Source organism: Eucalyptus grandis, chromosome 1 (genome assembly GCF_016545825.1).
Source record: "Eucalyptus grandis isolate ANBG69807.140 chromosome 1, ASM1654582v1, whole genome shotgun sequence".
NCBI classification, from domain to species: Eukaryota; Viridiplantae; Streptophyta; class Magnoliopsida; order Myrtales; family Myrtaceae; genus Eucalyptus; species Eucalyptus grandis.
This window is the reverse complement of record NC_052612.1, coordinates 44,174,942-44,246,212: the sequence shown is the minus strand read 5'-3', so window position 1 is coordinate 44,246,212 and position 71,271 is coordinate 44,174,942. Positions and strand designations below refer to the sequence as shown.

Genomic DNA, 71,271 nt, shown 5'->3' with positions numbered 1-71,271 from the left:
CATTACTCCTCAGAAAAAGATTACAAGAAAAAAGGCAAATATGCTTATGCCATTGGCCCCAATACAGCAGCCCAACAGCTGAAAACTACCAAGCTATAGAACCCAATTCTCACGAAGTTGCTTCTGACATATCTGGACCTTTGCTTTGCTTCACATCGACTGCACCTAAATCTTAGTGATAAACGTGTCGTTCGGCAGCACGACAACACTAAGTGACAAGCAGATCCATGAGATCGCGATCGGGTTGGAACGTAGTGTACAGAAGTTCATCTGGGTATTGAGGGAAGCCGATAAGGCGGACATTTTCAGCGAAGGAGGAGAGGCAAGGAAGATCGAACTGCCCCAGGGTTCGAAGAGATGGCAAAGGTTCGAGATTCAGGCATGGTGGTGAGGAATTGGGGGCACCGCAACTCAAGATCTTGGGGCACCCTGCAACCGATGAGTTCTTGAGCCACTGCGAGTGGAACTCTTGCATGGACAACATCAGCATGGGAGTGCCCATCGTCACATGGCCTATGCATTCGGATCAGCCAAGCAATGCCGTCTTGATCGCGCAAGTGCTCAAGATCGGGCTTATAGTCCAAGACTACATGAGCCAAGACGAGGTTGTGAAGTCGTCTGCAATCCAAGGTGCCGTGAAGGCGCTCATGGCATCAGAGCAAAGGAACGAGATGAGGAAGGCACGCATGATAAAATTTCTAGAACAAAAATCAAATTTCTTGCCAGAAATTTATTTCTCAATTTCTATTCCATGAACGAGTTTCTGAGCAAAGAAACGCGTTTGATAACGATTCAAAATTTCTATTTCAGAATAAAAATTCGTTTGATAAAGGAATAAAATTTCTATTTCTAGGAGTGGCAACAACTGGTGTTCGGTGGCTGGAGTCCGACGTCTTGCAACCAGCGGCGAGCAACCGAAGTCCAAAGTGCAACGTTCGGCGTCCGGCATCCGATGTTCGGAGTCCGGCATCCGATGTCCGACAGTCAGCGATCGGCATCAGCATTCGATGCCGAAGTTCGCGTCCAATGTCCAACTAGCTAGCGACCGCAATCCGACAACCAAGAGTCCAATGTACGATGTCCAGAGTCCAACAACCGGTGGCCAATGGCCGACAGCCAAAGTCCGGCAGGTGGCGGCAGATAGCCGACATCCAACAGCCGATGGCAAGTGGCAGGTGATCGGCGACAAACGTGCGGTGGTCAGCGGTGGGCCTCAGGTGTCTAGCAAATGGCAATGAGTGGCCAACGACTAGCAAGCATCCGACATCCAATGACCGACGGTCGACGATGGGCAACTGGAGTTCAATGTCTAGCAGCCGGCGGCAGGCGGCCGATGGCAGGCGGTAGGTGAGAGGCGGTGAGTGGCGAGCATCCACTGTCCCACAAGCGGCCGGTGGGTGATGGACGGTGATAAAAGTGAACAATGAAAAAAATTTCAATTTTTCATTTTTGTTTCAAAAATAAAAAAGCTAAGAATTTTAACTTGTGATTTCTACTCCAAATTTATTTCTGGAATAGAAATCTATTTTAGAAATAAAAAATTAAATTGCGTTACTAAACAAATTTTTATTGCAAACATGTTTCAGGAAATAGAAAGATAGAGAAATCGAAAAATAGAAATGTTGTCATGCCCCTCGAAGAGAGCGGCAGAGTTAGGGTGGACAAGGGTGGAGTTTCCCAGGCTGAGTTGGAGTCTTTCATCAATCATATCTCTAGATAACTTCTCTCCCTTGTTCTTGTTCTGTTGCTAGCATCAAAGATGTATCTTAGCCCACGGAATAGAAAGAGAACATTTTATATAAACTCGGCGTGCGAGTGATACAAACGCAAAAGGCAATCATAATATAGAAATTATATGAGTGTGATTTAACGTGAATTCATATATATTCTCACTATATGATTAACTTTATCTAATAAAACGAATTCAGACAACGTCACTCCAAAGCCAAGCGTTCAAAAAGTAAGAAAGAGCCCATATCGTGGTTTGTCCTGTACTGAAGAAACATGTCAAGGTCGAACTTGAGGCACGAGTAACTTTGCGTGTAGAAAGACCTTATGACAGACTTAAAATCGGTAAAATTATTGTGGACCTTATGATTAGTTCTTTAGTTTGTCCCGTTAGGTAAGAGTTCATGCATCCGTCCCTCATCTCAGAGAATCTCAAGAGGATAAAACAAAATTAAAAGATAGAAATATATCAATTTGGTCGAGTATCAAAATCGCAAACGCTGACGGCATCAAGGGCACTAGTACGATTAACAATTTGGTGGCCACAGAAAGTGACCAAACCCCAAATTTTGGGGTTAATTCCAAAAAAAAGCACAAACTTTAGGTCGATGGACAAATCTGGCCTGAACTTTTTTTTGTCTCATAAAAAAGCACAAACTTTTGGTCAAGTGACAAATCTGGCCCAAACTTTTTCTTGTCACATAAAAAAGCATCAACTTTAGGTCGAGTGACAATTTTGGCCCTTTTTTTTGTTTAAAAAAAAATCACCAACTTTCACTTAAATCCTAAATCTGGCCCCCCTTAACTTAAATTCATTGATTGTTTTTATCAATAAATCCATGTGCACTTACTGGCTAACACCATTAATTGTCTTCTTGTTTGAGCTACAGCTTGAAGAATAACGTGAAACTGTGTCATCTCATAACTAAAAAAATCTATAGATTGAATTTCTCTAGTTATACTTTATCATTTTGTCGTAATATGAAGCTGTAGATCACCGCATGTCAAGAGAAACCACAAATGAGATCCACCAATCTCATAACTAGAACATTTTCTCCTGAAATAAGGTTAATTTCAAATAGAAAGTTAATGGTAGAGGTTAGATTTTGGATAGGAGTGAAAGTTTGTGTTATGAGACAAAAAAAAAAAATTAGGGCCAGAATTGTCACTTAACCTAGAGTTGGTGCTTTTTTACGAGATAAAAAAAAGTTCAGGCCAGATTTGTCCCTCGACCTAAAGTTTGTGCTTTTTAAGGAGACAAAAAAAAGTTTTGGCCAGATTTGTCCATCAACCTAAAGTTGATGCTTTTTTATGGAATTAGCCCCCAAATTTTGAAAGGAAAAAAAAATGTCCTCCAAGCGAACCCGTCTTCCCTAATTATAAAAACCTAAAGGTCTTCAAACACACCACAGACCAAATTTCGCATCTCAAGCCAACACCGTTTTTAGAAGAATTAGACACCATAGAAGAAATGTCCTCCCAAGATCTACCAAATGGCCTAAATATCAAAGACGTCCGAGGATCAGTGGCGGTGATCATGGTGCCTCTCCCGGCGCAAGGCCACCTCAACCAGCTCCTCCAGCTCGCCCACCTCGTCTCCTCCTACGGTGTCCCCGTCCACTACGTGGGCTCCGCCTCCCACAACCGCCAGGCCAAGCTCCGCTCCCACGTCCCGCCCTCATCTGCGCCCAGCGACATCCGCTTCCACGACTTCCCGATCCCGCCCATCCCCTCACCCGTCCCCAGCCCTAGTTCCCCTCACAAGTTCCCCTCCCACCTCCAGCCCGCGTTCGATGCTGCTTTGTCGCTCCGCAGCCCTGTCGCCTCCCTCGTCCAATCCCTGTCCTCGGGGTCGAGGCGGGTCGTAGTGGTCTACGACTCGCTGATGGCGTCTGTGGTCCAGGACGCTGCCTCGGTCCCCAACGCCGAGATTTACGAATTCAAAGCTATTTCCGCGTTCACGCTCTGTGGGTTCGCGTGGGAGAGGATAGGGATGGCGCCCCCGCCGGAGGTGGAGGTTGACATCGCGGAACTCATCTCCTCCAAGGGCTTCCCGTCCATCCAGGACTCCTTCACCGACGAGTTCTCGAAGTTCAGGGCATCGCAGAAAGAGTGCAAGAAGTCCAACTCGGGGTTTATCCACAACACATGCAGGGTCGTCGAAGGCCGTTTCGTAGATTTATATGCCAGCGCAATGGCGAACGGCACCGCAACCAAGCACTGGGCACTCGGGCCGTTCAACCCGATTAAAGTACCCGAAAAGAGGTCGAGAAGATCGGCTCACTGGTGCATGGAGTGGCTTGACAAGCAAACACCGAGCTCAGTGATATACGTGTCATTCGGCACCACGACGGCGCTAAGCGACGAGCAGATCCGTGAGATCGCCATGGGCTTAGAACGTAGTGGACAGAAGTTCATCTGGGTATTGAGGGAAGCTGATAAGACGGACATTTTCGGCGGAGGAGGAGAGGCGAGGAAAATCGAACTGCCCCAAGGGTTCGAAGAGACGGCAGCGGCTCGAGATTTAGGGGTGGTGGTGAGGGACTGGGCACCGCAGCTCGAGATCTTGGGGCACCCAGCAACCGGCGGGTTCTTGAGCCACTGCGGGTGGAACTCTTGCATGGAGAGCATCAGCATGGGAGTGCCGATCCTCGCGTGGCCGATGCATTCGGATCAGCCCCGGAATGCAGTCTTGATCACACGAGTCCTCAAGATTGGACTCATCGTCAAGGATTGGATGAGCCAAGACGATGTCGTGAAGTCCTCCATCATCGAAGGCGCCGTGAAGGCGCTCATGGCGACGGAGGAAGGGGAGGAGGCGAGGAAGAGGGCAGCCAAGTTAGGGGCGGCCGTCCGGGGGTCGATGGATGAGGGCGGAGTTTCTCGGGCCGAGCTGGACTCTTTCATTGCTCACATCGCTAGATAGATTTTCTCCATTGTCCTTGCTCTTTTTTTTTCCCCGCATCCATGATAAATCATAGTTAGTGGAGGAAAGAAAGATAACATTTTATATAAAGTTATTGTACGATTGATTTGATGAACAAAAATCAATCGCAAAACAAATATTATATAAGAGTTTCTGTTTTTAGTAAGATTTGGTATAAAGTCATCTTACATTCTCAATATATGATTAGCTTGATTTAATAGAATGAGTTCAAATATCCATCTATCCATATTTATTCGAAGAGTTTTAAAGAGCCATGATTGCTATGTGTCTTCTAAGCTCTTGAATTATACGGTTGTTGTGAAGGACGTTTCTATTCGGAGAGTCTTATAAGCTCTTAAATGTAAATTTATTTTATGTTCTCAATATATGATTGACTTGATCTAATAGAACGAATTCAAATATCCATCTATTCATATCTATTTGAATAGTTTTAGCCATGATTGCAATTTGTCTTCTAAGCTCTTGAATTATACAGTTGTTGTGAAGGACGTGTCTATTCGAAGAGTCTTCTAAGCTCTTAAATATAAATTCATTTTATATTCTCAATATATGAATGACTTGATCCAATAGAATGAGTTCAAATGTTCATCTATTCGAACAAATTTAAAGAGTCGTGATTGTGAATTGTCTTCTAAGCTCTTGAATTATATGGTTGTTGTGAAGGATGTGTCTAAATTATGTCCTAGACGTCCTAGGACTAAAGTTTTGTACTTCAAAATTTAATACTAGATCAATCTAAATTATTGTGCTTCATCATGCACCGAAACCAACGAGTCTCTCATATACAGAGGAAGGTAAAAAACCGAACTACTGGTCATGCTCTCACCAACATACTCCCATTAATAGAATATAATCAGAATTTAACTTCTATACACATAGGGTGTATACATTACTATGCAAAAAAAATCTTTAATTCCGATAATAATCATAAACTTGACTATGGTCACTTGCATGGTTGCAAAATTTAGATTAGAATATCGGAATTGATGTGATTTTATGATTAAATAGAATTACAAATGCTAACTCTAATGATTTTGTGCAGTCAAATTTCGATGATCACCGATGGCCCGCCTTTTGTTTTAAAAAACAACTAGATTTTCAAAGAAATTTTTGGTAACATGTGAGGTAATAATTGTGTTGAGCAAAAAGATGTTACAAAGTCCAATTAAGTGGTCCCGATTGTGAATGGTTCGGACATCAAATTTTCTCACCTAATCGCGAATACTATGTTCGACTACGAGAGCAGTTTTTAGATTTCTCTGGATGGGCACTAGTTTAGCTTGACTACGGCATTGGAAAGTTAGCGGGAAAAGCGAATTGTGACCCAAGAATAATGAGTCCAACCAGCCGCCCTCTTAATATAATAGTCTTTTCTTTTAGACACCAGAAACTTCAACCAGCGACCATCTTACAATAATTGTCATTTTCTTTTTCTAAATGACACTATGTATAGTGTCGTGGTGATCATACCACATACCGTCCACGTAAAAAAGAATTCCAATAGTAGTCAGTATAAAAAAAAAATTCATAAGTGATCTGATCGACCCTTAATTAGATGGTTAGTGAGAGAGTGGATAGCTAAAACTCCAAATCAACCACTCATGGAAAGTTCTTTGTTGCAAAGTTAATAATGCAAACTTTAATCCTAAATATGTGTGTGGACATGGTCTCACATTTTAGTAATTACACATGGTATGAAAATATATCAAATATGTGAAAGAAAAAAAAAGGAACGGTTGCTGCAATTTGTTAGAAGTCATGGGATTTCTAATTCAGGAATTAAAATTTCCTATGGATATTCACCGATTGCATGCACGCTGCAAGTTAGTCGATCGGAGCTACTTATAAAGTTCAGAGGCCTAAGCAGTTAGTGCTTCTTCTTTTTCTTTTTTTCTCGGAGTGTGTACGCATGGGATTGGAGATGACAAACGAGTTGGTCTTTGGCTCGATCACCGAGCTGGTTGGTATTGGTTTCAGATCGTTTCAATCCGTGCAATTTGGTCCACAATAAAATCAAGTTAGATCTTTCGCATGCCATTACTACTCGGAAAAGGATTACAAATTTACAATAAACATGAGGCTTCTGCTATTGGCCCCAATATAGCAGCCCAACAATTGAAAACTACCAAGCTATAGAACCCAATTCTCAGGAAGTTGCTTCTGACATATTTGGACCTTCGCTTTGCTTTACATCTGACTTCGCCTGAATCCTGCATCCCTAAAGATACAGCCGAACACAGTACAACATCCAAAACAAAATCATCATTATGAAGTCTTCTATGCCTTTCCAACCAAAGATGATCAGTAGAAGCACACCAAGAAAGCTTCCGAGCACCAGGTGATCTATTGCAGCCATGCAACTCCAGAACTTTTCTCCAAACCGGATCAGAAAAACCGCAGGCAAAGAATTAAGTGGTTCCTGCTCTCATCCTCCAACCAACGTAAAGGGCAAGCCATAGATGTCTTGCCTCTCTCGAGTAGCCAGCCTTTTAAGAACGACCAACCATGCAATAAACAGTGCATGGGAACATATTGGTTGAACCAGATGCAACTATACCTCCACATACTGCCCTCTCTCTTTATCACATTCCAAGCACCAGCAAAAATGTAAATGCCACTAGAACTAGGAACCCAAAAGCTGATCTTGTTGAGAAAACATTCCCTTAGTGGTTTTGATGATTTACAAAACTTACCGACTTTGAAATTTAATTATAAGTATTTTTCAGGAAGGAAAGTCTGATGATTGCGATCAGAATCAAAGCCGTGGATAATACTTTCTTATTCAAACAATCAATCAACCAGTTAGGAAGGAATATATTTCTCGTGCAATGGCTAATTTGACTGGATAACTTGCCATTTCTTTGGAGGAACTTGAAAAGGAAGGTTTTCATAAAAAAAATCATCATGTTTCCAATCTTTCCTTGATCTTTGAAGACGAGCTATTCTTTATAAATATAGACACTTGACTTTTGAAAACCCGACTCACTATATGGGCAGCAAATCTTACGGATGCTTCAATCCCGGCAATCCTCACGCCATCAGATCTTCTCAACCAAATCCAGGACCAACGGGTGGATTGGCTGGATGACCCTCTTGAAGGCATGTCCAACGGTCAATTTGGAGTATGAGGGGTATAAGAGGAAATCTCACAATAGAAGGATAACAATTCGCTTTCACGAGCATTGGAGTTTTTAATTCTAAAGTCTGAAGGATGTTTGTGATCATTTTTACATTTGATTCAGTGAGCAAAATTGTATAACCTTTTAGAGGTTGAGAGTGTGTGAGAAAGTTATATACACAAGCTTGAGTGTCAGAGCTCAGATCTTGTACCCTCTTATTGGTTCTCATTAGTGGATTCCAACCAATTAGCTATAACGCGGGAGGGTGGACATAGGCTTGCAAAAGCCAAACTACTATAAACTTAAGTGTGCAATTCTCTATCATTTACTCTTTCAATTTTCCAATAGAATTACACACCACACCGGTAAGATCTAACCACTTTATCAAAAGTTGTCCCGCTGGAATATTGGTTTAATTTTTTTTCATTTCCACAAAATCACATATTCACCCCCCCCTCTAAGTGATAGTTTAGCCATAACAAATCTGAGATCCTGTCAGGGTATAATATTCCAGAGATAGCAAATTGTATATCCCAAAGCACGTCAAATGTGGCCGAAGGCCAATACCAGTCCTAGCCATTTATAGCTTTTGAGACCTTACAAACCAGGCCTAAACTTGAATTACACACAATCCCTTCCAAGAAACTCGTCCAATAAAGGACCATGAGGGTGCCATGAGTCAAACTGTCACACCCTGAACCTCAAGCGCGCACACATCCCTCGATGGTTGATAGAAAACGACATTCCCAGGACGCGTTGTTGATCCATTCATTTTAATACACAAGCGGAAGCGATTTAACTAATCCCCTGACAATAACAAACATGGGATAGAAAAGCCAAACGACCAATTTCAAATCAATTACACTTTCATAAACACCTCAAGCTTATACAGAATGTCTTTTTTATAAAGAACTACTAAGCCACCTATGCTCTTGACCCTTCCGCTTCAAGCTCAGGGTTTTTCGCACTAGGGACCTGAAAATGATTATATAATAACTGGTGAGATATAAATCTCAGCGAATCCTCCCCCTAGTCCCCCGATTAGAACACCAACTCAACTCGGGGTACCTCTTCAAAACCATCCCACAAACAAACCAAAGATCAACAACCAACACTCAATAGTCGGTTCACATGCAACCTTACTTGGTATGCCATACCTTGCACGTTATAATTCAGCACGATACACACAATGCACATGGCCATTAGATGATGCAGTTCATCAATCACATGCAAGTCATGTCACAAGCGATCTCACTTGGCCATTGCCACACCCTGCACGTTATCGATTCATGCGTGCATGCCAAAAACAATGTGCTCAACTCATGCATGACCGAAATTAACAATGCAATGATTCTCATGTGTTCTTGTACTTTGGTGCGCCACGTATCACACATCAATATATCCCACGTATCCCAACTATAAGGTAAAATTGGTATGGCACGTCTCATTCCATGTCACACAAATTTTATCCCATAATAAGACGCAACTATCTCACTCAATAATCCAACTCAATACTCAAAACCAAGCTCAAGGTTCTAGAGGTGTCATCTCCCCACGAAGTTTCAATATCGTGTGGCACTTAGTCCCTAACCTCAATCAATCATAGTTCGAGATACTAGAGGTGGCTCCCACAAATTCACACTATTGTGTAACACTTAGTTCTCTGCTATATTAAGCAATAGCTCAAGGTACTAAAGGTGGCTCCCACGAGTTCATACTATTGCGTAGCACTTAGTTCTTAACTATAAAAAGCACTAGTGCATGGTTCTAGAAGTAACTCACATGAAGTCTCGCTATCGTGTAGCACTTAACCCATTTACTATGCATGACAATACTGCAAGGCTTCTAGAGGTGGCTCCCATATGACTCAAGTCACCATGTAGCACTTAAACCTTGACTACAATAAGCAACGATACAAGGTACTAAAGGTGGCTCACACGAGTTCATTCTCGTGTAGCACTTAGTTCTTTACCAACTCACAACCAATCGGTTTTCTCAGCACAACTTGCTTTTTCATAAGAGCAGTTCATCTCCCATGTCCCTCGGACAACCCTTTATCCTTTTTTTGTATGCGGATGCCCATGCATTTATACACTCAAATCACCTCATATAATCAAAACACATGAAAGTAGACAGTTTTCATTCTCGGGTGAACAATGCACGTGAACGGTATGCGTGAACAGTGTCGTGAATAGTAAAATTCCAAAATTTAATAACTAATAAATTAAATCCAAAAATCATTAAAAACATTGATTAAAGTAAACAACCAATCAATTAGAGCCAAACATGTTTAATTAACCACATAAGCCACATTAAGCAAATAAAGTGAGATTAAGCTAAACTAATCCTAACCATCTATCTAACCACCTATCTTAGGATTAATATAACTTAACTAAACAACTTAAGCTAAAATTAAAACTAATTAAACCAACTCTAAACAAGTTTAGGCTATAATTGGCGGATTATGAGCTAAACTCACCCGTTAAGCGGGCCAGAGACACAGACGCAGCGGCAACAACGGTGGCTACGCTTGGGGACCTCTATCATGACGATCCAAGGCATTCCCAAGGCTGGAACAACAGCCACAGCCTCTACTTCCCTCTGAAACTCCCAAAAAACTGGATTGCCGGAGGAGAAAACAAGTTGGACAGCTGATCGAAGCTCCAACGAGGGGTTAGCTGGCAACTAGTGGCACCTGAGGGTCAAGAGGGACTTGCTGGTGGCTAAGCTGGGTGCAAGCTTAGTCAAAATGGAAGGAAAAATGCAGAAAACACGAAACAGGTGAAACCGAGCGAACTCTAAGAGGTCCGGCAAGGGACTACTTTTGACCAACAGACAGGTCAGCCGGCAACTCCGTTCGGCAAGCGTTCGGGCTCGTTCGTACGGTCTGGGCCTCCTTGACATGGTGGTGAGTGGAGCATGGTCTAATTCTCACGGGAAGGCAATAAAAAAACTCAAGTTTTTGCAAGAAGGTTAGCTGAAGCAAAACAGGGCCAGACAGTCAGACTGCCACTGGCTATTGACTGGCCGGTGAGTGAACTAGCGCATCCAACCGACGAACGGCCAAGTCAGGGCAAACGGTCTGGATGTCCTGAGCACAGTGGTGGATGGCTAGTTCGTTCGGGAAGCCAACAATCAACTCAGCTTTTCACAAGAAGGTCTGCAGGAGCAAAAGAAAGAAGAAAGGGAAAACCAGGGGAGAGAGAGGTCGAGAGAGAGAAAGAGAGGGCTGCTGCACTCTTCTAGAAGGCCATAAAGCATGCCCTAAATCCCCATGCAAAGATGACCTCATCTTTCTCTCTATTCCATTGCCCTTATCCAAATGCTTTTATGGGCAATTTAGTCATTTCCACCTTGCACAAATTACTAATTTATCATTGGGCTAAATATGATGGGTGGGCCTAAGAAATGGGCTAGGCCATGAATAGGAGTGGGCTTGGGAATTGATTGGGTTTAAATGGGTTTAAGGTTGGACCATAGGCTTGGAAGATTAATAGTTGGTTTGGGCCCAATGGGCTCACTTGCTTGCTTTGGGCCCATCATGGTGGCTGTCCCACCTTGGGCGTAAGGCCCACACTGGCCTGGCCTTGCCCACATTCTCATAGGCTTACTTCATTGGTTTGGAAATCCCTTTTCCAAGTACTCGGGTTAACCGTCACTGTCAACTGTCGAAGTAACATCATCCAAAGTCTGTCCCGGACGTTCCCGATAATTCAAAGTCCAATCTTTAGTTCTTATGCCATGTCAATTTCGCCCAATGCCATTTTGGGTACAACTTAGACTGACAGGTGGCTTTGAAAATTCACGCGTGACCAACTCGTGCCAAACCACATTCAAGACATCTCGACTCATGGACGTTATTGACTACATGAAATTGTAAATGATAGATTCTTATTTCAAAGTACATGATTACTAAGGATTGACCTAGGGTCGTTCGCAAGCTCGATAACAATAAACAGAATCACCCGTCGTTCCATTATGTTCTATCCGCAAATCGACTTCTAGTTGTCCTTGAAATTGGCCTGCCTATTTACAGGATTGTCCTCACGCGTGACCGACTCGTGCCAAACCACATTCAAGACATCTCGACTCATGGACGTTATTGACTACATGAAATTGTAGATGATAGATTCTTATTTCAAAGTACACAATTACTAAAGATTGACCTAGGGTCGTTCGCAAGCTCGATAACAATAAACAGAATCACCCGTCGTTCCATTATGTTCTATCCGCAAATCGACTTCTAATTGTCCTTGAAATTGGCCTGCCTATCTACAAGATCGTCCTCACGCAAGTCTCACGATCAAGTCGTTTTCCCAGGTCAAGTTCTTTAGTCATACAAGTTCTGTCCTCATTAGCATTTCCCCTCAAGATCAGTATCTCATGAGTGATCAATCCCAAGTGAGATTAACCAACAATACATTGACGAAATTCACATTCATTCATCCCTCAGAGGCCTCGAATTTCAGGATGTCACACAAACCATAGCTTAAATTCAGATAATTTCAGACCCAATTTATCTTGAGGTTTTTAAATAATTTTGTTTTTCCAATTAAAGAAGCCATTCAAGATAAATACAATCATAGATCTAGAAATAACATAGACTTCTCTTTTATTCTTTCTGCACATTTAAAGTAGAACAGGGTAGGTCTGGCCAAAAATGGTTTTCCGTGAAAGCGAGGGAAAAAAGAAAAAGGCACTCCTTCATGAACATTAAAGAACAAACTATTAATATTCCCTTAAAGATGCTATCAAAGAGAGCTCTACGACATGTAACCAAGAAAATCAACAGCCAAATAAATCTTAGCAACTGGCCTTTCTGGCATTTGTTACCTTCACAAAGGTTCCAAATAAATATATAATGCATAACAAAGAAAGGGCTCGATTGACTGAAAGTATAGTAAAAGGAAAGATATCGACCTGGTCATTCAAAGTTCAAACAGTACAAGCAAATTCTTAGGGAAAGTGAAAGCAGAAATAGGATGAAGAAGTGAACTGAATAATCAACCATTTGGCAATTCTTTACAAAATGTCGTCCTGCAGCTAGAATGATCCACATTTTTTCCATCAAATTAGGCACCGGTTTCTGCAAGAATAATGCTAATAACTATTAGGAGTAGAGCAATCACAGAAAGCTACTCCAGGCTTGAGGGAAAAGAAACGAGCATTCACCTCCATTTAAAGCCTAGAATCTAGAAACCTTCTTTCTGGAAGAGTGTCAAGAAACTCCAATGAAATAAGTCTATGGAGCTACACGCACAGACATTCATCATGGCAGGACAGGAAGCTCCACTATGCTGAAGGAATAGAAACTGACACGCCCATGCTCCACAAGGCAAAATTTCAGTGGAATGCCTCCACATTGTCTTTCAATAGCTTCGATTTCCATTTTAGATGGTGGTTGGCCTCTGCAAGTAGCCAATTTGCGAAAAGTTGAAACAGAAGCATTGACAATACCCTAAAAGTTTTTCAGAAAATATACTGATCGACATTGTTCTTACACACGTGTGCATCAAGATTTAGCGGAATTTCATGTTCTTTTCTCAAGCTAAGCCAATTCAACCGCTTTGATTCACTTAAGTGAGAAAACAAATTCTCCAGATACAATATGTTTCTCTGCAGAATTTGGGACTTAGGTATGTTCTCAACTTACGTTAACGGAAACATCGGTTACCAAACCCAGGAATGAGGAACTCAGGTCCTGGAATAGCATATTGAAATTCAATAATTTGCATTGGCAATCAACGCGATGAGAAATTTCGATTATCTGCTTAAATTTCAGAGAGAATACTCAAACACATGTAGCTTTACACAGGGCCTTCCTGAGAAAAAGATGAGAGTTATAGAAATTTAATAAATTATTACCTGATTAAGCTAAGCACATAGCTTGGATCACCAGGTGAAGATTTTCTGAATTTTCCATTTGGGAGATAAACATCAAATACCAGCTTCAGTTCATTCAAGTCCATCTTTCAATTACGGAATTGCAGTCTTGCAGCTTTAATAGAAGGAGTTCGGACAACCGTCGCTTCAAAGCTAAGTGTTCAAAAAATTATAAAAAACCTAGATCGTGATTTGTCCTGCGCTGAAGGAATATGTCAAGGTCTAGCTTGAGGCATCGTTAACTCCGCATGTAGAAAGACCTTATGACAAACTCAAAAGCAATAAAATTTTCTTGGACTTTATGACTAATTCTTTAGGCTGCGCATGACAAAATTTTTGAAACAGAAATTGATTTCTGACCGGAAATCAATTTCTTAATTTCTATTTCCCGAACAAGTTTCTGAGCAAAGAAACCCGTTTGATAACAACTCAAAATTTCTATTTCTGAAACAGAAATCCATTTGATAACAGAACAAAATTTCTATTTAACAACATAGGAAATTCTCAAATACAAAATAATAGTCGAAATAATACTAATACATTACAAAAGTTGAAAATACAATTTCATGGAATTTCCGGCATATTGTTATCCCTTACCATTTTATTATCAATTGTTTTCCTAAACGTATTTATTTGGTTTCCCTCCTCGGTCAATGTATCATTTGCAAGCTCATCATGCATAGGTTCAGATAAGTATTGCGGAAACATGAATATGGATGCCATCAATGGCGCCTATATAACCTTGTCATTTTATCAAAAACTAGTATTATACAAGATTATCAACAAAATAAAATTAATAGTGTAAAGGAATATATAAGAATTCTACCTTAAAGTAACGTTTATGGTTAGGAACCAATCGGGGGAAGGTCGGTTTATTTTGAATCTTGAATTGAATCAGTCCAGTTGCTTATCCCTAATTTCTTTATTATTGCTCAATGAACCTTTAATGGCCCTTGCATACTTGCATAGCAAAGAGAGAGATTCTCTTGAATCTCTTGCCTTCAAATTAAAATTCAAGATTGTGTAACAATCTAATTATTTTGATTTTACAAGAATTTTGAATCCGTAAAAAAATAAGGTTAAATTTCTAGGCACGTTTTTTATTCATCTATTATGTAAGAACTTTTTCTTCAACTGGCCATGCACGTGCCTTTTCTAGGAGGAAAGAGCCCCATTGTTTTTAAGTAAGCATTTAAGAACTTTGGTCATTTTTTAAAATTGGGGACTCATTTGATTGCTTTTCATCCTAAAGAGGAAGTTATAAAAAAAAATTGAAAAAAAATATGCAAAAAAAAAAAAAAAAAACACGAGCAAAATAAGAAAAAGAAAATTAGCAATAATTTGTGAAGTTGTGGTTATGAGTGAATTAAGTTAGCAAGAAAGCGCAAAGGTTCTTTTATGTAGTTTAATTTCAGTTTCTGATTTCTATTTCAGAAACTAAGAAGTTGAAAATTTCAGCTTCTAATTTCTTCAATTTCTCTATTTCTGGAATAGAAATCTGTTTCAAAAATAGAGAAATCAAATTGCATTACCAAACGGATTTCTATTCCAAACCTGTTCCGAGGAACAGAGAAACAAAGAAATCGAGAAACATAAATTTTGTCATGCACACCCTTAGTCTGTCCCGTTAGGCAAAAGTTCATATGTCCGTCCCTAATCACAGAGAACCTTAAGAGGACAAAACGAATTTGAAAGACAGAAAAATATCAATTTGGTCGAGTGTCGAATCGCAATTAGACAATCACGAATGGTGTCAAGGGCACAAGTATAATTAATAATTTGGAGTCCATTTGATAACACTTCTATTTTGAAGAATAATTTCTTTTCGGAAAGTCTTTTTTATTTTTATTCTCTGGATTAATTTCTTGGAAAATGAACGTATTTGGTAACTGCACAAAATTTCTATTCTTAGAATGGAAAAAGAATAGGAATGCGCTTAGTACAATTTGCAATTTTTTTATATTTAATTTTTTTTAATTTTTTTTCTTATTCTTCCTATTGCCGCCACCAACCGCTGATCATTATTGACCGCTATTGCCGCTGCCCGCCACTACCATCGGTCAATGGTCATCGATCAGCGGCGGTAGTGATGGTCGGGCGGTAGTGGCAATCGCCCCGCCAACAACGGTGGCCTTCGGTGATCGTCGATCGGCTAGCCGGCAAGCGGCAGTCGGCGACAATGGGGGGTGACAACTGGCAAAGAAGAAGAAAAGAAGAAAAAAAAAACTTATTTCAAAAAAAAATTATTTCTTATTTATATTCCAAATATATTTCCAGACCACTTTTCTATTTTGAGAAATAGAAAAATTAATTTATGTTATCAAACCAATTTTTGTTCTTTTTTTATTATGGGAAATAAAAGAACGGAAACTGGGAGAAACAAAAACATTACTAAACAGAGCCTTGGTGTCAGTGACCAACGCCCAAAGAACAAGAGAGTCGTCCTTTAATGTGACCGGAGTTGGATATGTAGTTATATTCCTCTTCATCCTTCAAGTCTTGTTCCATTAACTCAGAGTCACTTGACAGGCCGTCCTAATCTTCACACTCCATTTTGGACCTTATTTGTTACGGAAGCTGCAGAAGAAAACACTTCAAAACAAATATAATCTCTTCAATTTTGTGTCAGCCTATTAATTTACGCGAATCAGTTTAAGGGCAAAATGAATGAAAATAAAGCAAGGAAACACCAATCGGACATACTTCTTGAGAGAGGAACGAAAGGAAAGCTAACAAATGTTGAGGACTGACATTCAGGAAACATAGAAGGGGACACAGTGGGAGACAGATGATGGATGAGATATTAAAGTCTACAAGTCAATGTGGCTTTTAGAATGAAAGAACTCTTAACTGTCCGATTTGCACACATTTACTAGTGACATTTCTATAGCTTCTACTAAAGTTCAAAACTTCATCTTTGAGAAAATTACACTAGTTATGGAGCTCCAATAAAAAGTTTATACCAGTTCATCATTTTACAAATTTTCCTTCCAATTAAGATAAACCATCAAATTCAAATTTTAGAATGACTCTGGATTTTGAAAACAATGCTTGAGATAGCTTCAGATGATACTAAGAATTGCCATAGCTGAACATTAAGCATATCCCTTCATGACAGATCATAACAGAATCAAGTCAAATATCTCTTGACACTAGTAATCTACCGCAATTTATATTGCTTCTTTTTCTTTTGCAAAACCAAGAGCTTTCTTCGCATAAACAATCTACCACCTCATGTAACTCACAAGCTCCCACTTTCTACAAGCTGAAACAATTGTGTGCTGTCCAGGGTCCAACCTCGGATACTTCCCTTCAATGTCGATTCCATCTGTTACCAACAAATTCCCACTTAAAAATCAAAAAGCAACCGTGTGCTCTCTGAGTCCTTCAATAGTGTACAGAGGCTGGCCAGTGGAGTAGTGTCTACATAAGGGAAGATGATCGCCTTGTCATTTTTCGCAGTTTTATAGCCATAATGAATCAAAGATTAGCCTCAAACCAATTCCTCAAAACCAATTTTTCTTTATTTTATGTATGATTATTTCGAAAGGAATAAAAAGCGAGTCAATCAAGTATTTTAACTGGATACATAGAAAAATAGAGATACTAATAATAATAATAATAATAATAATAATTGCTATTCTAATCGGGAAAAAACAAAAGTTTTCTATAGGATAAAGTTTCTTGAAGTCCTCTGCTATCGAAGGAGTCGTGAAGGTGCTCATGTCGTTGGAGGAAGGAGAGGAGGCAAGGAAGAGGGCGGCCAAGTTAGGGGCGGCCGTTCGGGGGGGTTGATGGATGAGGGCGAAGTTTCTCAGGCCGAGTTGGACTCTTTCATCACTCACATCTCTAGAAAGATTTTCTCCATTTGTCCCTTTTTTCTTCTGCATTAACGATAAATCATAATTAGTGGAAGAGATAACATTTTATATGAACTTATTGTACAAGTGATTTGATGAACAAAAATCAATCACAATATAGAAATTATATAAAAGCTTGTGTTTTTGCTTCATTTCCTTGTAAGGTGTCCTGGACCCTACCCCGTGTTAGCGCCAAGCCAGGCGACCTCATCACGAGGATCAGGCCCGGGGAAATTTCCCAAATTGGTTAATTGACCCCCGGCGATTTATCATTACCCCATTTTACATTTTGGGTTGACTCCGATAAACGGGACAATTTAAGGACCTGTCCAGGTCCTAGTGAGGTTTAATATAGATTCATTTTTATATTCTCAATATGTAATTGACTTAATCCAATAAAACGAGTTCAGACAATTGTTTCTTCATAGCTATTCAAAGAGTTATAAAGAGTCTTAGTCGTGATTTATCCTAAGCTTTTCAATTATAAGATTGTTGTTGATGATGTATCAAAATCATGTGCCAGACGTCCTAGGACTAAATTATTGTACTTCAAAATTTAATACCAAGATTAATCTAAATTATTGTGCATCATCATGTACCGGGACAAACTAGTCTCTACGGAGGAAAGGTAGAAAACTGAACTACCAGTCATGCTCTCACCAACATACTCTTGTTAATAGAATATAGTCAGGATTTAACTTCTATACAAAGATGGTGTACACATTGCCGCGCAAAAAAAAAAAAATCAAAAAAATCAAATAAGAGCCTAAAGTGTTCTCATTTTCTCAATAAAGGCCTAAAGTTGACCTTATTTCAAATAAGAATCTAAAGTGCTCATATCAATCTCATAAAAGAACTGGTTATGGCCATTTCAAATAAGGGACTAGCCTCGCCTGTTTGCCAACGACAAAAAATATATGACCATTAGGGGTATTTCCATCCAAATTTAAATTAAATTAAATTAGATTAGATTATAATTTTAAAAAAAGGAAAAAAATAACAAAGAACACACAGGCGGGAGGGCACTTCCTCTCGCCTATGGCCATCGCCCCATCGCTAGTGGGGTGGCGACGAAGACTGGTGGGTTCGTCGGCACTGGGAAGGCCGGCAACCTTGGCTAATCAAAGGCAAAGGCCAATGACCCTGCTAACCATTGTTGTCACCCCACCAATAATGGGGCAGAGGCGCACCTATGTTTTCTTTTTCTTTTTTTTTAGTTTTTTTGAAAATTAAAAAATTAAAAAAATTAAAAATGAAAATTCTAAAAGACGAAATTACCCTTCACATTTGGTGAGTTCAGGTTCTTCTTTGAAACTCATATATGCACTTCAAGCTCTTATTTGAAGCAATGTCCACTTCGAGCTTTATTTGAGAAAATAATGGCACTTTGAGTATTTATTTGAAACAATGTCCACTTCGATCTCTTATTATAAATTTTCCCAAAAAAATTGCATGGCTGCACAATTTAGATTAGGAAATTTTCTAGGTTAGAGTATCAAATTGAATCCAATGATTTCCCGCAATAAAATTTTAGCTATCGGCAATGGCTAGCCTTATTTTTTAAAACAATTAGATTTTCAAAGAAATTTTTGGTAACATGTTAGGTAATAGCTGTTTTGAACACTTCTTAGTCAAGCTAAGGGCTATGCCCTTGCCGCTGCTGCTGCCTCCTCGCCGTCGCCGGGAAGGGTTGGCAATGGTGGGGGGAGGGCCGGCTGGGATTGTCGAGCCCTGGTATCATCGGCCCTTCATAGGGACGAGTTGTCAAGCCCTGGTGTCACCAGCCCTTCGCGGCAATAGCGAGGAGGCAGTGACAAGGGTCTCTCTCTCTCTCTCTCTCTCTCTCTCTCTCTCTCTCTCTCTCTCTCTCTCTCTCTCTGTTTTTAAATAAATTTAGTTTTAAATTTAATTTAATTAATTTTACTATTAATTTTTTACTCACGTCAGCAGTAAAATGGCGTCTTTTTTGCACTTGTCTAACCACGTCGGCCTACAAAACAACCGGAAAATCACCACACTAGTATTTTTGCCAGATTTTATCGTTGTTGACACTTAAATGATCCATTTACTCCAATTTTGGCATTTACGTGTCACTTTCCTAACTTTTGGCACTTAAGTATCCTTTTGTGCCAAATTTTGACACTCCAAGTGTCCGGTACTCCTTTTTTCTATAATTAAATAAAGTTTCATTATATCATATACCATCAGTGTGCAAAGAATTCCATAAGCCATCTGATCGACCCATAATTAGATGGTTAGTGAGAGAGTGGACAGCTAAACCCCAAATCGAGCCACTCATGGAAAGTTCTTTGTTGCATAGTTAGTAGTGTATACTTAAATCCCTAAATATGCATGTGGACACAGTCTCGCACTTTAGTAATTACACATGATATGAAAATATCTCCAATATGTCTTTACCAAAATAATATATATATATATATATCAAATATGGGAAAAAAAAAAAAATAAAAAACAGTTGCTGAGATTTGTTGGAAGGTTGTGGGATTTTTAATTTAAAAACTAAAGTTTTCTATTCTTATTTACCGATTGCATGCAAGCTATTTGATCGAAGCTACTTACAAAGTCCAGAGTCCTAAATGGTTGTTTTTTTTTCCCCTTGTTGGAGTGTGTAGGCATGGGAGTTGGAGGTGACAAACGAGCTGGTCTCGGCTCAATCACCAAGTTGGTTGGTATTGGTTTCAGATCATTTCAATCTATGCACTTTAGTCCCCAAACAGGATCAAGTCAGATCATTTGCATGCCATTACTCCCCAGAGAAGGATTACAAGAAAAAAAAAAAAAAGGCAAATATGCTTATGCTATTGGCCCAATTCAGCGGCCCAACAACTGAAAACTACCGAGGTGTAGAACCCATTTCTCACAAAGTTGCTTCTGACGTATCTGGACCTTTGCTTTGCTTCACATCGACGGCACCTAAATCTCAGTGATAAACGTGTCATTCGGCAGCACGACGGCACTAAGCGACGAGCAGATCCGTGAGATCGCAATCGGGTTGGAAAGTAGTGAACAGAAGTTCATCTGGGTATTGAGGGAAGCTGATAAGGCTGACATTTTCAGCGGAGGAGGAGAGGCAAGGAAGATCGAACTGCCCCAGGGTTCGAACAGATGGCAAAGGCTCGAGATTCAGACGTGGTGGTGAGGGACTGGGCACCGCAACTCAAGATCTCGGGGCACCTTGCAACCGGCGGGTTCTTGAGCCACTGCGGTTGGAACTCTTGCATGGGGAGCATCAGCATGGGAGCACCGATCCTCGGATGGCCTATGCACCCGGATCAGCCCGGAATGCAGTCTTGATCACACGAGTCCTAAAGATTGGACTTATCGTCAAGGATTGGATGAGCCAAGACGACGTCATGAAGTCCTCCACCATCGAAGGCGCCATGAAGACGCTCATGGCGACAGAGGAAGGGGAGGAGGTAAGGAAGAGGGCAGTTAAGTTAGGGGCGGCCGTCCGGGGGTCGATGGATGAGGGCGGTGGACTCTTTCATTGCTCACATCTCTAGTTAGATTTTCTCCATTGTCCTTGTTCTTTTCTTTTTACGCATCAATGATAAATCATAATTAGTGGAGGAAAGAAAAAGAACATTTTATATAAAGTTATTGTGCGATTGATTTGATAAACAAAAATCAATCGCAATACAAAAATTATATAAGAGATTTTGTTTTTGGTGAAGTTCAGTATAAATTCATTTATATTCTCAATATATATTAACTTGATCTAATAGAATAAGTTGAGATATCCGTCTCTTCGTATCTAGTCAAAGAGTTATAAAGAACCATAATTGCAATTTGTCTCCTAAGCTCTCGAAATATACAACTTTTTTGTGAGTGACGTATCTAAATCATGTGTCGGACGTCCGAGGAAAAAAGTATTGTACTTCAAAATTTAATATCAAGGTCAATCTGAATTATTATGCATCATCATGCACCTGGACCAATGAGTCTCCTCTTATATACAAAGGAAAGGTAGAAAACCGAACCACTGGTCATGCTCTTACCAACATACTCCTGCTAAATAAAGGATTTAACTTCTTTCCAAAGATGGTGTATACATCACCACTCAAAAAATTATATATCTTTAATTCTGGTAATAATCGTAGAGTAGACTCAACTATGGTCACTTGCTTGGTCGCAAAATTTAGATTAGGAAAATTTCAACATTAAAGTGTCAAATTGACGTGATTACTATTAAATAATTTATATATGTTAAATACAATGATCTCTTGCAGTCAAATTTTGATGATCACTGGTGGCTTGCCTTTTTTTCCAAAAATAATTAGATTTTCAAAGAAATTTTTGGGAACATGTTAGGTAATGACTGTGATGAACCAAAAGATGTTAGAAAGTGTGATTAAGTGGCCACGATTGTGAATGGTAATCACGAATACAATGTTCGACAATGAGACCATTTCTTAGTTTTCTGTGGATGGGCACTAGTTTAGCTTGACTATGGAATTGGAAAGTTAGCGGGAAAAATGAATACTGACCAAAGAATAATAAGTCCAGCCAGCCACCCTCCCTCTTGATATAATAGTCTTTTCTTATAGACACCGGGAAACTTCAACCAGCGACCACCATCTTACATAATAGTCATTTTCTTTTTATAAATGACACTATGTATGGTGTCGCTGTAAAGTTCAATTAAATCATATACCGCCCGCATGTAAAAGAATTGCATAAGCGATTTATCAACCCTCGATTAGATGGTTAGTGAGAGAGTGGATAAATAAAACCCAAAATCAAGCCACTCGCACAAGGTTCTCTATCGCATACTTAATAGTGTATACTGTAATCCCTAAATTTGTGTGTGGATAGAGTTTCGCACTTTAGTAATTACACATGGTGTGAAAATATATCGAATATGGAGGAAAAGGAACGGTTGCTGTGATTTGTTAGAAGGCTGAGGGATTTCTAATTCAGGAACTAACATTTCCTATTCTTATTTACCAATTGCGTGCAAGTTACAAGTTGTTTGATCAGAGCTATTTATAAAGTCCAGTGGCCAAATTGGTTGGCGATTCTTTTCATTTCTTTTCTTTTGTTTTCTTTTTTTCCTTTTCTAGAGAGTGTAGGCATGGGATTTGGAGGTGACAAACGAACTAGTCTCAGCTCAATCACCAAGTCGGTTGTTATTGGATTGAGGTCATTTCAATCTATGCAATTCGGTCCACAAATAGGATCAAGTCAAATCGTTCGCATACCACTACTGCTCAGAAAATATGCTTACGCTGTTGGCCTTAATGGAGCAGCCCAACAGTTGAAAACTACCAAGTTGACCGTTAAGAGTAGGTAACCCATTCGTTCCCTGTGTCTTTGTTTCTATTGCATTCTATCTTATCGTATCAGATTCTGTTCTTTGATATTTGAGAATCGCCGTCAATATCTCGGTGTAGGTCCGGGATAATTTCGTTCCATAATCCTGGGGTGGGGCTATAAGGGTAGTCATTATCTATTCTTCCACCGTGAGAGGGGCTGATTGGGATTGTTTAAGCAATTCACGTAATCATTGACCTCTTGCCAATTGATTCTGGGTAGCTTTATCGAGATCAAAAGCGAATTGTGCAAAGGCTTCTAAGGGCCTGCATGGTAATGTTTCTGTTTCTCCCAATTATTGTTCTTTTGTTTCCGGGAACAAAAAGAAAAAAAAAAAAAGAACAAAAATCCGTTTGGTAATGCCAACTTATTTTTCTAAACCCCAAAATAGAAAAGTAGCTGGGAAATAGATTTGCAACAGAAACAAGAAACAAAAAAAAAAAAAAGTATCTTATTGTTCGCGGGAACAATTTCTAAAAATAAGCCAATTTTTTCTCCTTCTTCTTTTCTGGACAAAGTACACCCCAAGTGCCAAAACTTGGCACAGAATGACACTTAATTGCCAAAAGTTTGGAAAGTGACACTTAAGTGACAAAATCGGAGCAAAATGGATCACTTAAGTGCCAATCTAGCCAAAATGCCGACATGGCGATTTTCCGGCGAAGCAAGTGCAAAACGACGTCGTTTTGCACGCCGACGTAGCTAGACAATACAAAAATAACACCGTTTTAGTACTAACGTTGTAAAAAAAATAATATAAAAATTAATTTAATTTAATTTAAAACTAAATTTATTTAAAACATTTAAAATATATATATTAAAAAACTAAAAAAATGAAGGGGGGATGGGCAAGCGGCCGAGGCGAGCCCTTGCCGCCGTCGCCGGAAGGGCGACGGCGGAGGGGGGAGGGTCGGCTGGGCTCACCGGGCCCTAGCCAAGGGCCGACGACCTTGGCCGACTAGCGGTGAGGGCCCGCAAGCCCTCGCCCGACCGAGCAAAGGGCCGCCACCCTCTAGGGACCCTTCGAAGCCGCTGCCGCTGCCGTCGTTTGTCGCGATTCCACCGGAGTAGAAGGAAGAACCCTAAGCCTCCCACGACCTCTATCCCCCTCTCGATATCTCACACCCACCGGCCCTTGATGGATCCTCAAACCTCTTAATTCGATCTCCACTTCGGTTGGTTCCCTCGCCATTCTTCTCCGTTCGAGGCTCTCGCCTTCTCTAAAGAGAGCACCTTGGTCCCCGCCGGTCGCCGTTCTTCTCCGTTCAAGGCTCTCGCCTTCTCTAAAGAAAGCGCCTTGGTCCTCATCGATCACCGTCCGATCGGTTCCGGGGTCCCCAACCAAGCGAGGGCCACCAACCCTCGCCCAGATTCGGCGAGGGCTCGCAAGCCCTTGCCGCCGGTCAACTAGGGTCACGGCACCGACCGGGGGCCTAACGACCCCGGTCGACCCTCCCCCTTTTTAAATTTTAAATTTTTTAGTTTTTAATTTTTTAATATTTATATTTTATTTTTATATGTTTTAAATAAATTTAATTTAATTTAATTAATTTTTATATTAATTTTTATTACATCAACACCAAAACGGCGTCGTTTTGCTCTTTCTTCGTCGGAAAATTGCCACGTCGGCATTTTGGCTAGATTTTTACTGGATTGGCATTTAAGTAATCCATTTTGCTCCGATTTTGGCACTTATGTGTCACTTTCCAAACTTTTAGCACTTAGGTTCCCTCCGTGCCAAGTTTTGGCACTTGGGATGTACTTTGTCCCTTTTTTTTTGTTTAATTCTTCTTGCTTCTTTGTGGCCTTAGGTGGCCACTTGCCAACCGCCGGCCACCTCCGACCAACCGCAACCGCCGCCGCCCGGCCGTCGGCTGCTACCAACCACCGCCGAACCAGCGGCAACCATCATTGCCGATGCCGCCTAATTGTCATCGATGTCGCTCATAGCCCACCGGCCACCCCCAACCGTTGACGACCGCCACCGACCGTCGTTGCCGCCGCCTGACCGCTGACCATTGCCGTTGTCACCGCCACCCGACCGCCCACCACCACCCATCACCGCTGCCCACTACCCATCACCGCCGCTGCGGGACCACCGGCCACCAACAATCAACCCACGACCGCCGCCCACAGCGCACCGATCGGCTGCGACCGTCGACCCACGATTGCCGCCCACAGCCCACCGACCGGTCCTGCAGCAGCGGCGGGCAACAACAACGTGCGGCAACGGCTGGCGATCAGCGGTTCATGAGCAAGAATAAAAAACAAATAAATATAAATTTCTATTCTTTTTCTATTCCAAAAATATAAATTTTGTATAGTTATCAAACGCTTCATTTTACTCAGAAATTGTTCTGGGGAGTAGAAATAAAAAAGAACTATTTCTCAAAAGAAATTGTTCCCCGGAACATAAATGTTACCATTCGCACCCTAATTCTGCGAATTGCACTTTCTTCCCTATTTTGGACCTTAGCTCCACGGAACAATATGCTATTGTTGAAACACAGAAGAATTGAAATCTTAGATCGGGCCCAATTCTCACAAAGTTGCTTTACATATTTGGACCTTTGCTTTGCTTCACATCGACTCCACCTGAATCTCGGTGATATACGTGTCGTTCGGCACCACGACAGCGCTGAGCGACGAGCAGATTCGTGAGATCGTGATCGGGTTGGAACGTAGGGGACAGAAGCTCATCTGGGTATTGAGGGAAGCTGAAAAGAGGGACATTTTCAACGGAGGAGGAGAGGCGAGGAAGATCGAACTGCCCCAAGGGTTCGAAGAGATGGCGGAGGCTCGAGATTCAGGCGTGGTGGTGAGGGACTCGGCACTGCAGCTCGAGATCTTGGGCCACCCCGCAACCGGCGGGTTCTTAAGCCGCTGCGAGTGGAACTCTTTTTGCATAAGAGGGCATCAGCATTGGAGTGACAATCCTCGTATGGCGGATGCATTCGGATCTGCCAAGCAATGCCGTCTTGATATCACAAGTCATCAAGATTGGACTTATAGTCAAGGACTGCATAAGTCAAAACAAGGTCATGAAGTCATCTGCGATCCAAGCAAGGGGACGAGATAAGGAAGAGGGCGGCAGAGTTAGGGGTGGCCGTCAGGGGGTCAATGGACGAGGGCGGAGTTTGACGGGCCAAGTTGGACTCTTTCATCAATCATATCTCTGGATAACTTCTCTCCCGTTCTTGTTCTGTTGTTAGCATCAAAGATACATCTCAGTCGACGGAATAGACATAGAACATTTTATATAAAATCAGAGTGAGTGATACGAACGCAAAAAGCAATCATAATATAGAAATTATGCGAAAGTCTGTAATTTCAGTATGATTTAACGTGAATTCAGATATATACTCAATATATGATTGACTTGATCTGACAAAAGAACTCCAAACAACTGTCGCTTTAAAGTAAGCACTAAAAGAGTTATAGAGAACCCAGATTGGTATTTGTTATGCGTTGTAGGAATATGTAGTAGTTGTCAAGGACTAGCCGAGGCACCTATAACTCCTCATGTAAAATGACCTTATGACAAACTCAAAATCAATAGAATTTTTGTGGACTTTAAGACCAATTCTTTTGTTTGTCCCGTTAGGAAAGAGTTCATCCGTCTGTCCCTAATCACAGGAAACCTCAAAAGCAAAGACAGAAATATAATATATATATGATTGAGCATGAAAATCTCAATTAGACAATCGCCTACGGCAGCAAGGGCACTGGTACGATTAACAATTTGGTGGCCACAGAAAGTGACCCGCCCCTAACGAACAAGAGAGTCGTCTTTTGATGTTGTCATCGTGGTAATACTACTAGATCACGATGAGTGTCTATTTCATCTCTACCCGTGAGAACTGGGAATAGTCTCTCGATCAATTCTCAGTTTGCTTAATCATGTGCAGGTTTGCCGATAAGGACATAATCCGAAAATGATATATCATCGAAATCCGAAAATAGTTAACCAGATTCACGGTAATCTCTCTCCATCTGATGATACATATCTTGGTGATTTGATATGAATGTACTAGGACGAAGAATGAGTCCATTTGCTTGACGTGAATGTGTGAACTGCATTTATCTCCGCAATATGGCGCTATTTTAGCTTGAATGGAAAAGTCAGGATTTATGTGGGGAATATATGCCGGAAGGAGAAAGTCAGAAACATCAATGCTTGAGATCGTATGAGATCGAGCAAAGAGGATATGTTTCTATACATGTGGTAGTTATCAATGTAAATTACTAATATAGGATAAATATGATTTAACTTGTCTACCACTCAACCATCATGGTATCACCACTTGCCCCGCACCAATGGTTACTTCTGCAGCTTGCAATTCCTCTTCTAGAAAGTTACAACAGCCCGTGTTTCTCGGTCATTACCATTCATGGCTTTCGAGATTTATGGCTCCACGATCCGATGATTGTACGAGCTCCACGATTGTATGGATCGTAATGATTGGACCCGAGATTGTTGGCTTCATGACTCGAACACTTGTCTTATTCTCCATTCATCGATCTTTACTTCATCTTCATTTCCTTCGTCACTAAGTCCCATTCACCGATACTCATGGCTCGAAGCTAAGTATTTTCCTCTTGCATCACCTATCAGTAAGTACTCGTCATCTTTGTCGATTGTCCATAGTTGCGCACCAAAAGGACTTAGCAAATTCTACCTTAGTCATGTCTTGCTTAGTCATATTTAGTATGATACGGTTAGAAACTGTTGGAATATAATACGCAGAAACGACATAATCTTACAATTTACGTCAACACGAAATCGCTAAAAAAATAAACGAGAAATAATAAGGACACCAGAAATTTACGTAGTTCGATCTGAAAATCGGTAACTACGTCCACAAAGAGAGCCAACAACAAATAATCCACTATAATCGGAGAATCAGAATTTACAATCACTCACACGCTCGAGTGTTTCCCACACCTAGATTTAACCACAAACTCAAAGTATTTATAAATAAACAACTCATTTGGACATAAACTCACATCACAAAATCACCACGCATTCAAGCTCAAATGAAACGCTTTACGTACATCAAAACAATAACAGCGTCTATTTTTTTTCTTTCACATACGTATCCTCTTCGTAGGGTGCTCTCTGGACGGACGCGTTTTTTTTTTTGGTAACCCACGAACCCCATAAGCTGACAACCGGCAAGCAAACCGTGGGAGAACGACTGCAGGACTCACTACCACAATACTCCAGATAAGAATCCCCAACAATACCTCTAGGATTTGAACTTCTCCCCTTCGTGAGGGGGAGAGAGCCCAAGCCAACTACGCCACAAAGAATCCCTAACGACGCCTTTAGACGGACGTGTTGCTCCTTCAATTTTTGAGAAAATATTGGGTGGTCCGAGACCGCCATGTTAGCGTGGTCTCCAACCACTCACACAGCACCACGTGGAAGCGTGGGCCCCCTTGCCGTCTTCTGCATTTTTCCTTTCTTTCTCCTCTCCCTAGCCTTCTTCATTTCCTCTCCTAGCCTGCACACATCCACTCTCCTCTTAGCCTACACATTCTCTCTCATCTGCAGACCCTCTCCTTTCTTCACGCCTATCCTCTCCCTTCCTTCCGTAAATTCAAAATTTCAGGTTCCCTCATCTTCGCTCTCTCCGCCGCTCACTCGCTCTCTCTGGTGCTCGTGCTCGTGCTCGTGCTATATTTGAGCCGACATAGCTGGCCAAGCTCCTGCTCCCGTCGATGTCCGCCACAAGCCCGCTCGACCTCACCTCCATCTTCACTGTCACTCTCGGCCTCTCCCTCGCTCCCACTCTCCCTCCTTCGATCTTCCCCCCGCCTCGCACTGCCGTTCCATTCGAGAACTCGAACCCCCTGAAGTTGGTGTTCCAGAGGACAGCCTCCCCAACCGACGATGTGGTCGAGGGAGCTGAGAAGGAGGCCGCAATGGAGTAGTCAATGGACTTAATGTCGACACGGCGAAGCCTGAGCTTGGGGCTCTTGACGCGGAGAAGATGGGTGTGGAGGATGCATTGAAGAAATCTGAGGAGAAGGCAAAGGAGATAGAGTCAAAGCCAGAGGCAGTTGGAACAGGCAGAGAAGTTGATCAGTGGATTGAAAGACAAGGCGGCTGAGACCATCAATGGGAGGAGAGAGATCCTCGACGCGATTAAAGACAAAGGGCCGAAACTGCAATGGCCGGTCGTGGCAGCAGGGTCCACAGGAGCCATTGTTGTGGCAGCCGTTGTGGCATATGTTTGCTACAGTCAGCGCCGAAGCTAGGATTCGATGAAATAATGAGCAAGCAAGGAGGAAACGAGAGAGAGAAAAACAAAGAACCTCAGAGCTTTCAAAATACTCTATGTTTCAGTTTTGTTAGATGCTACAGATTTTCTTGGCTTTGTTTTTTAGCCTACGAATTAACTCTATTCTGGTTTTTTGGGGGTGTCTTGCTGTTTGTTTGATATCATCTATGGTCTGTCCAGAAGCTGAACTGCTATTACAAGCTATTGAGTTAAGTAAAGTTTCCCTAACTTTCATATACTTAAGTGATCGCTCATGTTCCATGCTCATTGCTGTTGCCTTGAACTTGGCATTAGACCTGTGTATATTTTGGTATTTTTGTTGACAACCGGTAGCTCTTGGATCGAACCTAGCCTCGAATAGCTTTAAAAGAGAGAAGTGTTGTAATCAACTGCAATTCTATTTCATGCCAGAGTACTCTACAATGCTTTTACTCTCTTATTGTCCTGCGTGAACACAACCGAACATCATCTAAGGAAAGAAAGAACAAGTAATCCGACTTGCTGTTGTTCATACGGAACTCCATTACATGAATATAGACAGTGGCATTGTTACATTTATTCTCTCGCCAGTGTCTTTGCCTTGAAAATCTTCAGTCATGTGTCCACCATTTCATCAATTTCCAGTGCTCCACACCAGAAATAAAACAAAAGCAAAACCTCTTCAACAAAACTCAACAACTCAACAAAGCAACCCCTTTTCACCAAAATATAAAAAACAAAACAGGAGCAACGGCTGCTACAAGGCTCCATTCTGCATGCTCAACAGCAACACCAACTTCGTGCTCTCCTTCACCACGACCTTCGTCTTCGCGGTCCTCACCCTCCTTCGCCGACAGCACTAGCAGCCACACCATGACATTTGTTATGTCATCGTCCTCCACTTCTCAATAGCCTCTTCAATGCTGAAACAACTTAGATTCGTCCAAACAAATGTCCGCTGTCAAAAAAGCTCAGAAGCAACGAAGAGCGGCCGAGCAGTAACGAACGCCAGAGCAAAGGATCGGAGTGTTAGCTGAGTTCACTCCTGTGTGGAGGAGACCCAATAAGTTGCAAGTCCAAAAAAGGGCTAGAGCCCATATGATAAGTTATATGAGAAAATAAGGTTTCTCACTATCTATATAAAAAGGTAGCTGCAAAAAAAAAAAAAAAAAAAAAGAAAGCAAAAAATCTGGGGTTTTTGGCAATATCTTATTTACATCAAGCTGGCGTCAGAGGTCGATTCATGGTACGATTGAGCTAAAATTTTGTCAGCATATTCGTGGCACAATTTTATCGAATCTGAACGGTTTGATTTTCGTTTGAAGCTCTATACATCAGGTTTTTCATGGATTGATCAAAACCTACTTTTTTTGTCAAATTTATCATTGATCTCTTGTGAAGTTTATGTGTATTACCAAGAATTATGTTCTTGAGGTCTTTGCTGCTATGTACCTCTAGTATTTGCTAGAGAAGAACAATTTTGTTGATAGTGAAGAATTCCAGGTGGACTTCGGTCCCATGGTTTTTTATCTCCTCACATCAATGAGGTTTTCCACGTAAAAAATCATCTTGTGTTCGCATGATTGGTATTTATTTATTTTTACTATATCGATTCATATTAGGTTTACACAAGAGGGGAGATTATTTTATTCCGCTGCGTTGATTCGATATTGTTTGAATTATTACTATTCTCCCATCACAGAGGAGCAAAATCTAAGAGCGAATGGGAGGTCCAAAATTTGAATGAAGGAGGGGAGAGAGAACGTCTTTGCTGTAGAGAGAAGGACGTCCCTTTTCTTCTTCAGCGATGGAAGGAAAGAGGATACAAGAGAGAGAGTGTGAAATAAATGCGTGCAGGCTACTATGTGCAGTGCAGATCTAGTAATAGGGGAAAGAAAAAAAAATTGTTTTGAGAAGAAGAATTTCCTCTGCTCTAGCGGCCCCACACATCCACATGGCACTTGATAAGTGGTCGAAGATTATGCTGACGTGGTGGTCCAAGACTTTTTTTTTTTTTGTCAGTCCTACTCTATGCCTACTCTACACTCACTCTCAGACTTTTGCCCTGCCTCTTGCAAGGCGTGGGAGTCGAAACCCACTCCTAAAACTTACTCGTCCCCATCCCATCCCCCTGAGAATGTGGGGATTTCATGTCACTTTTTCCAACAAAAGAGTAATGCCCTTTTTTATGTGTGTGACCAACGTCAACAATTTGACCTAGGCCCACCACTTTTGATTCTTCAACGTAACAAAGCTTTTGCAGAAGAAAGGGGATTTTTATTTTATCTTTTATTTCATCTTTTGTCTTGTTTTGCAAGTCCAAAAAAAAAAAAAAAAAATTAAGAGGGAAATTGTTTCTTCTTTTGTCATCCGATTTCTAATCCCTTGGAAAAAACTTTATCAACAAATTTAGTTTAAAAAATCGTTATTCAAATTCAAATTCAAAACATTAATTTAATATAAAATTTCCTAATTTTTTGGTGTTAATAGAAATTATTTTCCACGTGTCATTTTTCCAGGTCATTACAGGCCTAGCGAGACATGAAATGGAAAAAGAAGTGTTGGACATGCAGACCAACCAGTCCTCACTATCAACACCACAAAGATGTTCATGGCTCTCATCAAATGTGGTTTCCTGTGAACTATAGGCCCTTCAGCATTCGAGCCCTTACAATCACTCTATTATTTGTAGGTGTATAGAGCACAGTAACGCAAACTTAATTTCTTCGTTTGGTTGGTTATGACAAAACTCTGTACGTTCTTATTCCGAGGTCCAAGAGGATATGATGCACCTGGAGATGCTTTGTGGTTGGGCATTCTTCAATTGCGACTCTATTGGTTATTTCCATGTTAGAGAGTTAAATTTATTTGTCAGAATAGTTATTGTACACTATTTGTCTGGCTATATTGTTCATGGTGTTAAAATTGATCCAAAATGATCGATGGCAAAGTCAAATAAAGAATGATATCATTTCCTTAAAAAGAAAACACATAAGAAAAACTCTTGAATGACCGAAGAGGTGGGGGCAGCAAGGTCGGGGAGGTGGTCACATGATTGGAAGTCTAGGTGTTGAAGCTAGAACTGAGAGGGGATGGGGTCGACCGTGGCAGAGAGGGTAGCAACGACGAGCGACGCAGGACAACAGCGAAGGTCGAGGGTGTTCTAGCTATTGGTGAACTGGCAGCGCTCGGAGTTACATGAATTGCAAAACCGAGAATGCCTGTTCGGCTTTCACGAACTTATTCGTGTACCTCTTCCTCACTCTGTAGCAAGACATCACTCCTCTCTCCTCGCGCGACGAGCTCCAAAAAGACACCTATCTTCTCGTCCAAATTTTATTCTCCTCTTTTTAATGGATTTTGTCAGGCTAATTCCTCCATCAGTGAAAAGGCTTAACATTGGCTCACAAACACGGTTTTGTTGATCACGTACTTTGCTTTAGTACTTTAAAGCAAAACAAAAAGGGAGAGGGCCCCCTTCCTGCCATTAGGATAAGGATATAAATAAACAAAATAAAGGTGAGCAGGTGGAGCTCGGAGGCTTGGTGGAGATCAATGAAGGTGAGGAATGAGATCCACAAGTTTAATAATTTCGTTTCTTTCCATCTTAAAGTAAGGGGGTGGATAAAGACAATTCAGGAGTGAATTTAGAGCCACCGATAACACATTTCCATGGACAACTGGCCGGCACTATTTCCACCGCATAAATTATTAAATCCACCCCATTTACACTAAAACAACAAAGATGTTCCCAATCTTCCAATTACAATTTAAAATGATGGCCTCACTCCTTTTTTTCTATTTTTCCTTTTTTCTATTTAGATCTAGTTACCTGATTAAGCATTTCACTATTTTTGTTTTTTAGTGTATTAGAGAAAAAATTCATTCTTAATATTCCTATGGCATTTTATAAGTTTCGTATAAAATTATATCGCCAATAGTAAGGAAAAAATATATTCTTTCATATAGTAAAAAATTGAAAAGTCTTGTTCATCATTAATCTCATAACAACTTATCTATCATTTGTCCATCTTAACTCAAAAGCTAACTTTCTTGATGAACTTCTTAGTTTCTAATTTCATTAGTCTAAAAATATATAACAAGCCTCTCTATTTACTATTTTCATGAATTTATCTTTTTTCCTTACTATATTGGCAAGATACCTTTACACAAAAAATGTATAGGTTTGAGGAATATTTAAAAATACACTAAAAATATTATGCACAAGGAAACATCTTGATATTTTTTCATAAAGTGTTTATGGATGTAATTAATCTTTGTCAATCCAAATAATGATATTTTACTAACATTTTAAGCAAAATTCTTATTATTTTGCAATTTTTTGATTTAATTAAATTTATCTTCTAAAATTTCACGTTGGAGTATGTATTGTGATTTTATTTTGAAAAATCATCAAAGAGGTTTTTTTTTTTATCTATTTGATCATCCCATTATTTGGAGTGAAATACATCAGAAGTACCTTAACTTGTATATGGTACTCACTTTAGTGCCACAACTTTTTGACAACTAACTTAAGTGTCAAAATTGGAAAAAAAAACAAACAGTTAAGTGCTTCCGGAAAAAAATCCAGCTAGATATAATTAATAATGTTATCTGATGTGGCATTTTTTGGCACTAAAGTAATCACTTTTTCATTAAGATTGGCACTAAAGTGATCACTATTTAACAACGATTGGCATTGAAGTGATCATTTCTTTATAATGACTGGCACTAAAGTGATCACTTCTTAACTTGCTATACGACGTTGTTTAGGGGTTTTTTGGCACTGGAGTGGTCACATTTTCATTAAAATCAGTACTAAAGTGATCATTTTTAACAATAATTGACACTACAATGATCCTTTTTTCAACACCGGCACAAAAGTGATCACTTTTTTAACTTACTACGCGACGTCGTTTAAAGATTATATGCTCACCAGGCACGCCAGCAAGCCACATAGGATTGAGAAATTACAAAGTTATTGTCGAGTCAGATTTTCGGCAACTCACATTAGAGTTGGCATTTACGTGATCATTTTTTTTTAAAGGTGACACTTAAGTGAGCCAACAAAAGATTATGGCACCAAAGTGAACACCATACACAAGTTAAGGCACTTTTGGTGTACTTCTCCCCCATTATTTGTATATGTATGTAAAAAGATAATCACCAAGAATGGGTTTGATGGTGATATACATGAAAAAAAAAATTGGAAATATATAAACAAAATGCATTAAAAAGTTATCTATTTCAATTTGTTATGTACTCTAATTTACAATTTACTCATTAATGCTCAACAACATAGAAAAGAACTAAGTTTCTTGACAATTTCTCTTTTAACGAAACAAACTTTCATGGAAGTAAAATCTAACGATGGAAAAAAAAAAAAATGCCTTTAATATACATGGAAAAACTATAAGAAACAAAAAATATACGTGTGAAATTCCTAATTATGGTAAGTGGGTCTTATAGATATAGAAAAACAAAAGAAAAGTAAAGTAAATTTGGAACCATAAATTTGCATGCACTAGGTTTTTCGAAAATTTCTCTTTTCCATCAAACGAACTTTTAGGGAAGCAATATCTAACAATAGACAAAAAAAAAAAAAAACATAATATCTTTAATATATGTGGAAAATTTATAAGAAACAAACACTAAACATGTGAAATTCTCAATTATTAAATACAGAAAGACCCAAAATAAAAGGAAATTAATTTGGGACTACCACTTTAAATCTCTATTGAATAATTTACATATAATTTTGTCTTTTTAGTGAAAACCAGGCGAATTTATTCATATAGAGAATGGAAATTATGCCATCTTAAATAATTCTACATGAAATATGAAGAAGTGAAATATAAGAAACTAATAGAAAAGGTAAAAATGATCCTGTCTTCGGATTCCATTCCCTATTTATAAAGACCTAAAACTAACCCCTCAAACATAGCCCAAACCAAACTTTGACTCTTAAGCCACACCCCTATTTGATTCATTTCTTAACTCTATCTTTAAGCCAAATTTCGAAAGAAAAAAAAATCCTCCCACCAACACCAATATCGACAAGACCCAAACCATGTCCCAAAACAACCGAACGGACAAAAAATGAAAGACGTCTCGGGATCAGTGGCGGTGATCATGGTGCCTCTTCCGGCGCAAGGCCACCTCAACCAGCTCCTCCAGCTCGCCCACCTCGTCGCCTCCTGCGGCGTCCCTGTCCACTACGTCGGCTCCTCCTCCCACAACCGCCAGGCCAAGCTCCGCTCCCACGTCCCGCCCTCGTCCGTGCCCAGCGACATCCGCTTCCACGATTTCCCAACCCCGCCCATCCCCCCCCGCCCCCAGCCCTAATTCCCCTTACAAGTTCCCCTCCCACCTCCAGCCCGCGTTCGACGCCACTTCGTCACTTCGCAGCCCCTTCGCCTCCCTCGTCCGCTCCCTGTCCTCAGTGTCGAGGCGGGTTGTAGTGGTCTACGACTCGCTGATGGCGTCTGTGGTCCAGGACACTGGCTCGGTCCCCAACGCCGAGATTTACGAATTCAACTCTGTTTCCGCGTTCACGCTCTGTTGGTTCACGTGGGAGAGCAAAGGGATGGCGCCCCCGCCGGAGGTGGAGGCTGACATCGCGGAGCTCATCTCCTCCAAGGGCTTCCCGTCCATCCCGGACTCCTTCACCGACGAGTTCATGAAGTTCAGGGCGTCGCAGAAAGAGTGCAAGAAGTTCAACTCGGGATGCATCTACAACACATGTAGGGTCATCGAAGGCCGCTTCGTAGACTTATTTGCCAGCGCAACAGCGAACGGCACCGCAACCAAGCACTGGGCAATTGGGCCGTTCAACCCGGTTAAAGTACCCGAAAAGGGGTCGAGAAGATCGGCTCACTGGTGCATGGAGTGGCTCGACAAGCAAGCACCGAGTTCGGTGATATACGTGTCATTCGGCACCACGACGGCGCTGAGCGACGAGCAGATCCGTGAGATCGCCATGGGGTTAGAACGTAGTGGACAGAAGTTCATCTGGGTATTGAGGGAAGCTGATAAGACGGACATTTTCGGCGGAGGAGGAGAGGCGAGGAAAATCGAACTGCCCCAGGGGTTCGAGGAGATGGCGGCGGCTCGAGATTTAGGGGTGGTGGTGAGGGACTGGGCGCCGCAGCTCGAGATCTTGGGGCACCCGGCGACCGGCGGGTTCTTGAGCCACTGCGGGTGGAACTCTTGCATGGAGAGCATCAGCATGGGAGTGCCGATCCTCGCGTGGCCTATGCATTCGGATCAGCCCCGGAATGCAGTCTTGATCACGCGAGTCCTCAAGATGGGACTCACCGTCAAGGATTGGACGAGCCAACACGACGTCGTGAAGTCCACCATCATCGAAGGCGCCGTGAAGGCGCTCATGGCGACGGAAGAAGGGGAGGAGGTGAGGAAGAGGGCGGCCGAGTTAGGGCCGGCCGTCCGGGGGTCGATGGATGAGGGCGGAGTTTCTCGGGCCGAGCTGGACTCTTTCATTGCTCACATCGCTAGATAAATTTTCTCCGTTGTCCTTGGTTCTTTTTTTTTCCCCGCATCGATGATAATCAATGATAAATCATAGTTAGTGGAGGAAAGAAAGATAACATTTTATATATAGTTATTGTACGATTGATTTGATGAACAATAATCAATCGCAAAATAAATATTATATAAGATCTTCTGTTTTTAGTAAGATTTAATATAAATTCATTTTATATTCTCAATATATGATTGACTTCATCTAATAGAATGAGTTCAAATATTCATCTATTCATATTTATTTGAAGAGTTTTAAAGAGTCATGATTGCGATTTGTCTTCTAAGCTCTTGAATCATGGGGTTGTTGTGAAGGATGTTTCTATTTGGAGAGTCTTCTAAGCTTTTGAGTGTAAATTCATTTTATATTCTCAATATATGATTGACTTGATCTAATAGAACGAGTTCAAATATCCATCTATTCATATATATTCGAATAGTTTTAAAGAGTCATGATTGCGATTTATCTTCTAAGCTCTTGAATTATACGGTTGTTGTGAAGAACGTATCTATTCAAAGAGTCTTTTAAGCTCTTGAATATAAATTCATTTTATATTCTCAATATATGATTGACTTGATCTAATAGAATGAGTTCAAATGTTCATCTATTCATATCTATTCGAAGAGTTTCAAAGAGTCATGATTGCGAATTGTCTTCTAAGCTCTTGAATTAAATGGTTGTTGTGAAGGACGTGTCTAAATTATGTCCTAGACATCCTAGGATAAAGTTTTGTACTTCAAAATTTAATACCAGATCAGTCTAAATCATTGTGCTTCATCATGCACCAAAACCAATGAGTCTCTCATATACAGAGGAAAGGTAGAAAACCGAACTACCGGTCATGCTCTCACCAACATACTCCAATTAATAGAATATAATCGGAATTTAACTTCTATACAAAGACGGTGGTGTATACATTATTACACAAAAAAATTCTTCAATTCTTATAATAATCGTAAACTCGACTATGGTCACTTGCATGGTTGCAAAATTTAGATTAGGAAAAATTTAAAGCTTAGAATATCATAATTGATGTGATTTTATGATTAAATAGATTTACAATTGTTAACTCTAATGATTTCGTGCAGTCAAATTTTGATGATCACCAATAGCCCGCCTTTTGTTTTAAAAAATAATTAGATTTTGAAAGAAATTTTTGGTAACATGTGAGGTAATAATTGTGTTGAGCAAAAAGATGTTTCAAAGTGCAATTAAGTGGTCCTAATTGTGAAGGGTTCAGACATCGAATTTTCTCATATAATCGCAAATACGATGTTCGATGACGGGACCATTTCTTAGATTTCTCTGGAAGGGCACTAGTTTAGCTTGACTACGGCCTTGGAAAGTTAGCGGGAAAAGTGAATTGTGACCCAAGAATAATAAGTCCAACCAGCCGCCCTCTTAATATAATAGTCTTTTCTTCTGGACACCAGAAACTTCAGCCAGCGACCATCTTACAATAATTGTCATTTTCTTTTTCTAAATGACACTATGTATAGTGTCGTTGTGGATAATTAAATAAAGTTTAATCATATCATATACCATCCACTAAAAAAGAATTTCAATAGTGGTCCACATAAAAAAATAAATCCATAAGCAATCTGATTGACTATTGATTAGATGATTAGTGAGAGAGTGGATACCTAAAAGCCTAAAACCCCAAATCAAATCACTTGTGGAAAATTCTTTGTTGCATAGTTAATAACTTAAACTTTAATCTTAAATATGTGTGTGAACATGGTCTCACACTATGGTATGAAAATATTTTGGATATGAAAAAAAAAAAGGGGGACGGTTGTTGCAATTCGTTGGAGAGTCATGGGATTTCTAATTCAGGAATTAAAATTTCCTATTGATATTCACTGCCTACAAGTTGTTCGATCAGAGCTACTTATAAAGTTTAGAGGCCTAAGTGGTTGGCGCTTCTTTTTTTCTTTTTTCTTTTTTTTATCCAAAGTATGTAGGAATGGGATTAGGGATGACAAACGAGCTGGTCCTGGCTCGATCACCGAGTTGGTTGGTATTATTTCAATCTATGCAATTTGGTCCACAATAGGATCAAGTCATATCTTTCGCATACCATATACTTATGCTATTGGCCCCAATACAGCAGCCCAACGGTTGAAAACGACCAAGCTATAGAGCCCAATTCTCAGAGAGTTGCTTCTGACATTATGGGACCTTCGCTTTGCTTTACATCCGACTCCACCTGAATCGTGCATCCCTGAACATACAGCCGAACACAGTAAAACATCCAAAACAAAATGATCATTATGAAGTCTTCTATGCCTTTCCAAGCAAAGATGATCAGTAGAAGCACACCAAGAAAGCTTCCGAGCACCAGGTGATCTATTGCAGCCATTCAACTCCAGAACTTTTCTCCAAACCGGGTCAGAAAAACCGCAGGCAAAGAATTAAGTGGTTCCTGCTCTCATCCTCCATCCAACGTAAAGGGCAAGCCATAGATGGCTTGCCTCTCCCGAGTAGCCAGCCTTTTAAGAACGACCAACCATGCAATAAACAGTCCTTGGGAATATATCGGTTGAACCAGATGCAACTATACCTTTACATTCTGCCCTCTCTCTTTGTCGCATTCCAAGCACCAGCAAAAATGTAAATGCCACTAGAACTAGGAACCCAAAAGCTGATCAGAGGCATTGGAGTCAGGGTATAATATTCCAGAGATAGCAAATTGTATATCCCAAAGCACGTCAGATCTGGCTGAAGGCCAATTCCAGTCCGAGCCATTTATAACTTTTGAGACCTTACAAACCAGGCCTAAACTTGAATTACACACAATCCCATCCAGGAAGCTCGTCCAATAGAAGCTCGTCCAATAAAGGACCATGAGGGTGCCATGAGTCAAACCATAGCCTAAATTCGGATAATTTCAGACCCGACTTATCTTGAGGCTTTTAAATAATTTTGTTTTTCCAATTGGAAGAAGCCATTCAAGATAAATACAATCGTAGATCTAGAAATAACATAGACTTCTCTTTTATTCTTTCTGCACATTTAAAGTAGAACAGGGTAGGTCTATGGCCAAAAATGGTTTTCTGTGAAGACAAGGCAAAAAAGAAAAAGGCACTCCTTCATGAACATCAAAGAACAAACTACTAATATTCCCTTAAAGATGCTATCAAAGAGAACTCTACGACAACCCGTCACCATGTAACCAAGAATCAACAGCCAAATAAAACTTAACAACTGGCAAACAATATATAATGCATAACAAAGCAAGGGCTCGATTGAGTGAAAGTATAGGAAAAGGAAAGATATCGGCCTGGTCATTCAAAGTTCAAACAGTACAAACAAATTCTTAGGGAAAGTGAAAGCAGAAACAGGATGAGGAAGTGAACTGAATAATCAATCATTTGGCAAGTCTTTACAAAATGTCGTCCTGCTGCTAGAATGACCCACATTTTTTCATCAAATTATGCACCGGTTTCTGCAAGAATAATGCTAATAACTATTAGGAGTAGAGCAATCACAGAAAGCTACTCTAGGCTTAAGGGAAAAGAAACGAGCATTCACCTCCATTTAAAGCTTAGAATCTAGAAATCCTTCTTCCTGGAAGAGCGTCAAGAAAATCCAATGAAATAAGTCTATGGAGCTGCACGCACAGGCATTCATCAGGGCAGGACAGGAAGCTCCACTTTGCTGAAGGACTAGAAACTGGCACGCCCATGCTCCACAAGGCAAAATTTCAGAGAAATGCCTCCACATTGTCTTTCAATAGCTTCGATTTCCATTTTAGATGGTGGTTGGCCTCTGCAAGTAGCCAATTTGCGAAAGATTGAAACAGAGGCATTGACAATACCATAAAAGTTTTTCAGAAAATATACTGATCAACACTGTTCTTACACACACATGTGCATCAAGATTTAGCGGAATTTCATGTTCTTTTCTCAAGATAAGCCGATTCAGCCACTTTGATTCACTTAAGTGAAAACAAATTTTCCAGATATAATATGTTTCTCTGCAGAATTCGGGACTTAGGTATGTTCTCAACTTACATTAACGGAAACATCGATTACCAAACCCAGGAATGAGAAACTCAGGTCCTGAAATAGCATATCAAAATTCAATAATTTGCATAGGCAATCAACGCGATGAGAAATTTCAATTATCTTCTCAAATTGCAAAGAGAATACTCAAACACATGAAGCTTTATGCAGGGCCTTCCTAAGAAAAAGATGAGAGTTACAGAAATTAATAAATTATTACCTGGTCAAGCTAAGCACATAGCTTGGATCACCAGGTGAAGATTTTCTGAATTTTCCATTTGGGAGATAAACATCAAATACCAGCTTCAGGTCATTCAAGTCCATCTTTATAAATCTTTCAATTACAGAATTGCAGTCTTGTAGCTTCAATAGGAGGAGTTCAGACAACCGTCGCTCCAAAGCTAAGTGTTCAAAAAATTATAAAGAACCCAGATCATGATTTGTCCTGGGCTGACGGAATATATCAAGGTCCAGCTTGAGGCACCGATAACTCCGCATGTAGAAAGACCTTATGACAATCTCAAAATCAATAAAATTTCCGTGGACTTTATGACCAATTCTTTAGTTTATCCCATTAGGCAAAATTTCGTACGTCCGTCCCTAATCACAGAGAACCTCGAGAGGACAAAATAAAATTAAAAGACAGAAATATATCAATTTGGTCGAACGTCAAAATCGCAATTAGACAATCGCGGTCGGCATCAAGGGCCCTAATACGATTAACAATTTGGTGGTCACGGAAAGCGACCAACCCCAAAAGAACAAGAGAGTTGTCCTTTAATGTGACCGGAGTTGGATATGTAATTATATATTCCTTTTCATCCTTCAGGTCTTGTTCCATTAACTCAGAGTCACTTGACAGGCCGTCCCAATCTTCACACTCCATTTTCGACCTTATTCGTTACGGAAGCTGCAGAAGAAAACAATTCAAATCAAATATAATCTCATCAATTTTGTGTCATCCTATTAAATTACGCGAATCAGTTTAAGGGCAAAACGAATGAAAATAAAGTAATGAAACACCAATCGGACATACTTCTTGAGAGAGGAACGAAAGGAAAGTGAACAAATATTGAGGACTGACATTCAAGAAACATAAAAGGAGACACAGTGGGAGACAGATGATGGATGAGATACTAAAGTCTGCAGGTCAATGTGGCTTTTAGAATGAAAGAACTCTCAACTGTCCGATTTGCACACTTTTACTAATGACATTCCTATAACTTCTACTAAAGTTTAGAACTTCATCTTGGAGAAAATTACACTAGTTATGGAGCTCCAATAAAAAGCTAATACCAGTTCTATCATTTTACAAATTTTCCTTCTAGTTGAGATAAACAATCAAATTCAAGATTTATACCTTCTAAGGCCGAGGGGTGTTGTGGTCCCTGGTCGAGATTTATATGGAACCCCTCCTTACCTCCTCGATATCAAACCCATCTATGGTTAATCTCCCGCAATCGACTGCCAACCCAGGTATTGTTATTTGCTCACGAGAGAATCCCTAATGTTTCTTGTGCCTTCTGCTCTTCTATACCAGACTCGGTTGATCACCTTTTCTTTGGATGTTCTATCACTAATCACCTTGCATCCTTTTGGGCGGCTAAGTGTAACTTACCTTGGAGGAATCATGCTTGGAATGACAATCTTTTATGGGTTATTGAACACCTTTCTGATGCAACCTTCCACCAATCCTTGGCTCGCTTTGCCTTTGGTACCTTATGTTATCTCATTTGCAAAGTAAGAAATAACATTATCTTTCGCAATGAAAGATTATACCTCCCGGCTTTAAAGGACCTCCTTTGTAAAGCTGTTAATGATAGGGCTTTATCATTCCCCAAGGTCCCGGACAACCCCCGTAATTGAAGAGTACAACTTAGTTGGGGCATCCCTCCCTCCATCTTTGATTGATTATGCTTACTATTGCCCCCCCGTCTTTTTCTTCCTCGGCCTGATGGTTGGTGAAGCTATCCTTTGCTACATTGCTGCCCATCTCACTGTTGCTGGTTGATACTTCTGATGGCTCTCTCCCGAATCTATCCTGATGTTGCAGGTTGGGTTCCCATCTTGGTGTCTCTCCTGTTCTTCTCCTCTTTGTGTCTTTTCCTTGTGCGGGCCACAGTGTTGTGTGCTCTTTGCCCTTGGCCGCTATTTTGGCCTTCTTTTGCTATTGGTTTTATCTACAATGTATCTCTCTCGCAGCTCTTCCCTCCCCTTGGCCTCGGCCCCCTTCCACTCGTTTGGATTTTCTGTCCTTCTGAGTGTGAACTGGTGCCGAGTCCCCTCCCTTTGCTGTACAACTGTATAGCTTTTTGTGCAAAAGTCTATATACCTATTACCTTTTACCAAAAAAAAAACAATCAAATTCAAGATTTAGAATGACTTGGAATTTTGAAAATAATGCTTGAGACGGCTTCAAATGATACCAAGAATTGCCATAGCTAAACATTAAGCATACATTCCTTTATGACAGATCGTGACAGAATCAAGTCAAATGTCTCTTCACACTAGTAATTTACCACAATTTATATTGCTTCTTTTGCTTTTGCAAAACCAAGAGCTCTCTTCGCACAAACAATCTACCCCCCCATGTAACTCACAAGCTCCCACTTTCTACAAGCTGAAACCTATTGTGGGCTGTCTAGGGGCCGACCTTGGTACTTCCCATCAACGTCAATTCCCTGTGTTACCAACAAATTCCCACTTAAAAATCAAACAGCGACTGTGTGCTCTCTTGAGTCCTTCAATAGAGTACAGACGCTGGCTAGTGGAGTAGTGTCCACACAAGGGAAGATGATCTCCTTGTCATTTGTCACGTCCCAAAATCCAGACAAGTTCAAATTAGAGTTGGCAGGCACGGGTAGAGGACAAGAGCAAAGCCGTGTCGGACGAGGAAGCAAAACGAAACCGCAACAGTGCTCACCAGATTCATCTCCTCCCCTACAAGAAGATTGATGGTCGCCCCTGGGACGATTATATATCCCCACCTCCGGGTGAATTCAAAACACGAAAGGCAGAATCGCGGACGTGCTCTATCAATTTGCACGCGAGCAGAACACTGGAAGTTGTCAAAACATTTCGTCAAATCATTTCGAGCAAACCAACGACTGATCAAGCAAGAACCATCAAGAGACTTGAGGTTGCCTAGAATCTCCGACAGACAAGTCGAGCCGCTCGTGTCCACGAAATTTCAAAACTGACTTCCGAAATTCGGTTATAAAAAGGACGAGGGAACCTTGGACCGTTGTAGGAGAAATTACGTTTTGTATCTTTCTTTTTCTTCTTTTTTTCCAAATAGTCTCAGTTTCAAATGTGGTGAATTTTGGATAATATTATTTCATTTTCATTTCTTGCTAAAACAAATTTGCTTCGAGTGATCTAAGCTGTTTTAGGATAAGTGAGAAGGAGGAAATCAAACTAAATCAAGTGGAAATAAACATTCACGTTTTACATAAGTTGCACCCTATGTCTAATTTAGTGAATATGAAGGCAATTATCTTTTCAAATATTTTAGTTTGATGTTAAGTTGAACGGATAAGTAATGCATTTATTCATGTGATTAAAATGTGTTATACATCAAATTATGAATACCATCCATGACAAAAAATACATTTTTTCTTTCGACATAATTTCAAATAAAATGGTAAAATCATGTAAAAGATCAGTTTTCTTCAAATTAAAAATCAATGAGATGAACCGGAAGACAATGTTTGAGAATAACCGTATTTAATAGGTACATTTATTAAGAACAGTTTTGAAGATACTTTCCCTTTATTTATTTTAAATTTTAATTTAATATCTGACTAGAGTCTAAATCAATGAAAAATCACTAAACAATTGCTAATCACGATCAAATATGGATCACATAGCATAACTATGCCATGCCGCTTGTCACATGGCAAAAATTGACATAATTTTAAATACCAAGCAACAAACATAAGAGCGAACAACATCTCGGCTTCGACTTTAATTCTATATAATCAATTGTTCTTTATTGTATGTATGATAATTTTGGAAGGAATAAGAGGTAAGCCAATCGAGTAATTTAACGGGATATATAGAAAAGTAGAGATAATCATAATCATTTTTTTCTAATAAAGAAAAACAAAGTCCTCTACTTTGAAAATAATGAATTTTATCGATTTTTATCTTTTAAAATAAATAATTCTTCTCTGTAACTTCAACTGATTCTCTCACGCGATAAATTATTTGTTGAGAACTTTCAAAAAATAAAAATAAATAAAAATAAAAAGACCTGTTCATAAGAACGTATTAGACAGTCTCTCATCGATATATAGTTTAGCTGCCGTGCAAAGCCGTTTTCGTTTCCTAACGAGGAGGCCCACCAGCATCCACGTAGGCTGATTACGTGTCCAAAAAGGCAATCCGAGGTGGGCCCCACCTCCCCCTTCAATGCAGTCCACAGTTTCTCTCTCTCGTTTTCAAGGTGCCGCTGCTACTGCTGCTGCTGCTGCTGCTTTCCCTCCTCCGTTCTGCTCTTCCCACCTCACGCCGCCTCGTCTTCGACGGTGTTGCATTCTCATCTCTCTCTCTCTCTCTCTCTCTCTCTCTCTCTTCGTTTCTTGCTCCGTCCTTTGTTTTCTTGTTTTGGCGAAGATGGCGACTCGCACATGCACGGAGGATCCCGCGTATCTTTTTCTTGCCACATCTACCGCGGAATCGCGTGCGTTAGCTGTCGCGGCTTGTCGACATTTTTAGAAGCTGCCCATTACGGGATAAAGTCCACATCTTTGCACCTTCTTCGCAATGCGCGCACAGCCTCTTTTCGTCGAGCCTCACGACAAGAACCGGCAGTGACCGAAGGCCATCTTACCCACAATCTCTGTTCTCCTTCTTCTTCTGGGTCGCTCTTGTTTTTTTTTTTTTTTTTTGGGGGGCGGGGATTGAAGCGTTTCTGTTCGATCGAGTTTTGGGAGTTTCAACTCGGCGATTCTGAGTTCATCTGCTTCGACTGCGATGCTTTTGACTGCGTGTCTTGCCGGCTCTGTTTCGCTCGAGTGATTCGGTCGCGGTCGTAGTTTTTGACAGCTATTCGCCTCGGGGCTGGTTCGCATCAATGATCGAATGGGAATATTCATGTCCTTAATTTATTGCTAGAGTGACATTCTTGCGTGTTTTGGTTTCTCAGGGGGGTGATTTCATGTTCTGCGTTGATGCAGCCGACTGGGTATTTCTCTTCCTTTTTTTTTTTTTAATTTTACCTTTTTCTATTCTGCTGGTTTTTTTAGCACATTTCTTGCTTTTTTAATGTGCTTTTCTCTTGATAGCTTATGGATAAATTTCTTAGCTTTTCCGTTCAATGGCCATGAAAAACTGGTCGTTGTGCGTTCTAGTTGTATAATTTCCACGAATGTTTCCTATGCCCAATCTACCTGCAAATAGCTGCTGTATAGTGTATCTTGCTTAAACCACTTCATGCGTATTTTGACTCGTGAACTTTCATCGACATCAGTGTTTCGGGAATGGTAATGTTAAGAACAGAGATTTGATGGCAAATTGCAAACTTTTCCAGGATAAACAGCTGCGAGATTATGACATGGGATCTCTGGGATCCACCCCACATCCAAGGTTCTTCTGCCCTTTACTTATTTCATTTTCTTTTTTCAACATTAAGGTTCCTTGTGTGTGCCATTGCGGTTTTATGATTCAATTATTTCTCTACAGTTGCACCAGAGAGCGGCATCAACGTGCAATGCGGGTGTCAACATGACTTCCATGGAGGTTATGATGTTGGTGAGTTTTCATCCTTGTCTTCTCCGCAAGTCCTGGCGGTGTTTTTCTTGTCATCCGTAACGGTGGAACTATGATTCCAACTATATCTGCTGGCTGCAGATCTACTAGAAGAGAATGCAGCAAATGAGATGGCTTGTGTACAAGCGCTGCAAATATTGGTAAGGAAGGCCGATGATGAAATTGATGAACTAGAAAAGCATCTGGTGTGCCTGCAGAGTGAACTAGCATGTGTCGAATATGAAGAATGGCCTAACATATGCTGCAATGCATTGAAAGAAAAGATTGATCACTTCCATGTATCTCTGAAGCGGTTGAGGTGTAGAGATCAAGATGATTCTGGCGCTCATTCAAATGTGAATGACGAACCTGCTGAGAGAACGCATGACATGGTGAAGGCTCTACTCAGGAGCTACTGCCATGAAAAGAACCAGGTTTGGCTCATGAATTTTTATCATTCTACTTATAATGGCAACCGAACCTGTGCTTGCGGTGGCACCAGGATCTGATGTTCCTAACTAGATCCAAAGAGTGTGAGGAGAAAGGAATAGCTGACACAGTATAATCTCATCTTCATTGGACATGAGATTGATGTGCCAAAGATGCAATGTCTAACTGCTTTTTTTTTCACAAATTAAAGTGTGGCATTCATTTTGTCAATTGCTTCCAGTTCCTATGTCACAAATACCTAGGTTTATCATCATTGTTTTTTGTTTATTGATTCTTCCATGCTTGAAGATTCGAAAGAATGGACACTCCTCATAATTGGGAAATCCGCCATTGGTGGTAATTTTAACAGTACTCTTGTTTTTCCCTTCGTGGTTTAAGTTGAGAGATATCCATGTTTCTATGTAGCAATAAGCAATACGATGTATGAATCTTCCTTCTATACTAATCAGAAGTATGTGTGTACTCTTTGTTTGATCAGCATGTTGAGTTTAATAAATCACTTGTCGGCATCCTCTTTTTGACCCTATTGACCTATTCATCTTATATATAAGTGGCTGACAAGTAATGTCAGAAAGCAAGCATCCCCCTCCTTTCATCAATGTATGTCACAAACTGGGGGTATAAATATTTAACTGGGCTACATCTGTCGTATTGTTATGACCAAACGAATGTCTTCAAGAAGTACTTTCTTGCTTCTATGCATATTTATTTACATCTTACAATCTATGCATTGACACAGCACCTCTTTTGGCAAAGCGTGAGGAAATTACTTAATACAATTATTTCTGCCTTTGTAGTTTGCAGTTTCCTTTTTGCTTCTTTTAACATATGTGAATGTCATATACTGATTGTGCGTCCCTGATAGAGCTACCAGCAGCTTCTAACTTTTATATAGTTCATCCAATGACTGATGATGACTGCTTTTTGCAGAAGCGTGAACAATTTCTGCAAACAGTTGAGGGAAGTTCCAGTACAGATGCAGTAGATTATTCATCTGCTCATTCCAATTCTGACGAGAAACAATGGGAGGAATCTCATCCCAAAGCTTTAATTTCAGAGGTTGGATACGCTTCCTTAATTGTTTGTCATTTGCAGCCCTAAAATCATCAAACAAGTCTGAGGAAAAGAGAGTTATTTCTTTCTCCAGAAGATAAAAGTGCATTTAGATTACTTACCTAAAAATGTACTTTTAAGTTCTCTGCTCAGGTTTGATATAGTACCTCAGCTCAAATGTGCAAATCGTGGCACTGTTGCATTGTTGAATCATCTTTCTAGTCTGATTCTACTGCTGCAGGAACTGTTCCCCTATCTGACTTTCACCTCTGCTTTTTTCCCCTTGCTATCCATAGCCCTCAAGTACCAGCATCAAAAGCTCCAGTTCGTCTGCTCTAAGAGATGAAACTACTTGCAATGGGAATATGATTAAGGTGTGTGAGCCTAAACTGGAAGTTAGTGATGATGTTGAACATGGAAATGGTAGTGCTATAAATAGGAGCAGAATCTTAAATCAGCCTTTGAAGCTGCAGGAGAGCACCGCCAAATCTGATGAGGTAAGAATTTCATTTTCTTCATTTGTTTCAGTAAAAGTACCTCCATCTTTTTCATTGTGTTTGGGAAGTTGAAGGGCAGAACTCTTAGAAAAGCACTTAAATGCAATGTCAACTCCATCAGTGACACAATTATTCATATCAATGGCCAGCCTTCAGATGCAACCACTGAATATACTGTTCCAGATCCTTCTATTGATGATGGTGGCTGCAATCGGAGAACAAAGACATCTAACACTGCAGCACTTCCAGAAAACAACAGAAATCCTGATAAAGAGCCAATATATAGCGATCAAATGCTAAAAATCGCCTTGAAATATGGAAAAGAAGAACCAAAGGATGCTCTTACCAAGAAGCAGGCCTTGCCGATCTCATCTTTGTTTGTTAGAGGGGAAACCAGAAATTCTGACACTGAAAGTTCTGCCTTGACCTCATTGGTAGAGCTAGAGGACCAGAAAAGTGAACACGTGATGAAGACAGATCCTGGGGAAGAAGACAAAGTTTCTACTGCAGTCAAATTACTGGATGATGCTTCTGTTGCTGATAGATCTAACTTGATCTGCTCAAAGAGGCCACAGAAGCAGAAGTACAAGAGGGAAATAGAGCAATATGAAAATGTGTCAAGTCCTAAAAGATCGCAGCAAGTGGAAATTGCACCAAGTGCATCCCTTTCAAAGACCATAGGGGGAAGGATGTCCGGAATTGTTAATGAGTGTGCCAATGTAAATAAGCCTCCGACTGGAAAGATTTTGAACGAGCTTGTTCTTGCGATCAACTCCGAAGCCAAATCTCCTGCTCTTGCCCCTGATGTTAGTGCAGGTTTGGTTTATCAGCAACAAGGGAAGAGACAGAAGACATCAAACACAGCAACTTCCATGAGGGTTACCCATGCACGTGTTAAATTGGGCGACTTAGAAGCAGAAGTATCTGGTTCTGGATGTAAGGCCGAACCACTGATGATCAAACATGAGAAATCAGATGATTTACACAACAAGCTGGGGATATTTCGGCCTCCAGCGGAAATCAGTTTGGAGAGTTTGAAGGTAAATGATCTGAGGGCCATTGCAAAGGAACACAAACTCAAAAACTACCATAAGCTTAAAAAAAAGTTGCTGGTCGAGCAAATATCTAATACATTGGGTCGTTGCTAGATCACAGGTGCGTATTTGCAAGTATGGTTTGTATCTGCTATGTGCTTACAGCTTGTATTTGCGCATATGTGGGTATTTTTGCAACTTCAATTGCACCTTGAAAGCTTCGTGCTGATCCGTGTGGGTTACAGGATTGGCTCCATGTTCAAAGGACCACGGCGAGAAATCAACATCAGGTGATACACTGTAATAGGTACTTTAGTAAGTAAAACTTTATTACACATGTTCAGATGTACATAAATAGGTATACACGTGCTGAAAGAGTAGGCATCTAGGAAATGATAGAACAGTTACATAGTCATAGACTGTCAGGTTTCCCCACAAATCCATGTACTGAATCACTTGTCTTTTGTACTTCGTACACTCCGCAAAGTAGAAACGATGTGTTGTCCTGGAGTTGGAGTTTGTATATTTCGTTTGTGAATGTTGACTAAGTGCAGCGAGTACACTATCGAACTTGAAATTTCAATTCTGCTAACGCCATATATTGTCTCGGGCAACGAATGTCACAAGTCATTCTCCTGGTCGAAATTTAAACTTCATATTCGATGCTTCGGTTCAGAAAAACGAAGAAAGCTAGATTCAAACATGACAAATCCCACAATGGATGGCGGGCTTAGACAGCCACTTAGGAGGTAGACTTCCTTTCTGACCAGCTTTTACAATATAATCTGCAACTTGATTAACGTCACATGGATTTGGTGGATTTGGTTAACGTCACATGGATAGTAGTGAACTATTGAGACTCCTTTCATTTGGGTCATTAAACTATTGCATTCTTCAAATAAGCATCCGGGGCCCATGGACTTTGAGATGGGTCTAATAAAGCACTGAATAACCGATAAGCTACCGGCTGATATCCACAGCTGCAGATCACTTGCAGCCTCCAACAGTTCACTTGAAGGCTTCATTTGGTTAAGCTTTAACGTTTATTATCTCAGGCCAAGTGGAAATGAGCAGAGAGATTTGACACTCACATTGTCTAATTCATAGTCAGAGTTAAATCTTAAGCTGCAGGACTTAAATACTACTACTACGACAGCCTATGATAACGAAAAATTATTAGGTGCTCTCAGAGAATTTCGGGTGGTCATTTCATAGGTCATTTGCGACGTGAGATGATGATTTTGCCGTTTGGTCATGAGACTAGCTGAGCTTAGTAATGCCATAAATTTACCCTGCCTTAAAAGTGAGGGATCCGAGAGATGATGCATCTTTGCTATCCATTTGCTCTTTCCTTAAATTTGAATCCATATCCCAGTTACAACCCAACTACCCCGCAACATGAAAAAGTCAAAAGAGACTAGAAAAGGTTTGGATAAGAAAACCATCCGGTTGGATCCATCTAGATTATGGTCCTTCTGTTGGGATCAAAGTAATGCAAGCCGACCCATTAAGCAGATTTAATCATTAAGAACAGGGAGATAAAAGTGCCACCTTAATATGAGAAGGGCTTGGAAAGACTTGCAAAATCCTGCATAAAAGCTGTGCAGCCAGTTCTAGCTGGAACGTAAGAGCTACCAGTTGATCATAATATAGATGTACTAATTCAATATCCATTATAAATCCATTATGTTTCTGTCTTGCATACAAGTAAATGCCTCTGAGAAAATGCTGATTTCTTATTATCGCTCTCTTGGAAGAACAAGCTGCTCAAGGCTGACCGAGAAGTGAAGGTCGGTAGAAAGCATGGCTCTGTGCAATCTCGATTCGTTCACGAGGATCATTCAAGGTTTCGTCCCTCAGTGCTTGCAGGATAGCTCGCGCAGGTTCTTCCCTGGCAAATGGCAACCACACAAAAATGATTTTCATGAAGGGATTCAATGATTGGAGGGAGCTGAAATTAGTCAGCTTGCAAAATGAAACGGATTAACATATGTTCAAGAGAATGAGCTGATATTGATTGCAACATATGAACATATACTAGACAGTAATCGCAATGCGGAAAGCACCTCACTATCAGAATCTTATATAGTGTCTTCAGGATCGGGCATAGTTCAACAGGCGCAACAGGCTTCTTTTCTTCAGGATGCAACACGCTTAAGCTCGACTGGCTCAATAGTTCATAGAAGGCTCCGACAGCTGAGACACCCTGTAATTAATATAACAAAGTCGGCAACAGTTGAGTGTAAGATCAAACATACTAACAGAAGGAAATTATGCGAATATATACACAACCTACAGCAACTATTAAATGAACTCAATCGTCACAGTTATGTGTAAGCTGACAATTGCATTAAGACCGTGAGGTCGCCAACTATGACAACCTGAATCATTCCTTTTCCGCTGATATTATCTCCCATGTCCAGGTTCAGCTGCCCCTTGGCTAACATCTGCCCGTACCATGCATTACGACCTTTCAACAATGTCACATATGTGTCAGCCAGCAAAGGTCCAGCAAGTTTCTCCGGTTCTTCCGCCAACAAATGGGTTATGAATATCATCTCCGATGTACAGTGTGCAAAGTACACTGATTTGCTTGTAGCACTTTCATTGGTAAGAGCAGCAACCATTCCTGGAAAATTTCAGCACAGAAGGAACAAAATGCCCGCAGGCTCTCAAAACAAATATATAAGATAAGATAATGTTGTGGACGTGATTGCATTATATACAATTACTGAAGTACGGGCAAATTACCAGCTCCGATGGCATAGACATTCTTAAGGCCGCCCATGACCTCATGTGTGACAAGATCGCTGTTGTCCCACACTATAAAATGGGGTTGCCTTAAAAATTTTGCAAGAGGCTTCCTCCATTTGTCAGATCCACATATTCGAGCATTTGCGTATTCCTTATTGTAAATCTCAGAAGCGATATTTGGTCCACCTAGATAAAGTATGTTCTCTATGGGGACTCCAGCTGCCAAGCATGCGGATAACATAAAACGCTTAGGAAGCAGATGGATGCAACCACCCATTTGTATAAGCGAGGCAAATAAGCAAGATTGAACTTCAATGCAACAGATAAATGGAGTGAAAACTCAAATTGTCAAGTGAATGATGCTCAGTGTTGGAAGGAAGTACTCATCTATGTGTTAAACAGACAGAAATATGAATCTGAGTTTCTAAATATTCTCTTCCATGATTTCCTTTGTATATTTTTGCTGTAGCAGAGTTGGCTAGACTAGGACCAAAAGTAAAATTAAATATGGCAAACAGATTTCCACACACAAATCAGCAAGAGAGCAAAACCCCTGGACAGCACACTCTAGAGAAAGAGAGGACTAACAGATAATTACTAGAACTCCAGAGAGGTAACTCTTACTTGTGCGGTTAATCATCTGAGTGGGAGTTATAATATGAGGTTCAGGATCTAATGCAGCTTCTATGCCCTTCGCCAGAGAGATAATGATGGGCATGGTGATCCTCTCCTTCCAATAACGATTGATCTCTTCAAATACCTCACTTGTCTCCGTGGAAGGCAACCCGTTCACCACAATGTCAGCGTCCCAGATGGCCTCCTGCAAGTTGGTGACCACCTTCAAGGGACAGAGAGGCGTATCGATCATGTTTAAGCAGAAACCATCTTTCAGAATCTCATCAGCTAATAGAGTACGATCGCCAAGTCTAGCCTCAACGTACTTCAGATACGCACAGCGTCGTATCAACCTCCTCAAGACATCCTCCCTTGAATTTATGACTTCGAAAAGATGTTCAGCTGTGGCTCTATCGACGGCTCGACCAGGCCTTCGCCATATCCTGATTTGAACTTTGTCACGAAATTGGCCATAGCTATCTTGAAGCAGAGCTGCAAAAACACTGCCCCAGGCACCGGCCCCCACACCGACAATTCTCAACGGATCGCCATCGGCCTTGAGGAGACAACGCCTGAGCTCGTCGAGGTTTTCCTCCAAACCATTCCCATTATTGTGAATGGACCCATTTGAGTATCCATTATGAGCAACCCTCTCAACACTACCCACCATTTCTTTCCCAAGAGCTAATACAATACAACTCCAGAATCAACAGATCAACAATACCAGCACCACTTTAATTTCTGAGACCCTCAGGATATCAAAGAGGCGTGGCCCGGGGGAATGTTTGTTTGTCTCACCAGTTCTTACTAACGTTTTGATGGTTGCATTAACTCCACAACAATCAGACCCTGAGAAACCCACCTGATTTTATGCAGCTGCTTCCCTGGACAACAATCTTTTCACCAAGCGAATGATCAAAACCCCAGTTGACACCTTGTGGTTGGATATTTTCCGAGTTTCGACGTTCATCAGAAGAATGAAATCTTGTTGGTTGGATATATTTCACCAAAACTCAAACTAACTCTGCGTATCCACTCAGATTTTCCGACCAACCAAACCGGAGTTTCTCTCTCTCTTTTTCTTTTCCGCTACTCGAATTCGAGGCATTTACTTATAGCAAGAACAATTCCACATAATACTTTTTTAAGTCCACGAGATCGAGTCCATCGTCACAAGGCGGATGAAGCGAACTGCCGCACGCCTTCGTTATCTCCGTCTTCTTTAAGTTCGTTCATCTACTATCCAACTACAAAGCTCGATAAAAAAAAATTCCCAAAATGCCACTAGAGTATCGCTGGGAAGGGTAAAGAACCGACCTTTCCGTGTCGGTAACTCCAAAGTCGGGCCGTCCAAAAAGGGTCGTGTACTTGTGATCCTAATGACATTCCCACTAATTAACTTGACTATTTCTTCTGCTATTCAAAGACTCCATCGCAGGCGGCAAGAACCAACTAAAGCTCGGGTGCATGTTAAGACCGCTGCTGCGACTGCGACTGCGTATTTGAGCGAGTCATGGCGAGCCCAAGAGGAGTTGCATGTTAGCTCAAGAAGCTGAAACGAGAAACTGGTGAGCTGGAGTCATGCACAGAGAGAGAGAGAGAGAGAGAGAGAGAGGAGGGGGGAGGCATTGAATGAGACGGAGGGATTAGTTGGGCAATAAATATTTTGAAAGCTGCCAACTTCCCGAAACAGTCATTAATACGAGAACACATGGGGTCCCAGTCTCAGTCCCCGTGTCCTCGTGGCTAGTGTCCTTTGCCATATGCATCGTGCCCTGTTTTCTTCGTTTGTTGGCCTGCCTCTCTCTCTCTCTCTCTCTCTCTCGGGCCGAGCTTCATTACTCAAGCCCGTCAACCCCCAATGCGTTCACGGTTTTTCTGGCAAGGTGAAGTTCGGGCAAAAGAGAGAAATAAAGTGGCGCCGCTAAATCTATTAAAGATCGATCGGAAAAATGGGCAGATATGCCTTTAATTGCGCAGGTCATTTTCAACGACCGACCGACGTAGAGTTGACTAACGTAGGCTGGATGTACCAAGTGATATTTCCAATATCTGCATGTCATGCAATACAGTATAGAATTTCGATTTTATTGTCTTTAATACACTTTAGCATTTCTCTCACAAGTAATTTCGACTAGTTTTTCTAGCAACTAGTGAATTCGGTGGACTCAGCACGTTAGGTTTCCTCAATCTAGCAGCGTCCGAGGGCAAGGCTATCAAGGAACAAAATGAGACCGACGAAAGACTTTCTTTTTGTGAAAGAGTAGGCTGCAAGACTTGAAGCCTGCTTTTGTTATAGAGAGAGAGAGAGAGAGGGAGGGAGAGAGGGGACCAGAGACTTCCGAACAGGACTTTCCATTATAAATGGGATTTGACCTGTACAAATGTCTCTCTGCATTATGGGAGAAAGACTCGATAAACTCGGGCCCTATACAAGCTATCAATAGACAGTAGACCTACAATAATTTGGCCGAAAACTATACAAAAAAATCATACAGGTCAGACTTCGCCTTTCCTCGATTCTCATCACACTCCCCACAGGCCGTGAAGGGGTCAAAAAGCGGCGCTCGATGCCTTTCGCGATGTAGAAGGTCAGCCAGTGGGAGCGGATACAATTACACTTTGCAATTCCTTTCTATGATCACGTCGCAAGTTGTCCATGTTCAAGTACTGGGATCACTGGAACCAAATTCATGAATAGGCTGAAATTGGTTCTGCTCTGGAGGTATGTTGGGTGCAGGAGTAAATGCAGGCTCGAGATTCTCATTCACGCTCTTCTTAGGCCTCTTTAGTCTCTTCGGTTTCTGTGATTGCTGGTCATTATATGGTAAGCTGTCGTCAAAAGGATACTCTGTGGGTGATGAGCTATGTTCGCTCATCCTAGGCGGGTTTCTTGACTTCAACGAGCTTTGCTTGTCAGCAGTGGCTTTCCTCTGCATTACCAGTAGAGCAAGTCAAAAAACAAGGGAAAGGCAGAGCACGCTACTGATGCCACCCTCATGGACAGTCAAAAAAGTTCACAGCACAATAAGGCAAAAAGACAGCAAAAAAAGTGTGACAGCAGCAATCCAGTTAGTATGTACATTGACAATAAATGCGATGGGTAAACTACATGCAATAATACACAAGAACCACCTTTTATGCTAAGGAGGCATATAATATAAAAGCTTGCACTGGCACGATATCCCTTCCAACTCACCCACCCCTACTTCACGATAAATGTGCATGAAAAAGTGGGGGCACACACGTGGAGCGTGCAACAAATAAAGAAATACGACATTCAGAACAAGGTGATCTGTTGATGCCAGCAGATATCACATCACCATTAGCAAATATACACTTCACATCCTCATACCTCTCTCTTTTAGATAGTTCCACAGAGAAAATCACGATTTCTTAAAATAAAATGATGACACGTGTGAGGATACCTTTTTGCTACTGGACTTTGTTTTGTCTGCGTCAGGAGTGGGCTCATTTCCAGCACCCTCAGCAGCAATGTTTGTTAAGTCTTCCAAAGACGCATCCCCTTCAGCATCTAAGCGGATGCCCTTCGTTGACTGCTTCTTTCTTTGTCTATCCTTAACCTGGCAATGGGATAAAATAATATATCACCCTTTGCAAAACTCAAGCTTCATTTATATTGTGCTTTCTCCATCTTTTAAACACAGAGAACAGGCAAAACTGCATCAGCTAAAGTCCAAAAAAAGACAATAATGATAGACATTCTATTCCAACCTGTGGTGGGATCTCTCTTAGTTTTTGCTCCAATTGAGCATCATCCAAAAGTAACGAGACAACATCCTCAGGAGCCAACAGATCGCCCTGGACATGACCCCCTGTCATGACAAGCTGCTGAACAGTATTTTTCTGACTAGCTCTTTGAAGAATTTTCTCCTCAACTGTCTCTTTACAGATTAACCGATAAACAGTAACCTACAACACAGAAAGACAACTGAATTTTCATTCGAAGATGCAATCCAAAATCAACAGGCATATTATAAAACGTTTTTATAGAGGCCAAATGGACACCAACTTCAGCAAGCACAGATGGTTCTTGACTGTTTGCGTGCTATCCAAGGTTACTTAAATGCTATGTAAGAAGGGTTCATTCCGGAAGGGGTGGTGGCAAAGATGTACTCCTAAGACAGAAAACTAAAATGAAAAAATGAGGATTTGGAATTAAAGAGAGGCCAAGAGAGTTTTCCGACTAACATCCTTTGTTTGACCCAATCTGTGAGCGCGATCCATCGCCTGCAAATCCAGTGTTGGATTCCAATCACTTTCATAAAATATGACCGTGTCAGCTGCTGTTAAGTTAATTCCCAGTCCACCAGCTCTGGTACTCAGTAGGAATACAAAAATATCATTCCTGCAAGAGAAATAAAACAATTTAACAATAGTTGTACTACTTAATTTTCCAAAGAGCAAGGAATCACCCACAAAACATCATTTGTATTGCAGACAAAGTGAGTCAGAACATCATTCTAAAGGCCCTACCGATGTTGAAAGTCTCTGACCATATCTCGTCGATCCATAATGGTGGAGGATCCATCCAACCTTAGGTACCTATATTTTCTGTAATTCATATAGTCCTGTAAAGATGTAGTATGTCAGATAACCAGCTTGGAACAAATTTGATCAATAGAAGTATCCACTAGTGATAAATATTGTTATATGAACATCAATCCATTTCTCCCCGTGATAAGAGAACATTGACGCTATCATGCACTTAACCACCTGATTAAGCATAGATAAAAGAAGAATCGTGATGAAAATGAATCAATGACAAGTTGGACCTGCCCAGCTAGCCTGACTGAACAGAGTATTGATAGCAATAAGCACATAGAGGGACAACTTCACAGATCCATGACTCATGAGCATGTTTATGGAGTCAACCAAAAAGTGAAACTCAACTTACTAACACACATAAGGATTACCATTACTCATTAAAAGTATCAACCACCATTGAAAAATCTGCAATTTGAGTCCATGAATTTGAAGAACTTTTGCAAACCAGTGAGAAACTTGAAACCAATATTCATGAGATCAATAGGCTGAACATATCTTGCTCGGGAATGCAACTGTTGAATCTGCGCGGTGCACTTGTAGTCCACTACCAACTTGCATCTCCTGGTGCCAAAGGACTAATGCTGGCCAAAGATGTTTTTGAGAGAGAGAGAGAGAGAGAGAGAGAGAGAGAGAGAGAGGGAGGGAGGGGGTGTTGTCATGGCCACTTGAGAGGAAAGGCAGTGGGATTTGTGATGGATAGAGGATAACTAGGGGATCTCGATCACATTTAAGGAAAGACAAAGTGATAGGTCAGGAACTTGCACCCCGTAGGCAACATCAATTGCTTTGCCATTTGTTCTTTCTACACTTAATGATTCACCGACATGTGAGACTTGACACTGGGAATCACATGCAAGGACTTATCCAGCAACAAAGAGGGGAAGAAAAACAAATATGAAAAGGCACTCTAATATGGCCCAAAAGAAAAAAATGAAGCGAACACTATGAACTACAAAAAAATGGTCAGTTCTATGCCTCTTTACTTAATGGTACCAGATATCTACAAGGATTGCAGTTTCCCCCCTAAATCCAGATCCAGGAATATGATCATCATACAATTTCACAACTTTGGCTTCAGTAATTTATCAGCAAGTAAAGATACTTCAGAAAGGTGACCCATTAGGTGAACCATGTACACGCCCAAAAGGATGATCAAATGCTTTCACAATTTACCATAATTATACTGCGTATAACAAACTGCAATAAAGAGGTTGATGACTTGAGGAACATGATAGGATCCTGACTGAACAAGGAACAGAAGAGATCGAATGTAAACATTACCTCAAGAATATTGAGCATCTTTGTCATCTGAGCAAACAGAAGGATGCGATGATTTTCTGCACGCAAGCGCTTCAGCAATACATCCAATGTTTGGAGCTTACCAGAATCCTGTATCCAATTTCAAATGAACAGCCAAGCAATCAGATTATCTGTTCCTACAAAAATTTCTAAATATATCAATGCCAACAGATTGGTGCATCCAATACATAGATAGCTTACGGTAAGCAACTTCGAGGGGTCAAAGCTCTGCATGGGAGGACAAGAACCAAATATTCTGTATGTAAGCTGAAGAGCTGGCTGTGAGATAGGTAGCTCAGCATCAATCTCTTCAATTAAAGGATGAGGTGGGCAATGTGGCTTTCTTGGTCCATTGTACTCTGATGTGCGGGCAAATCCCAAGAACAATCTCTTCATCCTAGGATGATGTAATTCTTCAATTGTTTTGTATGTGAAGTTTCTATTCGAACAATGGACACCAATCTATTGTGGAAAGAAGACAGTAAAATATGAATGCCAAAAAATGAGATTAAAAGATCAAATAACGGGAACTGATAGATAAAGAGATACCGGAGGAGCTCTAGCTCGGGGAATAAATGCGTGTGTTGAATGCAGTAGCCTAATGTTGGATAGAAACCTATCCTGATCAGAGTAAACTAAAGCCTCAAATGGAGCGTCAGAAGGACCAGTAGCATATTTCCTTGTAAGCAAGCTTGCTTCAGATCTTGATGGCATTAGCAGCATTCTTGTAACAGCTTTCACTTTTCCTCTGTCAAGGTGATTGCATCTCATGTCATCATCAGTGGTTTCAATTACAAAGTCCACCATTTGATCCAATAGCTGACCATTCCATTCTCCCATGGAAAACAACAGTTTTTCCATACAAGTACCAGTAGCGACAAATGCAACCTCAGCCGGGGACAGATCCATTAAATGAGTAAAACCAAAAGTGCCACTTTTAACAAATGGCCCCTTTGAGCTATTTTCCTCTGAAAATGTAGATTGATGCACATTAGAGGGGGAGAATATATTAAAAAGTTTTTGGTAGGACTCTCTGCATAAACCATGCCTAACAGATGCATCAAGCATTCCTGGGTGTTGTAGACTTTCCTCATTTACCAGTTTTGGCATCTGCAAGAAAACAGAAGGAACTTAGGTTTCCAAGCTAAAAATGAAGAGGATTATACAAACAGTGGAAGGCACTGATAAATGTCGCCTCTCTCTATAGTGAATACGCATGGGTGCACATTATTATATGTCCATTAAGTAGACATTATTAACGGCCTTGATAAAGAATCCAACATTCTACTCCATATATTTATGTGGAATACATGCACTGTACACTTATCCTGGGCAGGTAGCATCCAGCTAAACAAGCAAGTCAGTTTACTCGAATAAAGGTTTTTCCCAGAAATTTCATTGTGACACTAAAGCAAGTTGCAAAGAAGCTCACACAAAATGTCTACTTTAACTTTGTATGGAAGAACTGTGCACTCAAACAAGCACCCTTATTGCTTAGCTATCAATTAGCCATTGATCATCACAAGGGTGCTAGGAGAAGATCTTTAAGTTTTCCAGAAAGTGTTTTTATTACATCAATTTGCTTCACTAATTAAATCAAACGGCTTCAGCACAACAAACTGTGCACTGTCAACATTACAATCATGTGCACAGTCACAAACTACTCTTCTCTTTCAGAGTAAAAATTCATTATGGAAAATTCTAAACAATAACCATTAATCTACTGTGTAGATGTCCTCTTTCTCCTAGTGTAAGCTCATACGGCCCCATGGGCATGAGCTGGAGGCACATAGCACTATGTTCTATAAATCAATCATACAGACATAAGAGAATACAATTATTAAACCATGCTTTCATCTAATAAATTAAAGCTTCTATATGAGTTGGATGGATACAGTCCTTTTCACATGGTGTAAAAACATAAATAGCACAAATACTCATACTCCCATTCATCTTCATTCATCATTCTATTCTACCTATTTTCCAGTCTTACTTGTCTATCTGATGTGATTAAGTCCCTGCCCTGTGTTTCACATGTAAGGACTGACTTACACGTGAGGGTTAGGGTTGACAGATATGTTATATACACATTCCTGGCCTACTTTAAATAGCTTAAACTTTTGGGGAAAGTTTCTGTCCAACATGTTCTCAGTGACAGCAGTCCTTTATTCAAATCTCATCAAGCTACTCAGTTTCCCTCCCATTTATAATTAATCTCCAATTTAGTCTTATTCCAAATTCAAGCTTGCAAGAGAGGGAGTTTTAGAGCACTTAAAAAATAATCCACAACCCCATCTTAAACTTATGTTTTTAGATGAATTGGCCATGCTCCTCAAGTTTGAAGCAACCGACATCACTTAACTTAGTATAAAGACAGCTAGCACCATCTTCTCATGATAAGATAATTCCAGCACATAAGAAATTAATGAAAGGACAATGTACACTAAGGCAGTTAGCCCTGCCAGCAGTCCAATTCAAACAATTCTGTGAAAAGACATTAAGAAGATCCACGAGAAAAAGGCGAAACTCTTCTGAAATACATACTAAATAGATAAATCTCTAGGTTTTTTTAGGAGGAACTCCAAAGCTGCAAATAAATGTTTTCTCCCATAGGATGAGATTTTTTTAGGTAAAACGTAGAGCCAGACTGAATATCAGTCTGTAAATAAGATTGGGCTCTGACCATACTTTTAGTTCACTCACTTATGTTTCTGTGGCATCTTAATCTATGAGAGCACACAGCTTTGGAAGAGTACCTGGTATGTTATTGGATTTTGGCCTCCTGAGTAGTGTACATCCTCCAATTCACCAAAAGGAGGAGGCAAAAGAGCATTCGGAATTTCTCCAAAATGGAAATAAGTGCTTCCTTCATTCCTTTCAAACAATTCTGGATGGTTGCAGACCTACAATGACAAGGTTCATCAGCATCAACCAGCTACTAAAAGTAGATAACACTCCTTGTCATATCAGCAGATGGTGTAGCAACAAGAGAAAATAGGCATATGAAGAAAAAAGTACCTTTCTCAGCTGGATGACAATATTCATCAAATTCAAGATTTTCTTCTCATTGAGATGTCCACGACTTCCGTCGAACAATTCAGTGAGAGATATCTTGTTCTTAATAGCTTGGTAAAAAGCTTGTTGCCGCTTACTCAACTTGCAATGTACAGTAATCTCTGTTTTTCTCGTCAGCTCTTGGATGACATCCTTTTTAACTCTCCTCAACATGAATGGCTTTAAAATTGCATGCTGACCACTCAAGCAATTATATCACAAGTCAGAAAAGCAAAGAAGTGTGAACTCCCTAACTCAAGCCACCTTTGCAAATGGTACTAGATAGAGCAGTCACAAAGAATGCAATTACAATTTCTCTGTTCCCAGTCTGAAAACTTCAACACAGTCCCAAAATAAAGTAAGCATGTAAAACTTCCTCTGCTGAACTTTGATGATTGTGCTAAAATGGTAATCAGGCCCTCATAAAGAATACATATGATAGATATGCATGGCAAGTGAAAAGAAAAAGTTGCCCTGATATGAGACCCATATAAAAGGCGCTCACATCATGCAGGATGGAAGAAGAGAATATAAAGATGTCACTGGCCCAACTAAACAAATAACTGAAGAATCATAGGAAGATTCCCATGCCATAAATAATAACAGCAATAAATTTAGCTCCAATTGACTTAGTTCTGGAGGTCATGCAAATTTCACACTTCAAGCTCAAAGTTGACAGTGCATTAGACATTTTTTTTTTTTTTTTGGGGGGTTTAATTCCGCAGAACTAACCATGCAACCCACGCAGTTACAGCCGAATCGACAGCCAAACAAGAAATTTCAATTCAATTCACAATCGAAGTAAACTATGGACCAAACGTGCTTACCAATCTGTTGAGCTGGTGTTCATTAAGAGTTCCACCGTGCTCTGCATGGTTCTCAATTCTGAGAAAACACAAGAGCCGGATTAACCTACTATGAGACTACAAGTACATATTCCTATAGTAAAGGCAATCTTCAGGAGAATGATTACCCTTTAGAGAACCACTCATTAAATTGTTCATGACTGTCAAACAAGGTAGGCATGATAAAATGCAGAAGAGCCCACAACTCAGCCATATTGTTCTGGATTGGAGTGCCAGTAAGAAGCAAGCGATTCCGACAATTAAAACTGAGAAGTGTCCTCCACCTTATACTGCAACAAAATATCCAAGAAGACAACAATTATACGAGAAAACAAAGAATAAACAAGCGACAACATGCTTAAGGTCCATTTCTAAAGATGCGAAACCCATTTTCAGGAAAGTGTAGAACTCAAATTGTTTACATCCCATGAAGAAATTATAAAAGTTACTGTATTTGGAGATGTTGCTGCTTTGTATATTTGACTAACAAAGACAATTCTCAAGCTTCTGCAATGTGCTGGAAAATTACTGCATCTGTCTGTACTTCTATATGTGCATTTTAGCATGTAGTCTAACGGGAAAGTCTGAGACGCACATGGAAACAGCACGTAAGCACATCAACATCTATGTATGTATGTGTAGGTGTGAACATATGTATGTTTCAATAATTTTTTTTTTTTTTGGGGGGTTGGGGGAGAGAGAGAGGAGGAGGGGGAACTCTGGCCCTTGAATGAACGCACAATGAGTGAAGGAAAAACAATTAATCTTAATCAAACTCAAACCTGCTGGAACTTTTTATTGCCTGTGCCTCATCCAATACCATATATTGCCACTTCACACGCCGAAAATACTTTTCATCAGAGACTAGCAGTTGGTAGCTGGTGATGAGAATGTGAAATCCAGCATCCCTGGCATCAAAAAAGTGAATCAGAACTACTAAAAAAACTCCATTTCATGGAACTCAATTTACAGAGTATGAGAGACCATAGCTTCCAGGTATGTTAATTTTTCTCCTAGCTCTCTGCTGGCATAAGTCATTCTCCCAATTAAGGTCATCCCGCATCACTTGTTATAGGGTGTTGTATCATGGCCTTGCATATGTAGTCCCTCTCTACCTAATGGCGTGAACTTTTAAGTCCCATAATCTTTAATGATACCAAAGCCTAGTTTCAATCGTCATGCGCCATTTAAGTTAATTTCAAATGTGGTTCTCTCATTTCTCAGTTCCATGTGCTTTCTTTGTACTAATATGCATGTGAGAGGGGGTATTAAATGTTATCTCACACCGTTTGCTTACAAGGTTTATCACGACCAGATATGGTTGTAATCTACCTTCACCAGAAACAACAAACTTTTTTGTTAACTATTCTAACACTCCTCGTTATATGGAATTTAAAAGTAGTTTAAGTGTTCCATATATTGCACAGTTGCCTAAACCTAAAGCGAGAACCCATTAATCTTCTATTGGCTTCCTGCACCTTTATACAGAAGAACTAAACAATCACATATGCAAAACAGGACGTAAAAGACAAGACAGATACATCGTCTCAAAGGTTGGCCATTATGAACTCATGTCTTGAGGACACTTTCTACAACAATTATTCATATCCTTCATAAACTGGACATTATCTTAGATGAGAGTAATTGCACGAGGAACAAACATATCTGACATAAAGCCGTCAAACTATGTTTTTAAACCTTCGACTGGTTTAAAAGGGGGTAATTGGAAGGCATAAGAAAAGGCATTTACCTCCGATAAAGGCGCTTTGGGTTGATATTTTTCCTGAGTACCGTCCGTTCTTGAAGCCCACCCCAATAAGGTAGAGTTTTCAAATCAGGACAGAAACGGCTAATTTCATCTGCCCAATTATTCAAAACAGAGGCAGGTGCAACAACAAGAAATGGACCCCATATATTCTTCTCCTGTAGGAAATTCACCATTTCATTTGACTACATATCAAAGGAGAGGATAACAAAGGCCACACAATAGTCAAAATATTTGTTACCTCAGCAAGATGAGCCAAGAATGCCATCGCTTGAATAGTCTTCCCAAGACCCATCTCATCAGCAAGTATGCCATTAAGACCCTAAAAATATTCTAACTTGATAAATGACCTGAAATTAATGTAAAGCATGATATAATGTTCACAAGAAATTATCTAATGACCTGCTCATAACAATTGACTAGCCACTGAAGGCCCTTTAACTGATATTCTTTAAGGCTGCCTCTAAATAACTCTGGGGTCCGAACAGTTGACATAGCAGGCATGGTAGAGCTGCAGACACCAAAGCATCCAAATGGCTTAGTATCTATGCACAAGAAACATGTAAATCGTACCACTACTCATTAACTTTCTGAATGGGATGAACAAAAAAACTTACGGTGTCTGTAGATCTATATTACTCGATCCTGTTACTAAGGTATCTGGCATAGTCACCTCAGTCTCAGAGGGGTGGCGCAATCTCAAGCATTCAGTGTCAAATGCATCAGTTAGTCTTTTCTGTTTAGAGACAGCATCTTGAGCAGCTTTCAGAGCCTCCTTTCTCAATTCAGCTTCTTCAGGATCTTCATCCTGACCAGGCTCCATATCCAAAGAACTGAGTAGTGTCTCTTGATCATTTACCTTTGTGTCGCCCACAGGAAAAGCTTCAGGCTGCTGTGAATTCGGCTTATTCTGCATGAAGTGACTGTACAGTTCGGTCTGCTGTATAAGGAAATTAAGTCTTTGTTGCTGTCTCTTTGCTTCTCGAAGCTCCTGCTCACGCTTCAAGGCTTCAGCAGCTTCTCTCTCTTCCCTTTTCCTAACTTCTGCCTGTAAAGCAGGTAAACTGTAAGCGCAACATGCATCCAAAACAAACAACCACATCATAATTGTCATCTTCAGAGAGACTGTCTCATGAAATGAACCAGCAAAATCAAGAATATACAAAAGAACCTAATTCCTGAACAAGCTCATCCGCAAACCCACAACTGCTTCATGACAACAAATTAACATTAATAGCTAGTAAGGAAAGAAACTGTAGGCCATCAGAAAAGGTAAACATGGACAATGATTAACATAACATCAAAAGCTAGTCTTCTTATAGTTATAAGCAAAGAAGCTGCTTTAAGCTGGACTGAAATAAAATCGGATCTCTCCAATATCTTGCCAAATTTAACTTTGGGCAGCGTTCAAACTACAACAGCATATTTTAAAAGCAAGCAGCTAATGAACTTTCGGCTCAATCGATTCACTAAGAATTCAGAGAAAAAGAATTACAAGGAAGCTACTAATAACTTAAAATAACATTCATCAAAGCATTTGTTAATACAATGGTAAAATTAAAATTTTGGCATCCCATACATGCAAATAAAACTTTATCTTAGAAGGTAGAGGTGCAACAATCATAAGCCAATCTGTAATGATTAGTATTTGGTTTACTGTTCCCCTGCTTTTGGTTCTCTCTTCTTTCCCTTTCATTTTCCTCCTTGCCATTCATCTTTGGGTAATTGGTGGTTTTGGCTTCCAATTGGAAGAGGAGTACAGCAGATTAAAGAGGTCGAAAAAACAAAATGACCTCTAAAATGAAGAAAGATGATTTACATAGGGAGCTAATGGTTTTAAAAAAAAAAAAAATCATGTGTTAGTGGGATTTTACACTTAAGAGATTAAATAATTATTAGACTAATATCATGAAAGAACCAGTCAATTGTACTCTAATTCAACAAACTACCGGAAAGAGTATGTGCCATACCATCTCCTTATCTACTCGCTTCCAGAACAGCAACATGTCTCTAGCCAATTTCCTTGTACGAATGGCAGCACCCCTCATCAACTTAAGTGATCTACTCACCTTCATTTTGACCTGTTAAAAGAAAGTTCAATTAATCGGAAAATAATAAAGCATCAGATGTGAGTGCGTGCTTAAATTTTCCCTGGTAGATGAGAAGAAGATTATTTGATAAAAAAACGTTTCATGCCTCTCTCTGACAGTTTTCTGAGAACCTCTTGGCTTCATTTAGTTGCTTCCTATGAAAGGCCGTGAAAATCCGATGATGTTTTGGTATGTCTCTCCTGACAATGTTCACCCAAACTTTTCCAATCTTTTCCATTTCTTCCTTCTCAATCAAAGAAGGATCTTTGATCACTTTTGCCTTTTTGGGTAGACTTCGTTCGATGATCTGTAGAAGGATAACTTAATTATTCAGCAAAATGGAAAAAAATCAAAGTCCTGCACATCTCTCCTGTCTATGATAACATGTAAGCTCATAAAAAATCACTAGTTTGTTCGCAGAAACCACATGTGTCTTATGCATACCTCATATGCATCTCCTTTTTCCAAAACCTTCACATAATAAACCTGCAAAACACCACCCTCGGACAAAATAGACCTCTTTATGTTCCCAGCTGCTCCTTCAGGAATTGAGGACAACCCAACATCTGATACCTTAAGACTGAACTGTTGAGCAGCATTAGATGCCTTCAATCTAGCATGAAGTGACTCATATTGGGGTCTAAGCTCTCCCATTCCAGCTCTATTTCTAGGCCCGAGCCTTTTCTCACTGGCCATCAGTTTTGCCAAGGAACCCAAATCCAAGCTACCTTTCAAGTGAAATTCCTCTACCGTGACATCTGAGAAACTTGGTAAATTCAGTGAAGCCGCCAATGTATCATAAGTTGGGGGAATCTTATATGTTATGCCATCAGCAATGTCCAAAAACGAAGGTTCATATACCACCCTGCCAAGAGGCACGAGAATTAAAAGTAAGCATCTCTAATTATTTGCATTGTATCTCAGACAAGTATAAAGGCAGCTAAAACAAATATATACATATATATAAACCAGACCTTTCCAAACTGTTAACGGGTGCTACATCGGTATTCTGGTTGTTCCTATCCTTATGAAGATTGATGCCGTTGGCCCATTCAGGTTCAGCTTCCACGTCATACAAGCCTCCACGCCGCTCATTCGCCAGTTTGTGAGTTTTTGGCCCAGAATTATTACCCCTTGGGAGTGGAATGCCCACCGTTGCTAGTTGAGCGAACGACGAATGATCCTTCGGTCTCCTCCTGTACTTCTGAATGTGCTCCCCCAGCATAGCTCGGTAACGATCCTCCGTAATCTTCGCTCCGTAATACCCATCCCCATCTTCATTATCGCTATTAAAAGACCGCTTCTTCTTCTTATTAGACATCGTACCATTACTCGGTCGCAACGCTGCTCCTAGAAAAAACCGTTTCGGGGAGTAAGCAACTGTTCAATACCTCAAACTATGTCCCCGCCAAACCATTCTACCCTGAAAAAGAAAGACTCACTGCACCCGGACTGCAGAACACACTTCGTTAAGGCATGAACTCCCAAGGCCACTGAAGGCTAACCCGAGAAGCCGAAACAAGAGAGTTAAATCACCTTGGCTACCTCTGCTCTCGTCCTGGCTACTGCTCCCGTAGTAGTCAAAATCATCGTCCCGCTGCGGCAGCTTGTAGCTCATCAGCGGCTGCACACACACAGACAATCAAAACGCACCGAATCAGCTCCCTCCCCGAGCGAAAAACCGCAGCCGAAAGAAACTCACGCGAAACCTAAAAGCGAGATCGAATTTAGATCAATCCGACTCGCCTAACGAGAGCCGCACGCGCCGACCGCCGCGACGGAAGTAAAACTAGAATCGAACGGAACGGAGCGCAGAAAAACGGGAATCGAACGCGGGGGCTGGGGGGAGGGCGGACCGACCTCGAGGTTGAAGAGGCTGGAATAGGAGAGCGAGTCCTTGGAGTGCCGCCTGGGGTCCATGACTCGACGCGCCGCCGAGCGAGGGCCGAGCCTCCGCCGGTCGCATGCAGAATCCGTCCTTCGATGGCGCTTGAGAGAGAGAGAGGGGTGGGCGGAAGAAACCCTAGCGAGTCCAGAGGAGAAGCGAGGGAGGGACGGGAGAGGGGCGGGACGGAGCGAGGAGAGCCATAGACAGAGGCGGTGTGTCGGAAGCGTTGCGGGGAGGAGGGGGCGCGCGCTAAAATGCGCCGGATGGGTGATGGTGTTAACATGCGCCCCGGGATTTTAGAGGAGACGGGGGGGGGCTTAATTTCGAAAATCTCGTATTTTTTCAAGGCGATCCTATTTCCATCCCTATCTTTGATTAAGGATTAATACCGCAAAAAATTTCAAGTTAAACTAACATTTTAATCACCAAAAATATAAAATAATATATCTATGATAAATTTATCATCAATTAATTTTCATTAAATTTTAGTGCCAGACAGTTGACTTTGATGACACACGATAATTAACGAGTGTACTGATTTGAAATTTTACCCTATGTTTGTCATAAGCGTATTAATTTATGATTTTTTTTATATTAATCTAATAAAGTAACATAGTGAAAATTTGTTGCGAATGTATTAGTTTGAAATTTTTAGTAATTAAAAAAAATTAGTATAAATTTGTCACGTGTATACAAATTTAGAGTTTTTCGTGCATTCATCCTTTGGTTAGTTGGAGTATCAAAGGGTTAAACTAACTAAAGGATTAATACACTCCAAATTGATAAATTTATGACAAATTACTCATGACTAATTTTTTAACTACTAAAAACTCAAAAACTAATACACTTATGACAAACTCACCCTCCATTAGTGTCCGTTAAATTTTACAGTCAAATTACTAAATTGAATGACTCGTGATAATTGACAAGAGTATCAGTTCGAGTTTTTACTCTCATTTTTCATAAATATACAAATTTGGTTTTCTCATGGCATTAATTTAATTTGACGAAAACTAATAGAGATAAATTTGTCACAAATATACTAAATTGGGATTTTTTTTGTCAAAAAATTAGTTTGAGATGAATTTGTCACGGATGTACCAATTTTAAATTTTTCATGGTATTAATTCCTAACCAAAACACCTTACTTCTCTATATCTTTGGATTTTTTCTTCTTCTTCTTCTTATGTTTAATCAAACCAGTCGGTAAAACTGATTTCATTTTTATCATCTATCTCATCGGTTTTACAATGTGAATATTCCATTCTTTGCCTAATAAGATATCATCTTATTATACATCATGTTATTGCTTTCGCTAGAGAAGGTTGTCAATTATACTTTGTGATTTTATATTTTTTATCACAAAAGCTACATTAAATATTATAAAACTCTATTTTTGAAGATCTATGAATACACAAATTGCCATTTTCAATTTAAATAGTTTGAGCGATTCTACGTTTCAAAGTAGAAAAATTAATTCTTAATCTAGTTATCTAGCTGATCTTGACCGTGTGGGTGTTTTTTTGGATTAAGTTTGTGGGTTTCTAAAGTTGAACATTGCTTATTTTATTCTTTCTTTTGAACTTTTCACATTTCAATTTGAATTGCAAGATGGGGTGAAAATTTCATGCATATTCTAAAATTTTAATACTTTTACTATGAGATTGAATCTATAATCTACATTAAATACCTTTCTTCATGGTAGAAGAAGAACAGCAAGAAGTTCCCTTTTTTTACCTTGTTGTGCTTATTTTTTGTTTCATTGTAATCTAAATATAACCATATTCATTATCGATCATGCTTCTAAGAAATTAAACTTTTCCATATTTTGATCCCTTTTTTTCCATTTTTTTTATCAACATCAATCAGATAATTTGATTGAAACTTAATTCTATAGTTTCGCTAAAACTATTTGACAAAATATAGACAATTAATTGTGTATTCATAAGCCATCAAAAATAAATAAAAATTAATCTCATACGTAGCAATTTTGGTTAAAAGTATGAGACCAAATATTAAAATTAACAGCCTTCTCAAGATAAAGTGGTGATACGATATAATAAGACATTTATATTGGGAAACCGACGAGAGATGATAGAGATATGGTTTAATTTTGTCGATTGGCTGGATAAAGAAAGAAACAGTAAATTAAAAAGAGAAAGCGTAATTTGGTTTTTTTATTTAAAAATAAGTATCTTAGACAAAATAGGCTTGAAAATAGCACAGCTTCTTTTTTTTTTAAACGAAGACATTCGGCTACGACAGAAAGATGGTTCGGTGGTTCTGTAAATCATGAATTATTTGGGATGAAAGTGGGATTATGAAAAAATGAGTGGAGTTTGATACAAATTATTGGTAGGATTTAAGATTTCGGGCATGACTGCGTACTGCAAATCCAACAACACATACATTCTTAGATGGGCGTCATCCGACGGTGCATAAAGCTCCTGAGCATGCAAGAATTTTCCACTGATGGGTTACCGTCATTAACGTGGGCCAAGGGATGGTGGGTAGGGGTGGTTGCTTAATTTTGAAAATTTTCAGTTTTTTCTTATTCTTTTTTTTTTTTTTTTTTTGAGGATGGAGATATTTGACTTCAACGGTATTGTTCGGTTTTTTGTAAATAGGAACTTATTTGGGATGAAATTGGATTATGAAAAAGTGAGTGGGGTTTGATGCGAATTATTGTTAAGATTGAGGATTTTAAGCGTAATTGTGTGCCATGAAGACTGCGAATCCAAGGGCACATCCACTCTTAGATGGGCATCATCCAACGGAGCATGAAAATCCGAAACATGCAAAAAAAAATTCGCTGATGGGTTCCGGTCATTGACATGGGCGAAGGGATGGATGGAGTGGGTGCTTAGTTTCGAAGAATTTCAATCTTTTTTTTTTTAGAACAGAGACTTTTGATTTTATCAGA

General features: G+C 40.3%; 5 protein-coding genes across 8 annotated transcripts; 3 read left to right on the top strand and 2 right to left on the bottom strand.

Moving 5' to 3' along the window:
• Positions 1-3,147: 3,147 nt before the first annotated feature.
• On the top strand, positions 3,148-4,820 carry LOC104444764 (zeatin O-glucosyltransferase). Its single transcript, XM_010058512.3, has one exon. It carries the CDS (start codon positions 3,200-3,202, stop codon positions 4,652-4,654), a length of 1,455 nt encoding a protein of 484 aa, XP_010056814.2. The 5' UTR covers positions 3,148-3,199; the 3' UTR covers positions 4,655-4,820.
• Positions 4,821-35,098: 30,278 nt separating this feature from the next.
• LOC104444758 (zeatin O-glucosyltransferase) lies at positions 35,099-36,773 on the top strand. The gene is made up of 2 exons (XM_039307626.1): positions 35,099-35,412; positions 35,477-36,773. The coding sequence occupies exons 1-2, from the start codon at positions 35,237-35,239 to the stop codon at positions 36,654-36,656; spliced, it is 1,356 nt and encodes a 451-aa protein (XP_039163560.1). The 5' UTR covers positions 35,099-35,236; the 3' UTR covers positions 36,657-36,773.
• Positions 36,774-45,157: 8,384 nt separating this feature from the next.
• LOC104444745 lies at positions 45,158-50,022 on the top strand. Its single transcript, XM_039309589.1, has 8 exons — positions 45,158-45,872; positions 46,218-46,273; positions 46,370-46,438; positions 46,538-46,869; positions 47,816-47,944; positions 48,235-48,435; positions 48,585-49,590; positions 49,715-50,022. Exons 1-7 carry the CDS (start codon positions 45,859-45,861, stop codon positions 49,581-49,583), a joined length of 1,800 nt encoding a protein of 599 aa, XP_039165523.1. The 5' UTR covers positions 45,158-45,858; the 3' UTR covers positions 49,584-49,590; positions 49,715-50,022.
• Positions 50,023-51,006: 984 nt separating this feature from the next.
• LOC104444743 (glycerol-3-phosphate dehydrogenase [NAD(+)] GPDHC1, cytosolic) lies at positions 51,007-54,428 on the bottom strand. Its single transcript, XM_010058487.3, has 5 exons — positions 52,848-54,428; positions 52,221-52,442; positions 51,851-52,098; positions 51,536-51,675; positions 51,007-51,360 (listed from the first exon to the last, which is right to left on the bottom strand). Exons 1-5 carry the CDS (start codon positions 53,506-53,508, stop codon positions 51,237-51,239), a joined length of 1,395 nt encoding a protein of 464 aa, XP_010056789.2. The 5' UTR covers positions 53,509-54,428; the 3' UTR covers positions 51,007-51,236.
• A 748-nt stretch (positions 54,429-55,176) lies between these two features.
• LOC104444719 (chromatin-remodeling ATPase INO80) lies at positions 55,177-68,613 on the bottom strand. Of its 4 annotated transcripts, XM_010058478.3 has the most exons (24): positions 68,321-68,613; positions 67,997-68,084; positions 67,903-67,912; positions 67,435-67,810; positions 66,905-67,325; positions 66,567-66,767; positions 66,341-66,451; positions 64,988-65,418; positions 64,773-64,881; positions 64,612-64,692; positions 64,356-64,528; positions 63,388-63,513; positions 62,734-62,895; positions 62,588-62,645; positions 61,725-61,955; positions 61,463-61,609; positions 59,256-59,816; positions 58,908-59,168; positions 58,689-58,796; positions 57,336-57,430; positions 57,051-57,207; positions 56,574-56,771; positions 56,267-56,422; positions 55,177-55,771 (listed from the first exon to the last, which is right to left on the bottom strand). In XM_010058478.3, exons 2-24 carry the CDS (start codon positions 68,048-68,050, stop codon positions 55,502-55,504), a joined length of 4,497 nt encoding a protein of 1,498 aa, XP_010056780.2. In that variant the 5' UTR covers positions 68,051-68,084; positions 68,321-68,613; the 3' UTR covers positions 55,177-55,501. The 4 variants fall into 4 exon arrangements, with proteins under 4 accessions (XP_010056780.2, XP_010056757.2, XP_010056761.2 ...); XM_010058455.3 differs by lacking the exon at positions 67,903-67,912; XM_010058459.3 differs by lacking the exon at positions 67,903-67,912 and having other exon boundaries at positions 67,435-67,804.
• Between the last annotated feature and the right edge of the window lie 2,658 nt (positions 68,614-71,271).

Excerpts from the sequence above, each read along its gene's own strand:
- LOC104444764 (XM_010058512.3), top strand. The coding sequence starts at position 3,200 with ATGTCCTCCCAAGATCTACCAAATGGCCTAAATATCAAAGACGTCCGA.
- LOC104444758 (XM_039307626.1), top strand. The coding sequence starts at position 35,237 with ATGAAAGACGTCTCGGGATCAGTGGCGGTGATCATGGTGCCTCTTCCG. Across the intron at positions 35,413-35,476 it reads CGCTCCCACGTCCCGCCCTC|CCCTAATTCCCCTTACAAGT; the intron begins GTCCGTGCCCAG and ends CCCCGCCCCCAG.
- LOC104444745 (XM_039309589.1), top strand. Across the intron at positions 46,439-46,537 it reads CCATGGAGGTTATGATGTTG|ATCTACTAGAAGAGAATGCA; the intron begins GTGAGTTTTCAT and ends TGCTGGCTGCAG. Across the intron at positions 47,945-48,234 it reads CCAAAGCTTTAATTTCAGAG|CCCTCAAGTACCAGCATCAA; the intron begins GTTGGATACGCT and ends TGCTATCCATAG.
- LOC104444743 (XM_010058487.3), bottom strand. The coding sequence starts at position 53,508 with ATGGTGGGTAGTGTTGAGAGGGTTGCTCATAATGGATACTCAAATGGG. Across the intron at positions 52,099-52,220 it reads TGTCTATGCCATCGGAGCTG|GAATGGTTGCTGCTCTTACC; the intron begins GTAATTTGCCCG and ends GAAATTTTCCAG. Across the intron at positions 51,676-51,850 it reads GCGGAAAAGGAATGATTCAG|GGTGTCTCAGCTGTCGGAGC; the intron begins GTTGTCATAGTT and ends TATTAATTACAG.
- LOC104444719 (XM_010058455.3), bottom strand. The coding sequence starts at position 68,380 with ATGGACCCCAGGCGGCACTCCAAGGACTCGCTCTCCTATTCCAGCCTC. Across the intron at positions 67,811-67,996 it reads CGAGAGCAGAGGTAGCCAAG|GAGCAGCGTTGCGACCGAGT; the intron begins GTGATTTAACTC and ends GGTTTTTTCTAG. Across the intron at positions 59,169-59,255 it reads CCCGAGCTAGAGCTCCTCCG|ATTGGTGTCCATTGTTCGAA; the intron begins GTATCTCTTTAT and ends TTTCCACAATAG.